This window comes from Sceloporus undulatus, chromosome 3, assembly GCF_019175285.1.
Source record: "Sceloporus undulatus isolate JIND9_A2432 ecotype Alabama chromosome 3, SceUnd_v1.1, whole genome shotgun sequence".
Classification (NCBI taxonomy): domain Eukaryota; kingdom Metazoa; phylum Chordata; class Lepidosauria; order Squamata; family Phrynosomatidae; genus Sceloporus; species Sceloporus undulatus.
The window spans coordinates 192,275,476-192,347,564 of NC_056524.1; the positions used below are offsets into that span (position 1 = coordinate 192,275,476).

The 72,089-nt window shown below is 39.4% G+C and overlaps 1 protein-coding gene across 2 annotated transcripts; it reads left to right on the forward strand.

Moving 5' to 3' along the window:
- Window positions 1-4,335: 4,335 nt before the first annotated feature.
- OAT (ornithine aminotransferase) lies at window positions 4,336-30,875 on the forward strand. Of its 2 annotated transcripts, none has more exons than XM_042456686.1 (10): window positions 4,336-4,468; window positions 15,338-15,556; window positions 20,494-20,718; window positions 21,446-21,541; window positions 23,857-23,984; window positions 25,292-25,414; window positions 26,692-26,820; window positions 28,365-28,478; window positions 29,042-29,186; window positions 30,363-30,875. In XM_042456686.1, exons 2-10 carry the CDS (start codon window positions 15,358-15,360, stop codon window positions 30,521-30,523), a joined length of 1,320 nt encoding a protein of 439 aa, XP_042312620.1. In that variant the 5' UTR covers window positions 4,336-4,468; window positions 15,338-15,357; the 3' UTR covers window positions 30,524-30,875. The 2 variants fall into 2 exon arrangements, with proteins under 2 accessions (XP_042312620.1, XP_042312621.1); XM_042456687.1 differs by lacking the exon at window positions 4,336-4,468 and adding an exon at window positions 5,681-5,704.
- The last annotated feature ends 41,214 nt before the right edge of the window (window positions 30,876-72,089 follow it).

Here is a 72,089-nt window from a genome sequence, read left to right on the forward strand (position 1 = left end):
AGAGTCAGTGAGTCCAGGACAGATTACACTCTTACCTTTCACCAGGGAATGGTTCCTTATTTTGGCAAGAGTTAAAATGCAGTATTTACTTTGACCCATGGATAAGTCGACTCAGTTTTTTGGGCCAATATTTTGACTAATATTTTGAGACTTATATATGAGTATATACAGTACAGAAAAAGAGATTCTATCTAAACATTAGGAAGAACTTCCTAACGGTGAGAGCTGTTCAATAGTGAAATACACTACTTCAGAGTGTGGTGGATCTTCATCTTTGGAGGTTTTTAAGTAGAGGCCAGCCATAAATGCTTTGATGGTGTCTTCTCTGCATGACGGATGGTGTTGGTATGGATGGCCATTGTGGTCTCTTCTAACTCTATGATTCAGTAACATGCATTTCCAGGACATAGAGTTGCCAAGTGCAGTAAGACAAGACTGTCCCTTATTTAACCTGACAACCCTACCAGGAAGGGAATACATTGCCAGGAGCAGAGTTTTCACACACAAACACAGACACACAACCTCCTCCTCTACCATTTCATTGGCCCAGAATTCTTCTAATGGTTCCCACCCTATTGATCTGGGCTGTCAAGCAGAACAGCTGCAGAAATAATTTGTGTCATGTGAGACAGGAACATAGGGTGACCTTGCCCTCTTAGTCAATCTGCTGCTCTGCATAGGCATTTCCAGATGTTGGGCATCTGAGTCAAATTTTGCTTCCTGCATCAAACATTAATCTTCCGTTTCAGTGCTGTCCAAGTGAAGAACGGATAGGTAGCAAGGCATGATCCAGTCATCCAAGTATGTGGACAGCGCTCCAAAAGATCACAGCTTCACTCAGCTTGCCCTGGGCAGAAATCAGCACTAGTTGGTTTTTTTTTTTTTTGCTGGATGTTAGAATAAAATCTAAAAGAAGGACATTGTTTTTCCCTATTAAGATAGGATGTCAGCAAGTCTCCTTCCTTTATTGCCAGTGAGAACAGTAGATACTTCTATGTTCATAGAACAGCTTCTATGGCATATATAAGTAATTTAGAAGTGCCCAAACATCATAACGCCTTCACCTTAGCTCGATGTCACGCTCTTCCTTCAGTTGTCCTTGAAGGATGCTATAGGAAGATCCCATATCTGGAAAGACACTGTCCTTGTGATTCTGGTCAAATAGAGTTGGTGGAACATGTCTTTTTGCAGTATCTGTACTATAGACATCTACACATTGAGTTTATTTTGCCAATCTTCCACAAACATCCAGAACAGTACTTTGTTTCCGTGCTGCTTTCGGATACTAATTCTACGATAACACATAAAGTAGCAAAATTTTGTGCAGCAGCCATTAAAACCCAACAGATGATGACTTGCACAATGGATTAGTAATTGAACTTCTAGTTGGGCTTTGTCAGGTTTAGATGGGTTCTGGCAGATGATTATCTTTTTTTGTATTTTTTATTTTTAGGAATATTTATATGCATTTTATTTCTTATCTGTTTTGTTATTGTATATAGTATTTTTATCTTGTATTTTATTATCATTCTGGTCTGTGACTGTAATAAATGTTTATCTGTCATAAGGATGTCAGAATTTCTTAGTGCTAACCATTGGTTAAAATTGAAGAGACACAGTATAACAGTACTATACAATTACATAAATATGTAGTACCCTTTCCCCACTCTTCCCTTAAAATTTCCTCTACATACAATATGTATCTTCTTTACATGTCTGTGTATTGTTATTAGTTAAGTTTCTATTCTTGCTTTCTTTTCTTCTTCCTTTTACTCTTTCAATTTGATATGAATGATTCTATAATGTTTTCCCAACTCATTATTTTATAATTTAGTGTTTATTCAAATTTCTTTGGCTGTATTATTTTCTTAAGAAGTAATCCATGATTAATTATTCAGATATTTGTTTTCATAATAATAATAATATATTTATAGCCTGCCTTTTCATGGGGGAATCAAGGCAGATTACAACACTAAATATATGTTCCTTATCCAGCACATAAACTTTAATCCAAGACCTGATCTCCCTAATATTTTTAGCATGCTTTCCCAATTGCCACAGAGCATAACCAACTTCTTATTGTTTTTCTAGTAATATTCAATCATATCAAGTACGATTCAGATGTTATTCTTCATTTGTTTTTGGGAAAGAAATCCTGCTTGGTCCTCATGAATAATGTCTTTTATTGTATTCTTCAGTCTAGTTGTTAATATAGAGGTGTATATTTTGTAGTCCAAGTTGCGTAAAGAGACTGGTCTGTAGTTCCGTATTAAAGTTTGGTCTTTTCCTTCTTTCTGAGTCGATATTATGTTGGCTGTTTTGCATGAATTTGATATTCCACCCTGATGGATGGTGTTAAGTATATCCCTCAAGGGATTTTTAAGCACGTTCTTGAACTTTTTGTATTACTCTGCCGTGTAACCGTCCGGACCAGATGACTTTCCTGATTTGAGATTTTTAATTGCAGTTGAGATTTCCAAGGTTGTTATATATTAATTTAGGTTTGTGCTATCTTCCCTAGGAATTAGAGCCCCATCGTAATTGGTTATAAAGCAGTCATATAAGTAGTCTGTTCGAAAAGTCAAAGTAGGTTTGTTTCGCTTCCTTTATGTTGTGTCTGTTTCCTCCATTAGTACCGATTCCATCTGTTTCTGTAAAAGTTTTTTTGGTTTTTAAAATTTTTTAGACACTTTTTTTCCCCTTTTAATTCTCCTTCGACATCTCTTATTTCTCTTTCTAGTGTCCTTATTTCTGCCTGGTGTTCTCCCCACCCCCTTAAATTCCTCCCTGCGTTTTATAAAGAGTCCTCTAATGACTGCTTTGTGTGCATTCCCACTCACAATGTTTTAGGTTGTGTGTCATCCATCTTATTTTCTGAGAAACATAACCTGATATTTGTTTTCAAGCTTTTGGTGAAATCATCCTCTAATAGCCGTTTTCCATTTAGTCTCCGGTGATAGTGTTTCTTGCCCTCTTCTAACGTTTTTTTAATTTTATAGGATAAAATAAAATAGACAGCACTGGAAACATATCTATTCTAGAGAAGGAGATATACTGATTAATCATTAATGATTAAAGGCAGTCAAGATGTATCTCTTCCGATAGGCTTTCCCAGACTAGCCTCTCATCAATTGCCCCTCAATTGTTCCTGTTTAGTTTATAATTATAATGTACTTTTTAAATTGTGGACGGGAGGGTTTTTGGGTTATGATGTTTTACGGTATTTTAATGTTGTTTTATTATTGTTAGCCGCTTCGACCTGTTTGGAGGACGCGGGATATAAATAATTTATTATTATTATTATTATTGTTATTGTATTGTTGGGAGTGGAACGTAAATCCTTTCACGGATTCTAAATTGTCTTTTAAATTGGGAAAAAAACCATCCAAGTTTGGTAGTTTTCCTCAATTCTTTTTCTTCGCTGTTCTGTCAGTTGAGGGATTAATTATTGGCTCCCAATCGCCCAATTATCAGAATTTTGTCTGAGTTTTGTTTTTCTAGTTGGGTTTTTTCTTATTTAATTTTGTTTTGTAGTTTTTGGCCGCCCTGAGCCTCTCAGGTTTTTACTCCCATGTAAGAAAATATTTATTATTATTATTATTATTATTATTATTATTATTATGTTTGTTTATTTATACCCTGCCTTCCTCCCAGTACAGGGACTCAAGGCGGCTATAGTTGTAACCTTGATATTTCATTTAACATTGATGTGAAACTGGGAAAACCAAGGCTACAGCTACATCTGCACTGTAGAACTAATGCAGTTTGGTATCATTTTAAGTGCCATGGCCCAAGGCTATGGGGTTTGTAGTTTATTGTGGCACTAGAGCTCTCTGACAGAGCAGGCTAAATGCCTCACAGAACTACAATTCCCAGAATTCCATAGCACTAGGCCATGGCAGTTGGAAAAGTGCCTAAGTGTTTTGAGTTCTGAGGTGAAACACTCAGGCAGATTTAGAGCCCAAATACACTGCAGAAATAATCCAGTTCGAGACCACTTTAACTGCCCTGGCTCAGTGCTAGGGAATTCTGGGAACTGTAGTTTTGTGAGACATTTAGCCTTCTCTCTGTCAGAGAGAGCGCTGGTGCCACAACAAACTACAATTCCCAGAATTCCCTAGCACTGAGCCAGGGCAGTTCAAGGAGTCTCTCAAACGGCATTATTTCTACAGTGTGTTTTGGACCTAAAACACAGGCAGCGCCTGATTGGCTAGGAGAGGGCGAAGGCCTGCTCTAGAAGGGTGACAGACCGGGAGAGCAGCCAGCCAATAGGGAGCCGGGCTGCAGGGGGGAGGCGTTGCTGCCGCGCCGTGATTGGTGGAGACGGGGGGAGGCCGGGCCAATGGGGTGGGTTTGTGACGTGGCCGCCCGGGCGAGGCGTGAGAGGCTGTGCGGAGACGCTGCGCTGCCTTTTTAGCGGAGCGCCGGCGGCGGAGGAAGAGGTCGAGAAGGAGGTCGGCGCTGGCAGGTATGGTGGAGGGATATGGGCGCGGTGCGGCCAACGCTCTCGGGGGATGCCTAGGGAACCCCCCGGTTGTGACGTCAGACCTTTTGCTCCCCCTCTCGCCCCATAATGCTCTGCCTCTCTGGCTTTTTGCTTCCCCCGCTTCCTCTCCAGTCTCTCTCTCTATCTCTTTCTTGAGCATGGGACCATATGGGACTCCCACTCCCAAATCAACTCCAGCTGATAAACATGATGGGAGTTGTAGTTCATCAGCAGCTCAAGGACTCTCACTCCTGTCAACACAACCAAGGGTGATAAACATGATGGGAGTTGTAGTTCATTAGCACCTCAAAGGCTCTCATTCCCATCAACTCTAGCTAGCCTAGCCAGTGGGTGATAAACATAATGGGAGTTGTAGTTCATCAGCATCTCAAGGGCTGCCATTCCCTTCAACCCTAGCCAGTGGTGGTAAACACGATGGGAGTTGTAGTTCACCAGCATCTCAAGGGCAGCCCGTGCCCCAGTTTTGCAGCAGAGGCTTCCTGATGTCCATCTGGGCCTGGCGATCAATTCGCTGTTCTGAACTGTACACTTCAGAGAGTCATGGGAAGGGTTTCCAGCAGACCTTTGGATGCTTCCCAACTCCAAAAATTCCCTGTCTCCATCTCCAAAGAGGCTGGGGATGCTTTAGAAGGGCCTGCGTAGCCAGTGAATTGCCTGATATATATATATATGTATGTATGTATGTATGTATGTCTTTTCATGGGGGGGCAAGGGATAATGGGGGTTGCAGTCTAATAGCTTATAGGGCAGTACTTTTCAGGTTATCTGATGTGAGGGATCTGCCAGGGAATTTGTAGCCATTGGGCACACCTGTTTATTTCTTCCCTGGAAACTCTGTGGCGGACCAGCAGCCACTCGCTGGGAACTGGCACTGGTTTGCAGACCATCGTTTTGAGTAGCACTGCTCTGGAAGATCCGATGCCCATTCCGTTACAGGAACTTGCTTTCTGTCTTTTCTTCTCCTTGTCTGTAAAGAACTGTATAGAGTCATTGCTGTTATTGTTAAGTGCCTTCAAGTTGACCCCGACGTATGGCCACTGTGGATGAGACATCTCCAAGGCCCCCAATCTGGCCTGCAATCTTCCTTTCTTCCTATTACCCTCCATTTTTCCTGGCATTATTGTCTTTTCTAGTGAGTCGACCTGTGGATGAGACCTGTCCAAGACTGCCTGTCCTCCACTGCTCTGCTCAAGTGCTGTAAGTTCAGGCCCCTGACTTCCCTGATTGAATCTATCCATCTGGCATGTGATCTTCCTCTCTTTCCATTGTCCTCCACCTTTCCTAAGATTATTGTCTCATCTAGTGAGTCATAGAATCATAGAGTTGGAAGAGACCACAAGAGCCAACCCCTGCCATGCAGGAACTCACTATCAAAACACCCCCGACAGGTGGCCATCCAGCCTCTGTTTAAAAACCTCTGAAGAAGAAGGAAGACTTCACTAGATTATCACACTACACTCTTAAAACATTTCTATTCCACTTTAACTGCTCTGGCTGCCTCCTGTTGCATTCTGGGGTTTGTAGTTCAGTGAGACCTAAGGCCTCTCTAGCTGCATACTCTAACTGCCCCTCCTTAAACTGCAAATCCCAGAATTTGGAGCTGTGGAGAAGATCTCGCTGTGTTCCTGAACCATCTGAACATCATCCACCCCAACATCCAATTGACTATGGAAAAAGAAAAGGAAGCAACATTGCCATTTTTGGATGTCTTTGTCATCCACAAACCGAACCTACACTTGGGTCACAAAGTATACCGAAAACCCACACATACAGACCGATACCTGCACAAGAACTCCAACCATCACCCAGGACAAAAAAGAAGCACAATCAAAACACTGGTAGACAGAGCAAAACGCATCTGCGAACCCCACTTCTTGGAAGATGAACTGAAGCATCTGGACCAGGCTCTACAGGCCAATGGTTATTCCAGCTCAGACATCAGAAGGGCTGCCAGGCCCAGGAAAACCCAGAGAAGTGAAGACAAGCAGCCACCCAAAGGGAAGGTATTTTTTAGCATACCTCAAAGGAGTCACAGACAGAATAGGCAAAGTGGTGAGGAAGCACAACCTGCAAATGGTTTACAAACCGATGAAGAAAATCCAGCAAATGCTTCGCTCAGCCAAGGACCAGAGAGACCCTCTTACAGCCGCAGGGGTTTACTGCATACCATGCAGCTGCGGACAAGTCTACATAGGGACCACCAAATGCAGTGTGCAAACAAGAATCAAGGAACACAAGAGGCACTGCAGACTGGGCCAGCCAGAAAAATCAGCAGTAGCAGAACATGCCACAAACCATCCTGGGCATAAAATACTGTTTGAAAACACTGAAATTCTGGATCATGCCAACCACTACTATGTCAGGATGCACAGGGAAGCCATTGAAATCCACAAACACCTGGACAATTTCAACAGGAAAGAGGAAACCCTTAAAATAAACAAGGTTTGGCTACCAGTCCTGAAAAATAGCAAGATGAAGACTCAAGAAATACAAATGAGAAATCTCCCAGCAGACAGTGAGAACTATCAAGCAGACACTAATCCTCTTTTACAGACCCTCCCACCCTGAGGCCTGCCATTAGCAACAGAACAATACACGTGCAAATCACTCCTGCCTTTCCAGGTCCACACAGTATATATATATGTGTGTGTGTGTGTGTATGTGTATACACACACACACATATACATATACCCAACCACTTTCCAGGCAAGCATTCTCTGAAAATGTCAGCCACAGATACTGGCAAAACGTCAAGAAGAAACTCTTCTAGAACATGGCCACATAGTCTGAAAAAAGTACAAAAAACATAGATGCTGGCCATGAAAGCCTTCGACTTCACATTGGAATAGCAACACTTTAAGAATGTAGTGTGATAATCTAGGAAGTCTTCCTCCTTCTTTGGAGGTTTTTAAACAGGCTGGATAGCCACCTGTCGGGGGTGTTGTGATAGTGAGTTCCTGCATGGTGTAGTGCGATAATCTCCGTCTTCTTTGGGAGCGTATTCCACTGATGGACAGCTCTTACTGTCAGAAAGTTCCTCCTAATGTTGAAGTGGAATCTTTTTTTTTTTTGCCTTCTCATGCTGTGGCCAAAGTATGATATCCTCAGTTTTGTCATCTTGGCTTCCAGGGAGAGTTCTAGTTTGTTCTGTTCTAGGGCCCTGTCTTTTTGGCTGCCCTTGGTATCCTCAGCCATAGTGGCATGCAATCTTAGGGGAAGATACTGACTCTAAGAGTCAGCATGGTGGCCATGTTCTAGAAGTGGTTTGAGCATGGGACTATGACTCTGGAGTTCCAGGTTCGGATCTGCGCTCAGCCATGGAAACCCACTGGGCAGCCTCAGAGGATGGCAAACGCAAACCTTCTCTGAACAAATCTTGCTGAGAAACCCCGGTTATAGGGTTGCCATAAGTTGGAAACAATTTGAAGCAAAGAAAATTGGGATTCCTTATAGCAAGCAGTTCAGGTGATAGCCCTATGAACACTTTATTTGGACCTTGCTGAGGCTTACCTTGGAATAGATAGGATTGTATGTTTGAAAGATAATTCTGTTTTTCATTCCCCTTCCCCTCCTAGGGCTACTCTTCTGCTTTAGTATGATGAAAGACTAGGTGGAAATGGACAGTGGTTTTCAAGAGTAAACTTGCTTGAGAGAAGTGTAGCTGTCAGTGGTACAAATACATATTTTTGTCCTACTGGTGCTGCCTGTCAAACAAGCTTTTTGTTTGTGTTTGAAACAGTACACACCTTGTAAAACCTGTTGACAGTGGCAAAGGAGAGGTGAGCATACACTATTTCTGCAGCACCCCTTCGGTATTGACTCCAGCTTTCTAAAATAATACTATCTCCTCCAGCCTGATATTTACAAGATTTCATTTATTTGTGAGCTTCCATTTATGTCTTTCTCCTGCTATGATGTGAGCCCAGTTATACATTTTTGTCATTTCCCCATCAATATCATAATCACCTTTCTCCATTCAAAATAAAAGGGAAAAAATAAAAAGGAAGTACCATAGAAGGGAGATCTTCATATTGGAAGTATATTTACAACCACCCAGATTAAGAACACTGTCCAAAAACAGTTTAGGTGTATAATTTTGAAATCTTCGATATGAGCAATTGTTTCTCAAGAATAAATTTAATGTTTTATATAGAAGTTACTGCCTCTTTCCTTTTTTTGTTCCATTATAGTGTGTAGTTTCAAAGGTAACATGAAAGACCAGGGATCTGTGGGAATCCTGGCTTGTGAATGAGCAGTGTACTGTATTGGTTTAAACTGCTTACAGTAGAAGCAGCTAAACAGACTGTTGTGTGGTGGAAAATGGGTTTACATCCAAATTTTTAATCTTCCCTTCATAGCATCATGGTTTATTAAGCTACAGCAAGTGGGAGTGATTGTGCAGCATGCACCAGACTGCTGCTTGTGCGTGCCAAACCAGGACCCCTGGCTTGGCTTTTGTGAACATACCCAGAGTCTCATTTGCAGGAATTACAATGTTGTGATAACTCTCACAGTTACATTTATAATATCAAAACTACCCAATTAAATAAGCTGTATCACAATCTGTTTGAAGGCAGCATCTATTTCTCTTAGCTTATTTACTTTGAGGGGCGTGTGGGGGCCTGTCCTTTACAGTCCTATCACTGCAGTAATTCAGACAGATTCATGTTTCAGTGATGCAATTTTAAGTTTGGGTCTCTGCCAGTCCTAATGGGGGTGAGGTACTTGTTCTTTTTTTGTGAAATCCCTAAACAACATACTGGAACTGTGTTAGCATCCTATGTTAATATTAAAAGGAATAGTTTGTTTTTCTCTGAAGGAGAAATAGTTTACTTTTCTCCGAAGAACTTGTAAGGTGTATAAGCTCTTGTTATGTTGGTTTTGTAGCAGACTCACACTGTAGTCCTCCATGCTGTGTGTTTCCCTTGCAAGCCTCCAGCACAGTGTTTCCCTTGTAAGACTTCTTCAGTAGTAATAAGTTTATGATTCCTGCATAACATCCAAAACACACTGCAGAAATAATCTTCTTTGAGACTTCTTTAACTGCCCTGGGTCAGTGCTAGGGAATCCTGAGAATTGTAGTTTATTGTGACACCAGAGCTGTCTGACAGAGAAGGCTACATTTCTGACAAAACTACAGTTTCCAGAATTCCCTAGCATGAAGCTAGGGCCATTAAAGCGATCTCAAAGTGGATTATTTCTGTAGTGTGTTTTGGACCTAAGTTTATGATTGCTACTTGGAAGACCTTAGAAATTTGTTTCAAAATTTATTATTATTTTGTTGTCTGCCTAGAGTGGTTTCTGATTTATGGTATGCCTAAGGTGAAACTGTTATTGGAAATACACCTGTCCCTCCATATTCACTAGGGTTAGGGGCACAAGACCCCTGTCAATATGGAAAAACTGCAAATAACAAAAACAGGCCCCCATACGCCCCTCAAAGTAAATAACCTGAAAGGGCACCTCTCTAGGAATCTTTAGGTCCTCCAGTGCAACTCTGTGGTCAATGCCTGATAGACATTGACCATAGAATTGCAGTAGAGGAGCTACAGATGCCCAGTGGAGTATTCTCTCTAGGAATCTCTAGGTCTTTCAGTGCAACTTTTAGTTAAAGTTGACCATAGAGTTGCGCTGGAGGATCTAGATATTCCCAGAGAGAACATATGAATCAAATCTGTGAATAATCAAATCTGCAAATATCAAAGCCACAAATATGGAGGGATGAGTGTATTTGTTTTACCATTGCCTCTCTCTAATGCTGAGAGAGTGTGACTTGTCCAAGGCCACCTGATATGTTTTCATGGTTGATAAGGTATTCAGACCCTGATCTTTTAGAGTCCTAGTCCAATACCCAAACTACTACACTATGTTTGCTTGTATTAATTAAAGGCGCTGGTGAATTCTTCCTACAGATATAGGCAGAAATGAAAAACCCGATAGTTTTAAGTTAGAGGAAAGATATTGAAACAAATGCTTTGCTTGCAATTATTAATCTTGCATTTCTTTTGTACTGTCCAAGATTTCTAAATGTAACTTTCAGTTGCCCACACATTGCAAGCATGGTCACAGAGCAGCCTTGCCATTAATAGTGTGGCTGCAATAAATGAAAGTGTGAGATATGATGCATAAGCCACATGGGACACAACTGGTCTTGTCTAGTGGCAGGAGAAATAATTAAGAATTTTGAAACCTGGTCTTTCCACAACAAGATATTTATTTTCATGTTTAATGTGTCAACTAAATGTTGGTGAACATGCATCATAGTATAACCTTTAACTGCCTTTGGAATGAATTGCTAGATGCGGTGAGGCTTGTCAGTAGTTTGTAAGTATTAAATAAAATTGAGGAGGAGTTGTGATCTGGTATTTATGCTCTCCTCTCCATTTATATAGAAAGATGATTGCAGGGCTGGAGGAGGCGACATAATTTTCCTGTCACTCCTCCCTCCCTGATACCTTGACAGCACAGTTATGGTGTATGGTATCTGGAAAACAAGAGGTTCTGAGCACTGTAGTTTTATAATCTATCTTTTATTTTAGTACACTTAACTGTTAACCTGTTTGTACTGAAGCTTTGAAAATTTTCGTAAGAAACTAAAGTACTGTTAAATTTTTCTCTCCTATTCATGTGGAGCCATTCTTTGAGTAATACTATCTTTGCCAATGTACTTTCACTGGAACATTGGAAACTTTTTGGTATATATATATATATATATATATATATATATTACAAATGTACAAGCTTCATATACATGGAAGTAAATAGAAAGAGTGGTCAACTGCCTTTAAATGTCTACTGTTCAACCCTGGAGTGTCTCACTCATTTAGCAGACATTGTCATCCATCCAGGTTAATGCTAGTTCAGGGAACATCTAAGACTATTAAAGATCTTACATAGTATTTAAGTTTCTGCAGGCGTGACTTTGGTTGTGTGTGTATCTACTCTGCCAATTTCCTCCCAAATTGGAAAATCTAATTTAAAACAATTTAAATCAAATTTGTCCAGAACAGGACAATTAAAATAACCAAGATTGGAGGAATTTACAATTAGAGGTTTGATAGTCTGTCTTCCATACTTGAAGAGCCCCTGAAAATAGAGGAGTTTTTGGTAGAACAATATAATTCTAGCCTTCGGTGTAAGAAATAAATCTGTTGATGTTGTAATAATATAGATATTAAAGATGGAGGATGGGACTGTAGAGACCAAAGTATGTCTATAGCAATCTTGTGAATTCTTAGCTGAGTGGAGAACTCTGACTGCATGTATTAGTCAGTTTTTGTAACTTTGCAAAAGTCCTTCTATCTCTCCCCCTCTCTCCTATACACATTCATTCACAATTTATGAAACAATAGACAGTGGTACTGAAAGTTAAAGCAGGCTGTATTTGTCTATGGATTAGTCCGTGTCAGGTTGTAATGGTCTGGCAACAGGACTTGCATTGTAACTCAGATTAAATGTTCTTTAGAAGCTCCATATATGAAACCATGCAACCATGTTCAGCAGGATGGAAAAGTACTCTAATACCATGATAGCAGCAGCAGAGTGTTAGGCCTCCAACTAATTATGCTCTTTTCTGTTCTCCCAGTCCCCCTTCCCCCTGCTGCTAAATCCATAGTTGCAAAAATGTGTCTCTGTAATATGGTAGAGAAATTTCAGTATTGGAGCACTGAGCTGCCTTTGAGCATTTCTCCAGTTACAGAAGGTCACATGCCTTTCCTGAGTTTCTAAATCTACAAAACAGGAAGTTTCTTGATGTAAGCAGCCTGGCAAGATGGGCAAAGTCATCTCCTTCTAGCTCATACTTTTCTAGGGCTCCATTCCCACTTACAGATAAATTGGTGTGTGATCTGAATCGATGGATTGATTCGACAGCGGAGCGTGGTTCCCACTACATTTGCCCCAATTGCATTTTCTCCACTACATTTGCCCCGATCACATTTTTTACCTCCAAAATAATCTAGTTGTGGTTCCCATTCACAAATTAATTGATTCAAAATGATTCGGTTCCAGACGGCCAAAGGGGAAGTTTGAATTGATTCCGATCCTCGTGTGGTTCACTTGTGCAGATTCGATTTATGAAAAAGAAGCGGAAAAAATCAGTGTCAAAAAGACACAGGTTAAATGGATCTAGTGTATGTCCCCCCTTCTCGGAATTGCTTCATCAGTTCGGATTGAGTGGGGAACAGGGTTGTTTGAACCGGTTCAAAACAATTCACAATCTGGTTTAAAAGGTAGTGGGAATGAGGCCTAGGTTTAGCAGGAGAGGAGGACAGTTTTTTAAAAATAATACATTGGGCACATCTGATTGGGTAGCTTCTCTTTCTTCTTGCAGAATTTAATTCATGTTGGCTATGTCCCTGTACTCTTGGGGTGGACAAAGTGCACCCCTAGAGAGGCATCATATATAGAGGGGAACTTTCCCTACATTTTTGGCCCCCCTGGGCCAACTTAGGCCTTTTTAAAAATAGGAAGTAAATAGGAAATAATTTCTGGTTCATACCTGGTGTTAAAAAAGGCTTCTCCTGGGTCTAAAATTGTCCAGAGGGGCTTAAAAACATGACAAACATATCCTCAAGCCCCCTATAGGGGATTTGAAGGCAAAACAAAATGGATTATTATTATTATTATTATTATTATTATTATTTTGCTGCGGATGTGGTGGGGGAAGGTCTCTGGACCAGCTAATGCACCTCCCCAGTCTCTCATAATTGTCCATCCATGCTTTATTCTTTTGTCACCCTTGAGCATTCTTCTCAACTAAGCAAGGCAGATATGATCCCTGACCTATGTGTAAGTTTGACTTAGAGTTAACATTGGTTAAAAGCAATGTACAGTTGGCCCTCCGTTTTTGTGGGGGATCTGTTCTGGACCCTCTCCCGCCATTGATGGAGGTTTGTGCATATTCCAGCCTCATAGGCTTGAATGGGTCATGCCCCTGTGTGCAGGACATTGGAAATAGCAGAGGTTGCCCCTCCGTGGATATTCGAGGGTGCAGATCCCAGATATGCGAGTTAGGAGGGAAACTGTTGTTTTATTTGCTTTTGTATTTACCCTGCTTTCCCTTTTCTCATGTATATTCAATTACTAAGCATCTTCTCTTAATTTAGACCAGTGCTATTAAGTTGTGCTTCCTGGACCAGTTCCACTCTGTAGGCCATTTGCTGCCTGGCCCTGTTTGAGTTTCCAGGAAAGAAAAAAAACTCCAACACAATTATAGCTGATGGATCCCGATATAGTGCTAGTTTTTGGCACACTGGGGGAAAAGAGACCTATTCTCTGCATCACGTAGCTGGAGATTAGTATACTCTTAAGTGGGTAGGTTCTCTCCCCTCACCTGCCTAGCCACTATACCTCACTACCAAGTCATGGAGATTCATGCTTAACAGAAAGTAAGAGACATTAGCTAGTTGCCTGCTTAAAGTAGTGTAGAGCTTGTAAAATCCACCCTTTTTTTTAACACTGTGAATTCCTCAGCTAGAATACCACTGGCAGTTACATAAAGGAAAATGAATTTTTCAATTTTTAAAACTGCAGTAGAGAAGAGAAGTTTACTGCCAGGAACTACTACTTCTTCAAAGCAAAAAAAATAAAAATAAAAGAAAAATGCCCCCTGGTCAAAGCTAGAAGAACAAAACTGTTTTGAGAACTTCCAGTTGGCTTAAAGTACGTATGCCTGCATCTGATCTAACATGCAAAGTAGTACTTGAGGCCATCACAAGTATACGTCTGAGGACCAGATGTCATGTACAGATGGGAGGGCTGTTGTTTACATACCTGGCTTATGAGTGCCCACAGAATATTTGGATGGAGGTCAGTTGGTAACATAATACTGCATTATATTGATCTTTGATCCCATTTTACAGGGTTAAAATGTGCACGTCTTTAAAATTGTGATTTCCCCCCCTCCATAACATATGATATATGGCATTTATTTTATTCCCCCAAGTTTATTGTCAAAATTAATTTTTTAACCATCAGTCCAATTTACCAACCCCTAGAGTTGAAGCGTTGTAGAGTATAGCTAAAAAAATTCCTCCTAGCTTTGTTGGGATTTGTGTAATGAGAATTGGCTGCTGAAAACTGCCTAGCATGATTTCTTTATGTCTTGTTTCTCAGGTTACAGAAGCTGTGTAATAAGAATTGTTTTATGACTCAGAAATTGAAATGTGTGGAGGAAGGGTAGGTGTGTTGGTCTTAAATAGGCTGAACACAAATTGAGATGTAATGCAACAACTTGGAATGGCAAGTCAGATCTATGAAACTCACAGATATGTTTAATTGACAGTCATTTGTTGTAATTTCCTTACTGACTGCCTCAATCTTTGTTATCTTCTGGTATATAATTATATCTTTTCATACATTCATCAATTTATTAATTCAGTTTCTACATCAATTTTATATCTAATGATATCTCTATTATGCTATATCTTGCTATTACTAGCAAATACAACTTTTTCAGCAGCACTACATCAGTTTGTAGCATCCACACCTTGTCTTGGGATGGAAGCCCAGGATTGGTTCTCTCTGTGTCCCTTATATTCTAGCAAATGTTTGCAAAATGGTTGTCTGCCTTATCTGTGAAAATTCTGCATTAGTATTTTCTTCCTAACACAACATTCAGACCTTGGTTGTCATAACTACGGTATATTAAAATGTTCTGTAGATACATAAAGACTGTTGAAAGTACTGCATGTAATCCCAACTATTTTTATAAGTTTCTTTTTATAAATTTTAATGAATTAACATTAGTAATTCTGGTTTGCAAAAGCTCCAAAATTCCTAACCTTTGGTTTCTTACAAGTTTTTCTATGTGCACTTTTATGTTTTCAGAACTGCACCAAACTGTAATCATGTTTTCCAAGCTGGCCTACCCCCAATCACTTGCTGTTCTCCGTCGTGGTGTTCATGCTTCTGTGAGTTCAGCCACATCGATTGCAACTAAGAAAACGGTCCAGGGCTGTTCGTCACCTGAATATATATATGAACGAGAGGCCAAGTATGGTGCACATAACTACCACCCACTCCCAGTTGCACTTGAAAAAGGGAAAGGTAAATATATCTGATATGCTCAAATGTAATAGTGGTTTAAGGCATGTTGGGTACTTAGTTCTTAATTCAGCTATACAGATCATTATTTTCTTCCCCTCTCCTTCCAGTGATTAATGAACTCTCAGTGCAAAAGGAGTATTTCTTTGGGGGAAAGAAATTGTGGAATACTAGAATTTCTGAATGTCTTCACTCCCTGCTCATGGCTGCTTTTTCACTAGAGAGAGGATGCTGAGACTATAAACATCTATCACTTGTCTTTTATCCAGCTGAGAAACACAACTGACTCCATAGCTGCTGCCTCTGCACTTGCCCTTCTTCCTATATCAGAGAAAAGAGAGCTCATATATGATTCTAGTGTGGGAAGTGGAGAAATGAGTGGGAGGAAGAGGCTGGCAGGAAGCTATCTGTAGTGACAACTTTCCTTCCTTTCAATGGGTGGCTGGCTGGGAAGTATAAAAGAATGGGAATCAGATGCTTCCCTCATAAAATTTTTGATGCTTACCATCTCAGTTTTTGCTGTGAACTGTAGTTGTTGGGACATGGCTCCAGAACCCTAACTTTGGTCATCAATGATTGACCATGGACCACTTGTTACTGTTGTTTGGGCATTAAAAGGCCATGTTGTTCTGTCCTGGGCCCATTGCTATTCAGCATCTTTATCAATGACTTGGATGAAGGAATAGAGGGCATGCTTATCAAATTTGCAGATGACACTAAATTAGGAGCAGTAATAGCCCAGAGGATAGATTCAGAACATATTAGAGAGTTGGACCAAAATTAAAAAAAAGAGATTTCACCTAACCCTCAAGAAGAATTTCCTGACAGTAAGAGCTATTTGACAATGGAATATGCTCCCTTGGACTGTGGGAGAGTCTCCTTCTTTGGAGGCTTTTAAAGAGAGTTTGGATGGCCATCTGTCAGGAGTGCTTTCATTGTGTATTTCTGCATGGCAGGGGTTTAGAATGGATGGCCCTTTTAGTCTCTTCTAACTCTTGTTTCTTCCTCTGAAATATAGCTTACCGCAACTGGTATTCCCCATCCAAGTACTAATCAGGGCTTGACCTACTCAGCTTCCAATATCAAACAGGATCTAGTGACTTTATGGTATTTAGGCTCATATATGAGCTGTGAGGAGTAGCCTACAGCTGCAGGTAGCTGAAAGAGATTTGAGACTGTCTATTTCTGACTGACTGACTATTGCTTAGCATTTGGACCAGGTCGGTGGAGATGGTATCAATTCTTTTGAATCCTAAAATGCTTTAGTGAGTTATGAGAATCTTAATGTCATATTTTCATTGACTTGCAGAGGAGAGATAATTGTATTACACTGATGCTTGTGGCTTATTTCTGTTGAAAAAAAATACTGCTCTTCTGTGCTGGCTTTGCTCCTTCTCTCTTTGTTGGAATCTTGTAGAAGTTAAGAAAAAACAAGGACAAGCAAGAAAACCATTTTCTGTGGCTCCTGAAATGCAGTTCACCCCTTAGTCTGCTACCAGTCCACTTGACCCCGCCACATAAGGGAAATCCAGTGTATGCTGGAGCCCCATTAGATTCACTATGTCTCTTTTTGCCTGTGTGTGCTAGTATTTTGTGGTTTCCATCATTCAAACAATGATGCTTACAAGTACATCCTTTACAACAGAAAACAAAAGGCCCTGGCTAGGGACTGCAGCTGGCCCTCTGTATGCACAGATTCTTTATCCACAGATTCAAGCATCCATGGCTTGAAAATGTTCAAAGAATATATAAATTCCCCAAAGGAAGAATTAAAAGAATTTTAAAAAAACCTTTTCCAAGCTATGTGTTGTAATTGGTACCAACTACATTTTCTCATTAACTATTCACAGTAGATGTTATGTGCACAGCTCTGAGTATCTTATGTCCCAGATGTTTTCTCCTCCCCTCAGGATGCTTACAATGCACTATGTACTTTGGCCTAGTACTAACTAAATCTCAAAACCAGAATAAACTATAATAAGTAGATAAACTTAATAGTTATGATAGTTTGCTGGCATTTATGTTTCACAGCGATTTCTCTCCTGTAGAATTATCTTCAGAATAATTGTAATGGAGGACACACTTGTATGATCTACTACCTCTTCTCCAGCTTCTGTTGAAAAAGCTTATGGGGCCCTGGTTATGTCTTGAAGTTACCTGAGGGATATATTAGAGAGCTTTTCAGCATTTGGGCACCAGCTGTTTGCCACACTAGACTTGTCTCTGAAGTTTTATTACATTCAGCAAGCTTCACCTAATGTAATATTTAAACTAATTAGAAGCTTAAATAGTGTCAAAGTCTAACTGTGCTTTTGCTACTATGTAACCTCATAATGCTAGATTAAAGCTTGGAGTGATGTGCCTGGAAACTGTTTACAGGTCAACCTCTTTATTGGTTTACAGCTGCAAATTAGTAGCTTTGTACAACTATATTATCTCAGTGAATATGTGTTTGACAGGTAGATCAGTGTAACAAAGTAATGTATAACATATCAAGTGCTTCCTTGAGGACAAGTAAACAGTTCTTTCTTCTTGACATCTTGCAGCCTGCTGAAATGTATCACTTGTGGGGAAAGAGGGAGCGAGGGTGGGAACTATGTTGCCTTCTGTTTTCCTTGGAAACAAGAAAGTAGTCTTCTCTTGGCTTCATTCCATGGGTCAAGAGAAGGCTTCATCACTTTAATATGTGAGTTTACCCATGCGTTCATTCTTCTGTCCTAAATGGGGTCACGCTCCCCGTGAAGGACACAGTTCGCAGTCTGGGTGTGCTTCTGGACTCGTCGCTTCACCTGACTTCTCAGGTGGATGCGACAGTTAGAAGTGCCTGTTATCAGCTTCGGCTGATACGCCAGCTGCAACCCTTCCTGGGCCGGGGGGACCTTGAAACAGTGGTACATGCACTGGTAACCTCTCGACTCGACTTCTGTAATGCACTCTACATGGGGCAACCCTTGTACCAAACTCGGAAGCTACAATTGGTCCAGAATATGGTAGCTAGGCTGGTCACTGGCAACTCCAGAGCCAGCCATATAACACCGATATTGAAAGATCTTCTTTGGCTGCCAATCCGCTTCCGGGCGCAATACAAGGTGTTGGTTTTTACCTATAAAGCCCTAAATGGCTTGGCCCAGGGTACTTGGAGACCGCCTCTCTCCATAATATCCGCCCCGCACTCTCAGGTCGGGCGGGAAACACTTTTGAGAGTCCCTGATACAGATATGTGGTGTCTGCACATAGGGCTTTTTCTGCTTCAGCCCCGCAGACCTGAACTCTCTGCCTGACGAGCTCTGCTCAGCCCCCCCTTGGAGTCTTTCAGGAAAAATCTAAAGACTCACTTCTTTTGTCAAGCTTTCCCCCTGTTCCCTAATTCCATTCTCTCCCCTTGTGTTTGCTGTATTGTATTGGATGTAATTGGTGCTTGGTTTTTAACTGTTTTTAACTGTGATTGAAGATGGATATTTTATTGCTGTACTGTATTGTTTAATGTGAGGGGGATTTCTTTCTATGTGGATTTTGTAGTTTCGGTAGTTTTATTACTGTTGTAAACGCTGTGATCATGGGAATAGCGGTATACAAATAAAGATTCATTCATTCATTCTTTCTTTCTTACAAGTTGTATTCTTATACAGAAGCTCTTGTAGCACTTTTGAGACTAACTGAAAGAAAGAGCTTTCATTTAGCTCAAAGGTGCTATAACATCACTTTGTACTGATTTACTGATTAACATGACTTTGGCCCTATACAGACTGGCCAAATAAAGCTTGCTTTGGGTCACTTTGGAGTATGTATGTTAAATGATGCATGCATTCCTAAGAGTCCAGAAAGCTGCGCCCAAGCGTGCACTCCGTTCCTAGGACTGGAGTGTGGCTTTGGTGTGGCTTCTGTAGTCTTAGGAGCATGCATCATTTAAATAGCATACGTCCAAATGTACTCAAAGCAGCTTTATTTTGGCCAGTCTGTATGGGGCTAGTGGTGTCTTTGAGTTTTCTTGTTAACCTTGGTAGATTGGGCAGAAGACGCCACTGTGGCCTCAATAGGAAAATCTGCTCATCACTTTAGGGAAAGCTTTGTTTTTTTTTGTAAACTTTGACCACTCCTTGCCCTTTTTTTCGGTGTGCAGAACTACTGCATGCGGGTCATTTTGAAAGTTGGCACTTAACAAACAACAATACATTCCTGGCTTCATGAAACTGTGCTTAGGTAGGATATAAATGTGATGTATATGTCAACTAGCAGTAGTCTTTTCTAGTTGAATTTAGCACACCCACAGTAGTTACCATATCATAAACTATGCCAAAAACATGTTCTGTGGCTAATACTCGCAGTGCAAAAAATCACTGAAGAATTCTACTACAGCTCAACCAGACACATGTAGTTCAGTGGCCATTTGCAAGGGAAGAGGATACATTTTGTTGCACTTAATTTAACCAGTTAATGCTGGTTAAACAGCAGCCTGTTCTTGCTACTATAATATTTGTCACATTAGCCACTCATGTATCTTAAAATGTGTAAGTGACCTACTTACCAATATGCGCATTTCTCTGTATGTGCAAGACTACACCTTTAGCTTATGAAAGATAAACTTAATCCTTTGTGTCTAAACCTATCAGGGAACTTGAGAAATCTGAACTATGTCCTGACGTTATGCTGATTAAGATTTTCTAATGCAGCCAGTAGAACACTTACCTGTATGGAAAAGCTGCTATGTAGAAATTTATTTGACTAAAGTTTATCCTATAGTTTGCATCTCTGCACAGTCCTATACATATCTGCCACAAGTAAGACTGACTGGATTCAAGTATCAGATTGCAATCCTAAACACTTCTGTGCCTTTAATTCTCTCAAACAATTAATGCTCTAAAATTATCTTGTTTATGTGGAAGATTTGCCCTGCTAGTATTTTCCTAGTACCTTAACTTTGTTTTTCTAATCTTTTCTAGGTGTTTATGTGTGGGATGTAGAAGGCAAAAGATATTTTGACTTCTTAAGTGCTTATAGTGCTGTCAATCAAGGGCACTGTCATCCAAAGATTGTAGCTGCTCTAAAATCCCAGAGTGAAAAACTTACCCTTACCTCAAGAGCATTTTACAATGATGTACTTGGTGAATATGAAGAGTATGTCACTAAAATGTTCAAGTATAACAAAGTACTTCCAGTGAACACAGGTAACATTCCCTGTTGTGTCTTTATAAACCATGTTTTTTTTTTAATTTAACTGGAATGTGATAGCAGATATTTGTGGATTCTCAAAGTTTGAACCTCCTTGCTGAATGTTAGAGATCCGATGGGCACCAAATCCTGTGTCTGTCTTGACCATGCTTACAGTCACTAATTACATTGGTGTGATATTTGTATATTCCAAATATTTTCTGGGTCCTTGGCAGAATTTCCCCACTGGAGAAAAGGTACAGCCAAAATTTGATTTTTTTTTCTTTTATGGGGAATAATGCTGCTTTGAGATCCTGCATGGTGTAGTGATTTGAGTGTTAGATGTTGACCTTGAAGACCAGGGTTTGAATCCTGGCTCAGCCATGTCAACCCACTTGGTGACTTTGGGCAAGTCACAGACGTTCCTTCTCAGAAGATGGCAATGGCAAACCCCCTCTGAAGAAACTTGCCAAGAAACCCATGGGATAGGTTAATCTTAGAGTCACCGTAAGTCGGAAACAACTTGAAGGCACCCAACAACAACAGTGCTGATTTCTCTTTCTTCACCACATCCCCAGGGACTAAAATAACCTCATCTAATACCCATACTGTGATCGGCATTAGGAGTTTTTGTCCTATCTGCTTTGCATAATATATTTCTGTAGATAAGCATGACTTCTGATATTAATGACTGTAATTTCTTTCTCTAAACACATCTCCATTGTATGCACTCTTTTGTCTTAGGTGTGGAGGCTGGAGAAACAGCTTGTAAGCTGGCTCGTAAGTGGGCGTACACAGTGAAAGGAATTCCAAAATACAAAGCAAAGATCATTTTTGCAGGTATGTCAGCATAATACTACAAGAACTTCATGCTACTAAATAAGCTAAAGATGGTGGAAATTGCTGCTTATTAAAGACTGTATCTTAAAAAAACACACCTACATAGACCTTTGTGCTAAAGCATGGCTTCTCTGCTATTTATTTAAATATCACAACTGACATGTCTTTTGTTGCAGTGATTTCGTCATGAATTGCTTTATTAAGTTAAAATAATGTGAAGAGGTTGCCTCAACTGACATGTCTTTTGTTGCAGTGATTTCATCATGAATTGCTTTATTAAGTTAAAATAATGTGAAGAGGTTGCCTTCTCTATTTTTGTACAAAAATTAATGGTTTATGTATTGTCTGGTGCCCTAAAGAGTCTATACCCCAGTGAGAAGATAAGGGTGGAATGGTGGTGTTATGATTCAGCTGCAGTTGTAAGTATGCTTTTTAGAGAATACATGCCACAGAATTTGGTAGTTATAGATGTAAAATGTTAAAGTTTGCACATTAGTTGACTGAAATTGGATGGACTCTTCTGGGCAACATGGTATAACGTCTCATCTTTAAGAGATATATTAATAAATAAATCATCTATTTTGTTTTGTTACCACTACAGTTAACATAGGTTTGCAGCACTTGAGATAGCTAAATAATAATCTATTGTAAATTAAGCCTTTGCAACTTAATTAAACTTAAATGCTGTTTAAAGTACAGGATTAGGTAGGAACATCTGACTTAAAAGCAATTGGATGTTTCCCCTGTAGCATGCTCATTTATTAGAAGGGGTAGAACATCCAGCTGGACAATGGATTTAACAGGAACAAATAAATGTGTCAAAATAGTGACCAAGTGTTCTGAGGTCTTGAGAATTCTTTGTCAAGCTGGATGTTAAGCAAAAATGTGCTGAGTAGTTATGGAACAAAAAAGCAGGATTGCTGTTGAAGCCACAAAGCCCTGAATTAGTCACAACCATTAAGTTGAATGTAAGAGGAGACTGGAACTGATGAAGCAAGCTGATGGAGATGGGTAGAACAAAATAGGGGCTAGCACCACTTCATATAATAATAATAAATAATAATAAGTTTTATTTATAAACCGCTATTCCGTGTTGATCATAGCGGTATACAGGTAAAAATTGCAATATCAAATACAAAATACAGAATAAAAATTGCAATACATAAATAAAACTTCAATAAAAACATTTCAGAATACAGATTAAAACCTTACATCAAATCCAGGCCAGCTAAATGTGCTCGGTAATGCTGTACATATAGGAGGGAGTCATATATCATCAAGGAGCATCGGGGAAGGCTTGCCGAACTTTTCTGGCTTGTGCAGCTTACTCTCTTTTATTCAATGTGCAAATATTTCCCCCTTTCACTACATGGGAAAATCAGTTATGTCAGTTCATGTGCTGACATAGTTATGTTATTTAATCAGGTATCTCAGGGAATCTTTTGTATCCAGGACTCATTTTCTCCCTCCAAACATGTCCCTTCCTCTTCCTCTGCTGGTGGAACACCACCTGTAGTAGATCTGTGCTTGCAGAGCTGTCTGCAGACATGCTTCAGACTCCTATAAGTATCCTCTCAGCAGTGTAGCACTTTACTATTTTCTAGAGTACACTTTAGATGGAGGTGGGATTGCACCTTTGGTTGCATTAAATTCTCTTAGGAATTGCACAGATTTCAGATTGCATTCATAGCTAAACCCATTTTTGAAATCACAAAATCCAGCAGTTTATTGTTCAGATAGTTCAGTTGAAAAAAATTATCCACTTCCATTAGTCACTGCAGTGTCCTTATATTACATTTAAATCTTAAATACTAATGTGCCCGCATGTTGTCCAAAATTATTTCATAGAGATTTTTTCTGTTTTGAATCGGGAATAGAGATTATGTAATAAATAAGTAGATAAATACTCTAAAGACACCAGATCCTGTCTGGTCTTGGAAGCTAAGCAAATCAGCTCATTAGTACTTGAATGGGAGACTACTAACAAATACCACATTTATAGTTCAGAAGAAGGAACTGGCAAATCCACCTCTGAGCACTTCTTGTGTAAAAAACCCAATGAAATTCATGGGGCTGCCATAAATTGACAGGTGACTTGGAACACACACACACACACACACACACACACACACACGTAGCAGAACTGGTAAAGAGACTTGATTTAAACTCATTTTTGATAAATCTCAACCTTTTTGAAATGTTTATTATCTGACACCCTCTTTGGCTTGTGAATCTAGTTGGGTTGCATAACATTTCTAAACATTAAATGTGTAGGTGGCATCTCATGTTCAGTTTCTTTCTCTTTTTCATGGCAGCTGGCAACTTCTGGGGAAGAACACTCTCTGCTATCTCAAGTTCTACAGACCCTTCAAGCTACGATGGGTTTGGACCATTTATGCCAGGTTTTGAAGTTATTCCATACAATGATCTGCCAGGTCTTGAGGTATCACACTATTTCCCATTCTGTAAAGTTACATTCCTCTGCAAAGTTGCATTCTCTTTTTGTTTTGTGTACTTCTTTTGTTTTCTTTTTGACCCTTCAGGGTCTAAATGGCCATAGATCAACATCTTGATCTGTTTGGCTATGTCAGCTCATGATTCATTATTGGGGGGCATGTCTTGAAAATCAGTAGTCATACTTGACTATCAAAAGATTACCGCTTAGTATATTTTCATTGGCTGATAGAAAACTAGTATTCTTTCTAAAGCCCTGCTGAATTGTAACTCTATTTGCTGAGACAATTCCAAATTATATAGAGGTAAATCATTTTATAGAGTGAAAAACAAACACAGTAAGGATAAAGAAGTTGACTGCTGGAAAATGCAGACTATGCATGTGAAAGGGATAAAGTAGACCGGAAAAGAGGTTAAACACACAGCCCATTGAAGTGGCAGTGTGTGAAGAATTAATGTCATGGAGCAAGCATCTTTTCCTGGCTCCCATCTCGAAGCGTAGTGAATGAAGATGAAAGAGACGACTGTAGAGTCAAAAGGGAGAGTTGTGGGAATGGAGAAGGAAAGTAGGAGAGAAGAACAAATGGTAAAGAGGAAGAACACAGAAGAGTGAGGAAGAGCAGACAAAGAGAAGTGAAAGACAGAAGGTTACTATATTACTTGTTACAACTAGAAACAAGTGAGACCTGCAATAAAATGCCATATAGTACCCTTCTGTCTGGGGAGAAGGGTAATATACATACAGCACTGTGACATTTATATGCTTCTCAAGCATTCCATTGCTAGCACATTATGGGAAGAATCTAATCAAAGTATCTTTTGTGTTTCTTATGCTGAAGGTGTTCGAATCCTTTTTTTTAGTAGTCTCAAGCAAATTGATGTTTCACATAAATAGGGATATATGCTTGTGGCGTTGAAATAATTAAAAAAACCCTTTTAGTAGTTTACATTAAGAATTATCATCATATGAGATCATTGTAAGCAGGCCTGTGTAGATGTTTGATGCAATTGCTGGAATCCTGTTGGTGCCTTACACTTTTTCCAAAGTCACACAGCAACACTGAGGGAAGGCAGACAAATTGTGCTGGTTCTGAGTAGCCAGTTTATCCTCTTCTTAATTCCTTCATGGGTGCTACACATGGAATATTTCTCCTCCAGCTACCACTGTGTGCTCTGGTATTACCATGCCCTTGTAGGGCACCAGTGGGCTCCTGGCCATTGCACTTTGTTATGGGGAAGAAATGGCATCTTTCTATAATTGCATTCAGTAATTTTGTTTTCTCTGCTCCTCCCTAGCGTGCCCTTCAAGATCCAAATGTAGCAGCTTTCATGGTGGAACCCATTCAGGGTGAAGCTGGTGTGATTGTTCCTGATAAGGGTTATTTAACAGGTGTGCGAGAGCTTTGCACAAAGCACAATGTACGTATGTCTCACTGCAATAAAATGAGAATATTTAAATACTGGAAAGTGTCCCAGTCTTCTAACTAGCAAATACAGATAGTTTTTTTTAGACCAAAACTAGCAGCCATATAATACTATCATAAATTTCAAAACACATGCTAGTTATTTCTGAGTTTTCTTTAGTATGTCTTTCCCCTCTGTGTTTTAGTTGCATATCATATAACACAGTGGTTCTCAACCCGTGAGTCGTGACCCCTTTGGCGGTTGAACAACCCTTTCACAGGGGTTACCTAAGACCCAGGGTTGGCACCATAATCTGTAATACTCTAGTGCAGCAGTTCTCAACCTGTGGGCTGTGAACCCTTCTTTGTTCTCAACCTGTGGGTCACGGCATTAGAAAGGTTGGGAACCACTGATCTAATATATAGGTTAATCAGTCTCCCAAAGGGACATCAGTAAGGGATACAGCATTTTTGGAGAAATCAGTGCTCTCTTTTTCTCACCAGTGATGCTAGCATTGTCCTGGTAGAACACTTTTTTGAATGGTGAGCCCATTGCTTAACCCTGCTACCTTATCCTTCTTGTGTTTATCTTGAGTAGACAGTAAAATTATTGGAATGTGCTTTGTGTGCCCTTTAAATTTGGACTTTATCCCACTTTTGGCCAACTATTCTTTATTTCTCAACCTGTCAATAGGGCTAATTTGAGATAACAACCCTGTTTACCTTTGGGTGCAGCAGTGGTAAATCTTGTCTTGTGGAATTTTTATAATACCCTCCCAACTTGGACACTGAAGGCCAGATAAATATAAACACGGATTTGAAATGTGACCAAGAGAATCATATGACAAGATTTCCATGTATATTGGAGCTGTTCTTCTTTGGCGCTTTCCTTTGGAGGAGGCAATGGTAGTCATACTGTGCATCTCCACAAAGAAAGGCCTCACTGTGACAAGGAGTGAGAAATCATGAAGCTTCCCAGGGCTGTGCCAGAGAGACAATCTTCTCCTTAGGCTGGATAGAATTCTCCATTCCTGCTGGAAAGCATTCTCAGCTACTGACCAGTCACCCCTACAATATTTTCTTTCAGTATGGGTACAGCTGTAGACTAGAATAGTTACTTTAAAAGTGTGCAGATATTATGTGATACTGTTGATTTTGAGCAGTCCTTAAACACTAGAGGTTTAATGTCTGGAAAAATGGGAATACTTGGAATGTTGGGATGAAGTTACTATACTAAAAAGCATTTCTCTTTAAATTTAATCTTATACACTGATCCTTTTAAAAACAAAACAGGTTCTCTTTATTGCGGATGAAATTCAGACTGGGTTAGCTAGGACTGGGAAAATGCTGGCTGTTGACCATGAAAACGTTAGGCCAGATCTCATCTTACTTGGAAAGGCCTTGTCTGGAGGTGTCTATCCTGTAAGTATTGGTTCTTTTAAAATACCTGATTATGTATTTACTGCTGTAGTTTGGAGCTGATTAAGAACTGGTCCAAGGAAAGGGCCACTCATGGGGTAAACTCCATTCCAGCATTTATGGTCTTATGATATGATAGCACAGTGGCAAATCATTCCTATTTGGTAAAAAAAACAAAGAAGCAATATGGGAAGGAAATCAGCACTGCACTGTCACTAAAGAGAACATGAGTGTTGTTGAGTATTCTTGTATCCTTGCCAGACTTGTTTCCCCTTTAGAAATATTTGTAAGTTTTTCCATGCAGGTTTTTAGATGTTAACTGCCTTGCTACCACTTTTCTGTGATGTAATGTTTCTAACATAGGAAACAGCTGTGAAGCAAAGGCATGCCCTTTGACAAGTCTTGTAAGAAGCCAAAGAAAGAAGTAAAATGTTCTGTTACTGCATATATAAAAGTGGTAAAAAGGACCCAGTGGGTTAATTAATTGTAGAGAACATAGTGTAGACTATGAGCTTCCTTGTGTGCCTAGCTAATCTTAACATGACTTAATCTACATTTTACTAGAACTGTTCTGCCTATGACAGGGTTGGGAAACCTGTGGCCTTTCCGAAGTTAGACTACAGTTTCTGTTCTTATTGACCAGCAGCTGATGGGAATTAGAGTTCAACAATATCTGTAAGGTCAGAGGTTCACCATCCCTTGTCTATGCAGAATAATTGCATACCCATATCCCATATATCTGGAAAAGCTGATATGCTGTATTTCAGTTCTACTTTGGATCATGAATTGGATAAACGAAAGAATGCAAGCCACTAGTCCATATTTGGGTGAATTTGCAAATTATTTTTGACCACCTAATGATGCCACGTGAAAGAGAAAAAGTCCAGTATCTGGATGTTCAATGTTATCTTGTGTAATTATGCAGCTAGCTTGGAACAGCTTTGAGGCAGAAAATAATACTGCAGAATAGTCTGAATGCTATAGTCAGCATTTTGACACTTTGTTTGCACTGCATAAGAAGTTTAAGATCAATCAATAAATGCTAACTATACTGTAGATCCACTGGACTTTCCCCCTTCCCCACTGCCATTCCCTTCTCCTTTTGTGTCTGTCTTTTTTAGATTGTAAGCCTGAGGGCAGAAAAATGTCTGATTTACAAATTGTAAGCCGCTCTGATAGCCTTGGCTGAAGAGCGGGGTATAAATAAATAAATAAATAAATATTATTATTATTATTGTTGTTGTTGTTGTTATCATTATCATTATCATCATCATTATCATTATCATCATTATTATTATTAAACAGATAACTACCTCAACTTGCACTGCGGTTGACCACTTATTTTCCTAGGAATACATAGTACAGAAAGCAATAGGATATGAAAATAAGCTGTTCTGTATTGCTGCTGTAGGGTTTATATATGAACTGTAATTGTGTAGGTGATAGGACACCAGGTGTTTAGAATCATTGTGCAAGTGTACTCCTGTGCTACTTTTGCTATGATGTGAAGCAACAGGAAAATTCTTCTAAAGTTTGTTGTCTTATAGGTCTCAGCAGTGTTATGTGATGATGAAATTATGCTCACTATAAAACCTGGTGAACATGGTTCAACATATGGTGGGAACCCACTGGCTTGTCGAGTGGCCATGGCAGCACTTGAGGTATGTAACAGGTGAAATTTAATGAGAGGAGTTTCATAAGCTCTCTCAGCAAGTTACTTCCAGTGATTTAAAAAGGCTGTTCAAGCCTGCTCTTTTCTTAGCACTCTCTCGAGGAAACTTGAGAAGTCTCAACCATTCAGGAGCAGAGTATAAGGTTGTAAGGGGACTGCAGAAGTTCAGGAGAATCATTTCTCTCTCTACTCTGTTGTCAGGAGAATTTTTGGACATCGTGTAATAACTAGCCAACAGCAATGTTTAAAAATCTGAAAATTGGACATATCAAAGAACTGATCCCGAGCTTGTTATTTCTATGAATTTTAAAACTGAAATTACAAGAAGCATATTTCATTTTTAAAAATATTTGTTTGTCTTTAAACCAGAATACTTATTTTCACATTTATACAGTGTTACACCTGTGATTTAGGGAAGCTATCTTTTGTCTTGATGAAATCAGTATTGCTAGCAATGTTGTTGTAGTGAGAGCCATGCTCAACTTCACTGTTTTTTCCACTCCAGTGATGCTTGTTGTTCAGCTTTCTCTCCTTTATTTCAAATTGCTGCAGGTAATTGAAGAAGAGGAGCTGGAAAACAATGCAGAAACCATGGGCAATATATTGAGGAATGAGCTTATGAAGACGCCATCAGATATTGTGACTTGTGTTAGAGGAAAAGGATTATTAAATGCCATTGTTATTCGGGAAACTAAAGGTGAGACTATCCTTATACTCTGTTACATGGCATTGGTGTGATAACAAAGACAAATTTTAAGTCTTCTAAGGGAATTGTGCAAACCCCAGTTCAATAGCCCAATGTTCCAACCATCTGCAGCAGTTGAGATGGTGATGCTGTTTAGGAAAAAGAGTTTTCCTGTCCTCCTTGCTTTAAAAAAGTCCCATTCAGCACAAATGTCCTTTAAGGAGGGGACAGGCTTGGAAGACTTGCAGTGGAGAAATGCTCTACAACAACTTTCATCTGAAGCAAGAATTCCAGCTGGTAAAATTTGGAAGGCTTTTTGCCAGGGATAAAACAAGAAATTTCTCAAAAAGCTACTCAATTTTGTCTTGGAAAAAGACTATAAACCAATATTTGCATGTACAGGTTGAGTCTTCATATCTAGGGTCCAAAACATCCTGCAGGAATAATCCAATTTGAGAGAGCTTTAACTGCCCTAGCTCAATGCTAGAGCTTTGGTTCCACAATAAATTACAGTTTCCAGGATTCCTTAGCACTGGACCATGGCAATTAAAGCAGTCTCAAACTGGATTATTTCTGCAGTGTATTTTGGAATTTGGAAATTGAAAATATTCTAAAAAACAAAATCTTTTTCATGGGTGGCTGAGATAGTGATATCTTTGTTTTTGATGGTTCAGTGTGCCTAAACTTTGTTTCATGCACATTATTAAATAGTGTATGAAATTACCTTCAGACTATGTGTATAAGGTGTACAGTATGAAACAGAAATCATAGAATCATAGAGTTGGAAGAGACCACAAGGGTCATCCAGTCCAATTCCCTGCCATACAGGAATGAATTTTATGTTTAGACTTGGGCCCTGTCTTCAAGATTTTGCATAAAGTATATGCAAAATGCAGGTATTCCAAAATAAAAAAAATCCCCGAATCCCTAAGCACCTCTGGTCCCAAGCGTTTCAGATAATAGAAACTCAAACTGTACTATCTTTGTAATATATATGTGTGCGTGGGTGTGAGGCACAGGTATCTCTATAGGAAATATTCCTCCAAATACTGTTTAGTAGTAATAGTGTTGAACACATTTCTCTCCTTTAGTGAAAAGGAAGCACATCTCTTGCTTGCTTCATATTAGCTTAGACCTTGCATTGCCAGTAAAGTAACCTCTTCATTATTTGTACTTTCCCTCCCTAAGATTATGATGCCTGGAAAGTGTGTCTGCGACTCCGTGACAATGGACTCCTGGCCAAGCCAACACATGGGGATATCATCCGCTTGGCTCCCCCTCTAGTGATCAAGGAGGATGAAATCAGAGAATGTATTGAAATTATCCACAAAACTATTTTGTCTTTTTGAAGGTGCACTGTTCAAAGTGTGCATGCAAGCTGATTCCCAGCCCAACTCTAAAAAACAATGTTCTGGAGCCATCTCTTCTCCTCCCTTTCTAGGTTTGATATTTTTTCATCCTGCTGGGTGTGAAAACTCAAGTCTTCTGATACAAATAATTTCACCTTTTTTTATTATGGACCTGACAAAAGCAAATGACTAAATTGGTTTTTGACTGTATTGTCTCTTTGGAAAATTTGTTAAGTTTCATCCAATTATGTTTATGAATGTCTCCTTACATTTCATTGAAAGTATAAATTATATAAATCTAATGTACCAAATATTACAATCTTAAAGCTATTAAAATACCTTTTACCACTTAGCTTTTCTTTTACTATTGAGTGCTGAGTGGAGGACTGAAATCTTACTGTTGTTGCTAATGATTGTGTTCTGTCATGAAATCCTAGCTTTAAAGAATCAAGAATAGTAGAATCTTTCATCTTTCTGAAGAGTATTGATTCTTAAAAATTGATAAAATAAGTTGTCATATTGCTCAGTGTTTTATGACTCTAACAATCAGATACCTTTTGTATTATGACTACTAGCTCTAGATGCTGGTTCTACAGTGCATATTCATAAGCTCAAGATTGTGCTAAAATTGATATCAGTTTTTAAAATTTGAACTGAAATATAAATGTTTTGTTAATACAATCGATGATAGATAGCATAATACTGTATATCTGTGCGACAAAACTGCAATATAATGTAATGAGAGGAACACACAGTACAGCTTAAGTCTTTTTCGCTTGAGAATTTGAGAAGAGGCATTTTATAGCAGATGTACTTGAAGACATCTCAACTGCCTTTTTCTTAACCAGTCAGTCCTATCCTTTGAACAATTTATATCCATGTGCTACAGGCTAATTACAGCGACCCTTCCCAGCTTGTCCATTGCAGACACTTTCTGTAGCAGGTTACTATTGATCAAAATATAGACAGTAATCTTAACACTGAAGTTCGGTTGAGTGGAATATTGAGAGGTTCCTAATAGGGTTTATTTTCCTTTGCATAAGAGAGAACCAGAATCTTACAGTGTCCTGGTAATATGCATTGCTTAAAAATACACAAGTGGAGCAGTATGGAAGCATACAGGCACTCCTGTAGAAGCCAGATCCCCAGAGATGCTTTCAGTACCCCAACACACTTCACTCCCGGTCAGCTCACAGTCTGCAAATGCCTTCATTGTATTTGTCTGGATTTGCATGGCAAGAATGCTTTCATGCTTGTGTCCTTCAAGCCACTTTTCCCTTTGATCATTCAGGGCTTTTATATGTATGCTTTCCCTGGGAGTGTGCATTATGTCCTCACTAAGTTCAGGGTGGTCTCTCCTCTTTCTGCAGCCAGAGCTCCAGAGTTTACAGACCCTCATGATTACTGTGGTGCATAACTGTCTTCTTTTGCTGGCCTTCTGGCAGGAGTCTTTGCTCTTTGGACAACTCATTATCTGGGCAGTAGCACCTTGCCTCCTAGCTGCCTGTTTATCCCATTTTCTGATGGTGGTGCTGAGGCAATGGCTTCAGCCAGCTCTGGTGTCACATCATTTTTTTGGGGGGGGGGTAGTTTAATCTGGTGCTAGCAGGAACTCCAGTGAGGAAATTATCTGTTCTTGTTAAGTATCAAAGTTACCAAACACACAATTTTAAGGAGAGATGTAAGAAAGATGGCTATCCTTACGGTACTTCAGTCAATTGCAGTGTTGAGAGAATTGTTCTACTTTGTAGGAAAGGCATTTAGAGACAAGGTTAATATACCAAGAAACAAGTAGTAAAATTAAATTGACCCCAAAAAGCTTATTTGAAAACTGAGAATCCACACAGCTAGACTTCTTGCATGAACAAACAGCAGGTTTTGTTCCTGGATAATATGTCCAAATGACTAGTCAGTTGACCTGTTGCCAAAGGTTGGGTAGATATATAATGGAAGGTTTCATTCTGGTCATAGTTGCTGTTCTGCCCTAATCAGTATATTTTATCTACAACTATGTTGTCTAGTGAACCATTAGTGGCTTATGGATTCTTCAAACTAGTGTCGGCTATCCATACTGAGTTTGGGTGTACTTCATATTGGTTTCAGCTTTTGTAAGCACCTCAACATGTTATAAACTAAAATGTGTCAGGACTTGTTCACATTTGAGTCAATTATATTGTTTTTACAAACAAACCTGTTTTACTTTAGAAGGAGTTGTTTAAATCAAGATGCAGGCAGCAACTATGAATGGACATGAACAGGATTAGTTCCAAAGCCAATGTATTCATTTGGAGACTCTTGCTCAAAACGTTCAATTTGAGTAGGTACTGTATAGCTGAATTTTCTTAGGGAGTTATTTATTCCAGCAGTTTGTGCTGATAAGCCTCTCCCATGCTTTTTTTCATCCACGTGAAATCCTTCTGTTTTTCTTCTTGGAGGAGAAAAGCATGGATTACTGTGACTCAAGACAATACAGTCAGCTTTTGGAAGCCCTTCCAAAGTTTTCTTGATTAGTGTCAGAAAAGACGTTGTCAGTAGGAATCCATGCCTGAAGGCTGCCTTGAGCTTATTAAAAAGGGTGGGTGGAGAGAAAATCTGATGATCTTAAGATTGGTGTATAGAAATACATTGATTTCAGGAAATAAAAGGCATTACTTTTATTCTGTGTAGGCATATTCATTGTAGTTCTGTGCTGTAATAATAGGATGCTGACATGATGGGCTTTACTGTAGTAATTCTACAATGGTTACTATAATTATTGTACTAATTGATCCCTAAAATATCCTGCGTTCTCTTTTGGACACTCATTTTGGGAAACTGGCTACCCTTAATTCATTTCTTCTTTATTTTTTCTATTGAATAGCTGGCCATTAAAACACACTATTTTTGTTGATATGGATCAGCAGGCCCATTAGATTGGAATACAGATTAACACATGATAAGGTTGGACTGTCTTGACTAGTCATCCCCTTGTTCCTTTGTATTTTATGCCTTTAGCCAGCAGCCAGAAGGTGGCACTACATCATTACCTTTTGTATGTGAATGAAAAAAAAATGAGCTAGGTTGACTGGGCTTATGTTTGAGATACTAAAATAGGAAGTGAGAAGTAGCAATCTTTTGCCCCAAAATCTTTGTCCTACTTTTTATCCAGCCATGAGGCCAGAAGAGCATTTAAAAAAACAACAGCCAGTTATTTTAAAATAACATACCAAGAAGATAATATACAATACAAAGTTCAACACAACAGACCAGTTATTTTGCTACAGGATGGTTCTTACAGAAGTATGAGGAATCAGTCCTTTTTTCCCTTGGGCACAGTAGAACTGAGATTTGATCAGTATCTGAATTCTGAGAAATAAAGCTGTTGAGATTTAATCAGAGAGTGCTAGATTTGTACCTAGGTCATGTGGGGATACAGGTTTCTGTCTATCATGAACTTATTTGCTGCATTTGGACATTCATATATTGGCTCATTCAGCTGAGATGTGAACAAACCACGTGCCAAAGTCATCCTCCCTTCTTAGCATGTCAGAATTAAATCCAAAGACCATGACATACAGTAGTTTGCTGTTTAGCTTGAAATTGATGCTTATGGAATTAGCAAGCATTTTAAACATGCTTTTAAGTTCATTTAAGATGCTGGCTTGTGGCAAATCTGTTAATGTGTTCCATGTCTGGATAAAAATGGCAAAGGAGGAAAGCACATTGTAGTAAGCTAGCAATTCCTCAGTTACCTCACTTTGACATTTGTATCCCAACATGGAACATATTAATGTGGAGTTGGTTAGCAAAATATATTAGCATGAAGTGTGCTGGCAAAACTTTTGTGCATATTGTGACAAATGTAATAATGCCAACTGGACCACTGTGTCATTTTGGATAAGTCATCACCTATTATCAGCATGGGGTGTAAGAAAAAGGCCAAATGTTTCTAAAGCAAATTAAAATGCTGTATAACTGATAACAGTTCTAATATAGTGACACTTATGGAATATTTTCACCATGCTAAGAAAGAAAATAGCTATCCTACTGTATGTAAAAATGAGAGGATATAAACCACAGAAGTGAGTGGCAGTCTATTGCAATAAATAAATAGTTCAACTTATTTGTCTGTTTAGAAGATTTGTATTTTATCTGCCTGATATTCACAGGGTGAGAAGAACTTGAAATAATACAAACCCTGCAAAAATATGCAGAGCGCAGAAACTGTTACTCCTCTTGTTTTGTGAGCATGCTTCTCTTTAAGAGCCTAAATACCCTAAAAAGCATGAGATCCCATCTGATCTTGGAAGCTAAAAAGGGTCAGTTCTGGTTATATTTGAATGGGATAGTACCAATGAATACCAGGTGCAGACTATTTTTCAGAGGAAGGAACTGGGGAAACTACCTTGGGATTCATTGTCTAAGAAAACTATCAAATTCATGAAGTCACCATAAACCAAAGGTGACTTGAAGGCATGTGCATGTGCATGTACACACACACACACACACACACACACACACACACACACACACACGAGAGTCTGGTTTTCCAGGGTAAATGCCACTCTTTCTTCTGTGAAGGAGGAGAAGCCACACAGCAGTTGTTGCATCTTCACTTACTGATGGATGGGACCAGTGTTGTCTTACACTGATGTTCTCTGGGCTCCCAATGACTCTTGAAACAAATCTAGACATATAAATTACTTATATTCAAATAGAAATTTGAATGAGTACTTGAAGAATAATTGCTGGTCGGGCATGTAACTTGGAACCTATGCCAGGCAGTCATTGTTAATATCCTTTTTTCATTACTGTGGAGCATCATGGGAGATAAACGGTTTCTATCATGCCTTCCAAAATGATTTTGATATACTGGTGGTGGTGTTGGGTGGAAAGGATCTTTTAAGGCTGAGTTGCTGCTCAGACAGGATTCCTTCAGTTATGGATTTGTTTGTCTGTTTGATTCTTTCTGGTGTGGATGGTTGCTGTTTTTTACTCTTATGAAAAAAATGCAAGGAAATCATATTTCATAAACATAGACTAGCAAACTCTTATTGGTTTGTTTTTGGTTTGATGCTTTTAATTAGGATCTTTACCTGCTTTTGTTGAGTGATTCAAGAATAGTTGGCTTATCAAGATGACTTTGTCCTGCATGTCTACTGGACAGCAATCTTGATTCTGATTTTAACCCACAGTAGCACTCATTTGTGTCAAGTGACAGTCCATGGTTGAAACTGAAGTCATTTGTTTGAGGAACAGCAGAAAGATGCCTAACAACTGTAGTCAAATATCTAACCCATGCAGTACGTCTGCCCCAAGAATTCTTAAAACGATGGCAGTGACTCTTCTTGAGTATATACACTATGTTCCTTCTGATGCTGAACTGCAAATACCAGGAGGCGTAGCATAATCAGTGTGAGGCAGGCTACAGTGATTGAGTTGCTGCTGAACACTATTTTGGGGGGTTAGTCTTTGCCTCTCCCCCCAGTTTAGGCAGAGCTTAATTCCATATTGTTGGTGGGGAGTGGGTGGAACCTTAGCTAACAGATAGTTTAATAGTCCAATGGAATGTTAAAAATACAAGATAAATGCCACACCTCATACACTGAGGCTGTAAGGTTTAGGTATAAATTGGACTGCTTTTTCCAACTAGAGTGGACCCACCAAATCAATAAGATTTCTCCAAGTGTTGTAACTCCAGTTATTCCTAGCATTTGGGTTTAAACTTTAATATGGAACAGATCTGACACATTCCCTTTGTTACCTTCCTGACTAGCTTTTGGTTTTACAAAATTTATCACCCTTTTGAGACACTGGAGGTCAATCAAATCTCCCTTGTTTCGATATTCTTAAACTAAACATGTTTGTTGTCATGTTTTGCTTTAGAATGTATTAATAAATTTTAATTTTTTAAAAAAACCAACGGCCCATTCTCTGCAGGCAGAGGAGCCTAATTAAAATATTTATTTTCCAATACAGTTTTCTCCTCGCTCTTGGCACTTTGGGGAACGGCCTGAGGGCAGCCGAAAAACTCACTCAGCTTATGAGAGAGGCAGGTGTTTCTTCCATGAATAGATTTTGGCTGTAGTAGGGTAAAATTTTGTGTGCATTGCTGTTTAATTGTGTGTGTTTGCTTTTTTAAAAACAAAAACAAAGACCTGAAATAAGAGTACAGTAGTTAGGATCTCTACTCTGTTTAAATAAAAACATTAAAAGGCATGGGACAATCCACAAGCAATTTTAAGAATGAGAGAAAGAAGTTTCTAGCATAAACTACTGTGGACTCCAACATCACTTTGCATCTGACAATGTGGGCTAGAGTCCACAAATGTTTATGCTGTAGATGTCTTGGCAATATTGTTCAGAGGAAGTTTGCCATTGCCTTCCCCTGAGGCTGAGAGCCTGTGGCTTGCCCAAAGTCACCCAGTGGGTTTCATGGTTTAGCCGAGAATTGATCCCTGGTATCCAGATTTCCAGCTCAACACTCAAACCACTATGCTATGCCGGCTCTCTAGTGTGTCATAGGAGACATCTTATTTGAAGAGGCATTACTCCACTATGAGGCAAGGATGACTGGATGCCTCTTCAAATGGTGATCGTACCATGCTGTTTTTATAAGAAGTTTGGTTCATACATGTTGGCTCCAAGCATAGTTTTCCAATGCTTTCCTTCTTTCAGGGACACTGTGTGCCCATTTCTCTGCCATTCCTGCTGTCACTTTTATTACAGCAGAATTACACTAGTGGTGCATCAACAACATTCTGGCCATTGTGTACAGCATCTATGAAAAATATCTACTACCTGCTTCAGGCCCATTGCTGTTACTTATAAGCCAATATATAACTGATCAACTAACATTTGTATAGATTAACCAAAGAAATCTGTATCTAGTGTGAATCCTATCCACAGCTCTGTATGTCATACCCACACTTCCCTCTTCTTTTTCTTCTACTCTAAATGTTGCTCAATTAATAAATGTCACAGCTAGAATAACGTAGAGCACTGTCTAATCTGTGTAATGCATTCAAATTGTGAGATCTGGACTTTGCAGAATTCAAAAATGTATCTAAGTCCAGTGCTTCTGGGTATTAATGCTCATATTAAAATCATTTCCTAAGAAATTGTTCCTGCTGAGCTCAAGCACTGAAGACAAATTACTATATATTTCAAAAGCAAGTCTGGGAAATATCAGGGATTTGCCTAACAGGGCTCTTCTTTTTTGACACTGATGAAAGTGTATCGTGTTCTGGGGCAAACAGGATGTAAAGGCTCTGCTTATTTCTCAAATGCTTACTTACATTTTGCCAAAGGATGTATGCCATATGCCTTTCCAATCCACATTTAAGTGAAAAAACTACCATACTTTTGAATCCAGTCTTAAGAAATTAAGATAATTGCATTTTCACCAAGTATTGTATACAATATGTACTTTCCATTCTGTGAGGCTTCACAATGGTCAGTTTTTCATATATGAAGTTAGCTATGAAAATGACTTTGTGTTAGAACCACAATTCATACAACCATTATTGAGAACTAATGATCAATGTAATCACATTCAGGCTTGTGAAAGCCTACTACGTTGTTTTCATCTCCCATTATCTTCTGCACTTGCACTGGGACATGATTATGCTACCTTGCAAACCTTAAGGTCATGTTTTGGCAACTCTCCTTTTGTAAGTATTTTGACTACCTTTAAAGGAAAACTATAGTTGAAACAGCAACCTCCATTCCCCCCCCCCAACCTTTATATGTATTATAGAATCTAGTTTCAAGTTCCTACCACTGATCCACATGTATTCAAGTTCCTTAAACTGTGACCCACATGTATTCATACTTTTCTTCTTTCCTGTTTTTATCCTACTACTCTTTCTATTCCACAAACAGGGAAAAGGGTACAATGTTGGGATTAAACAGAAAGCAAGGCAGACAAATTGAAGTTTTGGGGCGGAGAGTTGGAAAACTGCATGCCTACTTTCCCCACTAGCCAGGTTGGTGAGGGCTAGAATCCTTTTCCATCCCAAATTTGGTGATCAGTTGGAGTTTTGAGCACCAACAAAACCAACCATTATGTTTCATACAGTACTTCCCCCTCTACTACTATTAACAATGCAGCCAGGTCAAGGAAGAGGATACCTTATGCCAATCCAAAATGAAGAAAAGAGGTCATTATGAATTTGGTATTAGTTTCACATAGGTTGAAGGTGCCCTGGTGCTTGTCGTCATGCAGATACAGTCAGTCCTCCATATCCATGGATTTTTTTTTATCCATGGACTCAGGTATCTATGGATTGAAAGTGATAAAAATTATAACTTCTAAAAAGCAAGCCTCGATTTTGCCATTTTATATAAGGGTCACCCATTTACTATGCCATTGTATTTAATAGGACTTGAGCATCCACAGATTTTGGTATCCACGGTGTGTTCTGGAACCAACCCCCAGCAGATACCTAGGCCCCCTGGTATACTCACCACATTCCTTCTTGTTTCATTTGTGCATAGATGTTTTGATAACTTTGCTGGACACTTGCATTGGAGGAGAAAAACAGCTTCCTTTTTAAATAGAAGTTTCAAATTGTATTATAGGCTCACCTTATATTATTATTATTATTATTATTATTATTATTATTATTAACCTTTATTTATAAAGCGCTGTAAGTTTACACAGCGCTGTACATAATTTTTTTTTTCATCTAAGCAAGTTCAGACCTGCCCAATGAGTGTAAGGCCATCACCTCCTGTTATTTACTGACATGGGAATAGATTTGCTGTTGGCCAGGATTACCATACCTTGCAATCTTAAAGGGTTTACATATAAATAACCCACATAAGAGGCAAAATACAGATTGAGTCTTCCTTATCCCTTATCCAAAATGCCAGGGACCATAAGTATTTTGGTTTTCAGATTTCTTTGGATTTCAGAATACCTATATTAGCATATATTTATATACATAATGAGACATCTTGGAGATGGGACCCAAGTCTAAACACAAAATTCATTTATGTTTCATATACACCTCATACTCATAGTCTGAAGGTAATTTTATACAATATTTTAAAATAATTTTCTGCATGAAACAAAGTTTGTATACATTGAGCTGTCAGAAAGCAAAGGTGTCACTCTCTTAGCCACCATGCAACAAGTTTTGGTTCTGAAATATTTTGGATGTTGAAATTCAGGATAAAGGAAACTCAACCTGTATTGAAAATACATTTGGGATTGGTTTCACTATAAGCAAGATTCTATAACAGAACTACTATACCAGCCTCTCACAACTAAATATCCTCTAGATGTGTTGGACTACAGCTCCCATCAAGTTTGTTGCTGTGTGTGGTTCCTACAAAATCTAGAAGGCACAGATTCGCCACCAGTGTGACTAGGATGTACTTGCCACAACATTTTAGCAATGGTGTTCGTGGGGTTTTCCTGCCATGACCGAGGTGCTTGGAAGAAACAGATACTTTCTCCTGGAGAGTGCTAATAAATATGTATTCCAGCATTACTGAATCAATAATATCTGGTAAACACAAACAAATGTGAAGAACTGGGGGGAGAGTTGGAGTTTTGGGATTTTTAAATTGTAATTTTTCATGGTTTGATATTTTATTTATACTGTTGGAATCCGCTTCGATTCCTTGTGAAAAAGCAGAATACAAATAATAATAATAAAAATAATTATTAGAACTGTGGAATGAATGATCTTAACTGGTATATTTCCCCTTGTCAGCAAAGGAAAAGTTCATAATAATCCAAAAAAGTTAGAGTATATTTCTATCATTATGTAAGACCAGCTAAGTTTGCATGCTGTATAAGCTATCTGTAAAATAAAGGCTTATGCTCTCTGTACTCTGAAACTGTACAGAAACTGTACTCTGAAATTAACCTTCTTGAGCACAGAAATGAAAACAAGATTAATGCCATTCCAGCTAAGCAATCCAGTACAAAAAGTCAATATTAAGTGATTATATTTGTATCACTGAGATCATCAGATCCATGAAGATAGCAATTGACATCTTCCTTTAATGGATGAAGCGAATGCACAAATGACACTAAAAGCATAATTTTGTATGACTCTATATGTAGATTAACTGAAATAATGTTATTAGACAGGCTGTCTGCAGAATTGACTTTTCCTACATGATCACCCTGCTTAACAATGTATGGCCATGACTCATTGTGATTTATAGCTGATTGTTTGTTCTGCACACTGCACAACTTAAACCTTTTGAAATAATTTTTTTTTTACATACAAGGCATCCTTTACTTTTTGTTGGGGGCTCTTGTTTTTTGTGTCCTAAAGCTCATTTTTAGGGGGATGCTTCGTGTTTTAAAAACAAGTCTCTGTTCTGTGTCTTGCACTTCTGATTTATAAAACTAAGAAAGTACATCAATAAACAAAAGTACAAAATGCAATATGAAATATTTCTCCAGTGCTGAATAATGGGTCTTGTACTACTACTTGAGTGAAAAATCTACTTTCAGAATTGGATAATTTTCAAGGGAAGGGGGTAGGGCCTTATCACATTAAAAAAAAAAGAAAGGGTGAGAGACAGCGAGATAGAAGCGGTTTTATACTTAGCTTCCCACATGCCCACAAAACACTTCCACGCTACCCCTGAGGGAAATGATCGTAAACACGTGGCTTTTGTCCTGCTGGGAAAATCTGTTTGGCAAAAGCCACACATTTACTACCAGCTCCCTTTGGAGGGAGAACAGAAGTACTACAACATCATGCGGGGAGGTAAGCAAAAAGCTGCTTCTATTTTGCTGCTCTTGTCGTTCTTTTGCAATGCAGTTAGGCCAGTTGTGATTGTGTTTGTGAGACATCCATCAGAAGTACTACATGATGTGCTTAGCTTGTGTCACACACTTGTTACATAGAATGGTTTAGATGGTGCCTTTGTCACATCTAATAGCGACAACTGTGGATGAATGGAAAAGGAGGCCATCTGAGATATGCAATGCTGTTCATTTTACACACATTCAGGTGTAATCCTGGGTGGATCAATGTAATTACTTATGTAAGAGTTCTGAACAAGAATATTTTGAATAAGGTTATGTTCAGGAAGTCTTGAGAGCATCAGCCTGACCATGCTGACTTGTGATTTTGGGCCTCTGTCGATCCTGCCATCTTTTCCCTTTATTGGCTTTTCCTTCCTCACCAAAACACACACATGCAGAAACTATTATTCATGAGTGTATAGGTGTCATTTCAGCTCACACATTCTGCAAAAGGAACTTGCTATGAAAAAAGGAGGCTTTGAGAAATGCAGAGCCACCCCTTTTTCTCTCTTCGGCAAATAAGTGTCTGGTCTGTCTGGAAAAATTCTTGTAGACTGGCCAGTTGCCCAGGCTGCCAGGTCTGTCAGCTGTCCTTAGGGAGATTAATTTCCACCAAGCTGCACTAGGTTCACTGGCTCTTTAACAAACTTTCATTTGGCAATGCCAGTGTTTTAAACTTGTTCAAAAATGTGTTGCATTCCAGCACTGAAAATTCTTCATCGTTAAGCAGTCTTTATTTCTTCACATGATCCCCACACCTTTTAATTCTGCCTTTGGATTAATTTCATATACTAGCTTGTTTGAAAGCGTGAAATGTCTTCCCTTTTACTGACTCAAGATCAGCCTAAAATAGCTAATTCCCCAGTGTTTAAAAATGGTGATGCAGCTACTCAGAATCTTAAAAACTGAAAACTGCAATGTGTATGAAATTATTACTTCCTTTACGTTATTTAGAGAGTAGGATACACTGTATGTTTTAAAATGGACCCCCTGCTCCTTAAACATAAAACAGGAGCACTGGGACAAATTCTAAATTTCAAGGCCACTTGCATTTCTGGCATGCTGTGCCCATCCATTTAATACCTCCCTAAAACTGTATCCTGCCCCCCACCAATTTTATACTATTGCCCAAAGGTTAAGGCTGTCTCTCATTCATCTATGTGATTTGTTCTTGTCCCCTATTCCTGGTGTCTTTGAGAACAACATGACACCAATTCTATAAGCAGATTTTTTGGGGGGAATTGAACTGGATGCAAAATGCACAGTTGGAAACCTAGTGACTCACAATTGAATAGTAGCTACATTGAGCTTAAATGAAATGAACGATGTGTGCACACAAATTAGTACAGTATGACCACTGTGTCCATGGGGATTATGTTCCAAGATCCCTGAATACCTCAATCCACAGATAATAGAGATCTTTATTATTTTCAATGAGACAAATGACTTCTGGCCCACACATATCATAGAATCACACTGGAGAACCTAGAAATGCCTAGCAGTGAAAGTGAACTTTTCTCTTTACCCCATTTTCTCACTGTCTTCACAGCTTCTTTAAATCTACTGAGCCTTCAAAAATATAGATTTGAGTTTCATGATAGTTCTCTGCAGGGCTAGACCCAGGTTTTGGAGACCCCTTGAACAACACATCCTTAATGGGTTCCCTCCCTCAGTCTACTTTCTCACCTCCATCATCTTCAGCATCTTCTTTTCTTTTTCATATTTGCTCCAAATGGAGTGCTTGCCAGGCAGAGAATCAATGAGCAAGGAGGTAGAAGCAGTTACTTTTCCTCTCCCAGAACTATGACTACCATTTCCTGGGCTAGAGCAAAATGTAGGTTAACAACTAGGTTGCAATGGCATAGAACAGGAGTGGGCAATTGCAGGAAACGTAAGGGCCAATTTTTGCCCCTGAGCTCTCTGGCAGGCCATAACTGCCTCAAAGTTATTTGCCACATGGTTGAAAACAGTTCTGGAACTGACTTCTGCTTTCTGTTTTTGGCTCTTGGAGATTGATTTTTTTGTAGTTTGGAGGGGTGGTGATTTTTTTTCATCTAAGCCTTTTACTGTTCCTGGAAGGTTTTTGCCACTTGGAAGGCAATTTTTACCTCCCTATTTCTGGGCTGTAGGGGTGGAAGGGAGGAAAAGTTGGTGAAAGCTTTTACAGGTCTAAAGAGGAGTGGAGTGACCACAAAAAGGCCCTGATGACACACCCAGTCCATGGATGTTTTCCTCACTTATGGCATGAAAGCATTGATCCAGTGAGCTTGAATCTAAAATGTGGACCCTAAGCAGGTGGATTGTGTGATCCTTGATGCCAGTCCTTGATTTTGTTCCTTCTCTCTTCCTTGAGCGTTCCTGTAGTTCATTTTCTAGTACAAAATAACATGTACAAATGTCATAAAGTAATAATTTGGAATTTTGCCAATTGCACCACTCTGTTGGCATCTAGAAGTTAAATGAAGGGAAATGGACATCAGGAGTCTAATGATCTTATTTGAATTTTGAGTCCTAACCTCCTAAATAGATTGTTCTTGTAATTATTTTTATTGTCTTTTAATTTTTTTTTTTTAGATTATCTGCTATATGGAAGAAAAGAGTGAGTTATATAATTTTTTTTAAAAAAATAGAACTTGTTTGCAATTTTTGCAAATGGAAAAAGGATTGGGATTTACGCATGGCAAATGCCAACATTAAGCACCAAGGACAGTAAAGCTCTAGTACATGTTCATTTTGTTAGGTAGAAATGTATAAATTGCTAGGGTATTCATTTAGGAAGCTGGGTTCTCCCTTTCTTCATTGCTGGACAGCTCCCCCCATAAACTATGAGTAATTTATGGAACCCTGTCATTACATATAAAGCACCCCTAACACTTCTCTCTGTGCTCCAGGGGACTATTGATCATATTCCCTGAGCTAGAGGAATTATCCCTCATCCACACATGAATCTGCTCAGCTATCTCTGTGTGTGACACTTCCAAAAGTGTAGGAAGAAGAGCACCGCAGTTGCTTCCATCCTATGCATATTTAGTAGGGCATTTTCCACCATCAGATGGAAGCCAAATCCAGATTGTGTCTTGTGTCTTCCCATAGTACTTAATATAGTGTCATTTTGTCAAGCAATGCCTACTTACTGTGTTTTGTTTCACAGATCAGAAAATAGAGAAAGGAAATCAACAATTAAAACTTGCCCTCTTGTCAAACAGGAACTACAAAAAGGAGCAATTAAGAGGATGCTTAATGTGCATTTATGAACACAATCATTTGTAATGCTGCTTCCATCCTCAAAAAGAAGCAATAAATGTAGCAGAAGCTACAAGAAGGAAGCTTTTAATTAAAAGGCACAGGCATTCAGTGTTGTTTTTGCTAGACAACACTAAACAGAGTGGTAAAGCAATTATTTTTTATTTCAAAAATTATCTTGAATCATGCCTGAAAATAAAAAGGAGGACAACACAGAAACTGTTATGCTATAGGCTATAGGTGCCCTGGTAGCGCAGTGGTTAAATGCCTGCACTGCAGCCACTCACGCAAAACCACAAGATTGTGAGTTCAAGACCAGCAAAAGGGCTCAAACTTGACTCAGGCTTGCATCCTTCCAAAGTCGCTAAAGTGAGTACGCAGACTGTTGGGGGCAAATTAGCTTACAGTTGTAAACCGCTTAGACACTGCTTAGGCGGTATGAAGCGGTATATAAATGAAGCTTGTTTGTTTGTATAGGCTGGCAATGCCATCTGGATTAATCATAAAAAGCAAGTGAACTGTGAATGTTACTCAAGATATACATATTCACAAAACATATACAGTTGGGCATCCCTGGAATTTTGGTGTTCCATGTATTTGCCATGTTTGCTTCTGTGGTTTCAGAGTTGGAAGATAAAAAGTAAATAATTAGAAGAAAAAGGAAGGATTAATTTATTTATGAATGTACTTTGAAAATAGAGAGCTATGTGAAGAATGTGGGGATGTTTCTACAGAATATCAAGAGACTATACTAGTTACTTATTTACAAATTACCAAACACTAAAGAGAGACAATTAGCATTAAAAACACATCTTGACAACATGGATGTCCTTTAGTCCATATTGCTCTATTCCCGAACCACCATCTTGCAATTATTGCTGCAGGATGGTAATTCAAACATCTGTTCACAAACACATATCTCAGAATATTAAAAACATTTTTCCTTCCTTGCACATAAGCTCAGGGATTTGCATGAGGATGGGAGTAGAAAAAGCAATTTCACATTTTAACTGTGGACTAGATGAGAATATAAATTAAAATCCAAGGTAGATACTGGCCAGGGGCCCTAGCAATACCCAGACGGGAAAACAAACTTCTCTGATTTTTTTCTTTGGTTATAACTTTCTGAAATACATCCACAAGTAACACAGCCTACAGTTACCAGTTATGACTCCTGTCTTTTCCTTCCCTTTGACTTCATCTTCAGTGTGTTGCAGTATTAAAGAGTACTTCTTTATTATGAACATTTTTACTTCATCAAATATTTATGTTAATTGAGTGACACGGATGGCACAATTCACTAGGTAATATTTTCAGAAATGTTCCCTAGCTTGGAGGAAACACTAAAACAATAAATAAAAAAGTCTGCTTGAGATCAGCAACACCAAGTTCTATTATGTGTAACCTGGATACAAAATAAAAATAAGTTGTGAGCCTTAAATACCCAATAAAGGAGGGATGGGGGAAGTGTAGTGGAACATATGTCGGAACCTTTTTCTGAGACAAGCTGCTGACAGACAAAAATAGATTTCTGCAGTGATCTGAAAGGTCTGAGCAATTTGATACAGGTCAGTGAGAAGTAAAAGAGGGCTTTTTATGATTTTATATTCTCTGTGTCAGTGTTAATCTTGAAAGGAATATATGTTGCTGGGTATAAAGGGGCTAAAAGTTCCAAGTCTCTGTAGTTTGTTAGTCTCAAAATGGAAGAAACAGAGTTTTATCCAGACTAATGATGCAATCTTTTGTGTACTGGGGAGTAAAACCAAACTGAACTCAGTGAGACTAAGCAGACATGCCTTCCATTGAACTCATTAGGTTAGTCTGGGCCTGGTACAAAACAAAATAAAATAATTAAACAAAAAGCAGTTTACAGTAAGGCATGCATGAGAATGGAGTAATGCTTGTTCTCTCTTTGGAAATATCAAAGCCAGCTTTTATTGGGAAAAGTCGTTCTATACCTTCTAATGGTCTCAGTTTGTCAGATATATTCATGATTAATCTTTCATCATTTTCAGCTGCTTTTAAAGTATCCCAATGTTTCTCTCCTCCTCCCACTTGCTCTCTTTCTCCTTTGCTTACTTCTGTTGGTACAAATTGACTTCAAAGTCCAAAAGTAGTTTGCACTCAATTGACTGAGCCGGGGCAAATGGGGGAGAAGAAGAAGGGGTGGAATCTTGCCTTTCCTTGTGGGGTCAGGCAAAAGCAAACTGCTGCAGTGTCATCTACTGTACTTTGTGTAGTCTTCCTCAATATATATGTTCCCCATTTTGATTACACTTTGATGTAGCTTGGCCACACGAAGCCTAGTTTTCATCTGTGAAATGGTGGAGGATGTTAGGGCTCTCATGGAGCAGGTGGAAGCAACTTGCTTCAGTTAGCAGGAACCACTGAGGGCAGATGAGATTAAGGTAAAAATTGTCATTGGAAAGGGGAGAGGAGGAGGCCATCATATAGACACTATTTCAGAAAGGGAACTGTTAGACTGATAACTGTTGTCACTAGTCAGAAATCTGCAGAAACTGGAAGTAAATAGGTAAGGGTCTATTTACTAATAGGTAAAGGATGTGAGATGTTTGTGTTCAGAACGCTCAAAGCCTTAAACATTTTTGAAAGGTACAGTGCTCTAGTTATGTTTTTTAAACGTATATATGCTTTATGCATTTTTATACTGTTTTTAGTTAGATGATTTAAATTGTTTTAACATTTTTATTGTAAATTTTTTTTAGTGACTTTATCTGTGAACTGCCATGGGTCCCATTCTGGGAGAGAGGCGGCATGGAAATTAATTAAATAAATAAAACAGTGTACAGTACTCTATTTTTTTTTGTAAAAAACAACAACAGCGTTCCTGTGGCAAATGGTGTTTACCCTTTCATGTTGTAATTTCCTCCCTCCCTTGAGGCTGCTATTAGCTCTGCATAACCAAAGAACAAAACAAACACAAATATGATTTTCCCCCTTTGGTGAGACAATTTAGATTGGGGAAGTGGGTGATTATTCTTCCTGCTCTCTTCCCTGAGCAACACTACTGCTTCAGTTAAAACCAGAGCTTTGCAGCTGCCAAAGAGGAAAGCTTAAACTCCCTGTATGGGAGTTATGTCGTCACAAATGGACTTAAATACGTGGGAATTAGAACTGGCCAGTTTTGTAATGTCAGTATCCAGTAGAGGGCTGCTGCTATGTAACTAGATAGCAGATTATTATTAAGATTACTATTAATTTATATCACATCTTCCTTTCAGTACATGGAGTCATGGCAGCTTAGCAGATCCAGCAAACTGTCCAATGCACATTGCACACTGCTGTGTATCACTGGTTTGCTGATATGCATCCTCCCAATTCACTAACAGAATTTGTAGCACCTCTGCTGTTTAGCTAAGTATATGTAAAATAACAGTAAAAAGTGATAGAGGATTTCAGTGAAAGAAAGATCTAGCTGGACTTTCTGCCTTGTGCCTGTTTTGATTCTGTTTCTGAGGAAAGGCTCACTTCAAGGTTGAGGAGGCTACTGGCAAAATGCCCCACAGTGAGGTCTATCCTACCTTTCTAGACCTTGGTGGCAGTGTCAACAGTGGTGTCAGTGGTGTCACAGGTCATTGATATTGTTCTGGTTTTAAACAGTAATTAAGGAAGTCTTGGGTAGAAGCTAAGGTCACGTCTACATGAGCCATTTACATCGGTTTCCTTCTGCCCTCACATCCCCTGGTCTGCTCAAGAAAGGGCCAAAGGCCCTGTTCAACTATGGATTGTCTTCACATGGGAAGGCCATTTCCACAGCAGATCTGGCCATCCCTGCCTTAAATCGAATTTTAAAAACTCATCATTTGCTTGGGATCTTCCGGGAAAATCCAGAGCACTCTGGATCTATGTCAGCTAGCTGTTTACATAGCATCCTGTTATGTCACCTGCTGCCACTGGCACAAGTCTCTCCCTCTGAGGATACAATCAGGTACCCAGCCATGTGATTAAGGCTGGTTTTCAACCTTAGAGGAACTGACTTGCACCAGTGGTGATGGGCAGCATGGTGTCACTCTGGAGTGCCCAGATAATGGGGGGAATTCAGGGCAACTATCCTGGCCAGTGTAGACCCACACTAAGATAAGGGAGAAAAGGTGGTTTGGAAATTATCTTCTAGAAGGTGTTTTGTATACAGAATTAAGGTTTAATTTGCAGTTATTTTTCTGGGTAACCCTAATTGAAGTTCAGTTCTTTTCTTTCAGAAAAAATAAACGGTGGAACTTTTTGCATTATAGACACATAAACAATGTTACTTTCTGGGAAAGCAGTTGGTCACAACCAGCCTGCCAAAACTAGCTGGCTCTTGTTCTCTGAACACTCTACAATTTGCACCTCTCTTTCTTGCTCAAATTATTCTTTGTTGTGGCTGCAATAAAGCTGGTTCAAATAGGAGTCACTGCTTGGATTTCTCCTGCACAGTGGGTAAGAAGTGGTTTCGTTTCCAGGAGCCCATTCGTGCTACATAACTATAGCACTACTATTTCACTTAACTCCCATAGCAAAAAGCATATGGGCTGAACTGAAGTCAAGTTTGATATCATCTGTTTGTAGGTGAGAAAGCAACAAAGCAGATATGACATAGAAGGAGGCACTCAGTCTACCTTTTTCTATCTCTATTGCTTCTTGGAGGCACAGGAGTTACATACACAAATGCCTTACTTGTAGTATATCTCACTTCCAACAACCCAAGAAGAAGGTTAACTCTCTATGCTTGGAAAATTACTTTTCAAAAGTAATTCCTTCCATTACTTGCCATTGCGGCTATTCATTACAAAGATGAAAAAAGCTAATGTTTTACTCGCACTACTTGTTTCCATTAGTTTCTCTTAGTTTTTGGAGGGAAAAAAAAGAACAAAAACCTTAGGGTTGATGAGATGGCATAAAATTGGAAAACTTTCTGTCAGAATGCCTGCAAAATGCAATTTAAAGTAATGTTTGAAAATAATTAGTCCAATTAAATTGATTTTCTTGGTCTCCTTGGCTGACTTGTCATTGTCCATACAAATTCCACCTTCTTCATCAGGAAATCCATGAGCCCAGGCAACAATTTCAAGAGTTTATACATTGCATTGGGCCAGAGAGACAGAACAGGGATGTTATTGATTTACCGCCTACCTGTTGACTTGCCTGAGTTGGTAGAGGTGGTCTCAGAAGTTGTTTTGGAGAACCATTGTTTTTGTTCTAACACATGAGACAGAGCATACCCTGGATCTGATTTTTACTGTTGGGCAGATGATCTGATTTTGTGGAGATTTCAACAACCCTGCTGTCATGGTCAGATCATTTTCTCATGTAGTTTGGTTTGGTGGTAGCAGATCCTGTCTGCAGAGGTGGGGGATCTTGCAGTTGACAGGGCTGGTGATTCTATCAAGTCCTAATTTCACTATGGAATTTAGAGATAGAAAGAACTACTGATATAATCGCTCTTAAGCACCCAGTCCAATGTTGTGGAGCCCATTATTCATTTACAAAAGACCTGTGGGCCATGAAATGGGCTGGATGATGCCTGAGTGCAGGTGGCATAGGTCTTGGAATGAATGCACTTGAAAATCAGCAAATATTATTGTTGTGCTTACTATGCAGCAGTGAGACAGGCCAAAAATGCATATTACATAACTAGGATTGCATCTTCAATCTCCCACCTAGTAATATTATTCCAAGTGTTGAGAAATCTTTTGGGTATGGGCCCAGAAAGTTCAGGGATGCAACTGCTGTGAAAAAATTGCCCAAGTTCTTCAAGGAAAAACTTGCTTGCATTTTTTCAGAACTTGATACCACATTTGTTACAGTGTCTCCGAAGGTGTCTAGTATACCATCCAGTTAGTGTCTGTGGAATCCATACAGTTACTGAGGCCTGATAATGTGGAATATTCTAGAAGCAGCTTGACTCCCCCATGTCCCACCAATGAGATCAATACCCTGTGTTGGGATGAGGGAGAGGCCCTTCTCGGCCATGGAACCCAAAGTGTGGAATGCCCTCCCCATAGAGGTCCAACTGGCACCAACATTCATGTCATTTCAGCACCAAGTTAAAGCTTGACTGTTCATCAACGTTTTTGGGCCTCATTAACTCAAAATATGGATGTACTAGTTTTAAAACTTTTAAAATCTTTAAAATCTTTTAAAACTTACTATTGCTGCTTAATATGTTTTTAGTTTATTTAATTATTGTATTGTTTTAAATTGTGTAACTTGTTTTAATGCTTTTTGTAAGCTCAGATCTCTGATATAGGACAGGGAATACTACTACTGTACTAACTTTGCTATACCCTTGTTACTTCTTCCCAATAGTTATGAGTAACCATGCTACTTCCAAGCTGTATGCATGGGGATAGAAAAGAGGAATAAAAATATGTATATAAGAGGTCTTCCTATGACAGTGATTGGCATTTTGCTAGCCAAACATCATTTTCCCTTTTGTAAATCTGCTGATGATCCCACAAATCCTTTCTTTATGCCAGCAACAGGAACTATGTGGGCCTCTAGCTATTGCTGAATGGCAGCTCCCATCCACTCTAACCAGCATAGCCTGTGGTGAGGAATGTTGGGAGCTACAGTTCAACATCTGGAGGGCAGGACAATTTCCATCCCTACTTTATGCACACAGATGGTGCTTTCCTTGAAGCGTCCCTTCCTCCAGCCCTCAGTGGAAGAGAAACAAGCTCCTGTGCACTTTCAAAAACCAGGCTGCCTCTTTAGAAGTAGGAAGGACTGTGGAGAGACTGTCAAGGAAAACTTCAAATGCACACCTGGCTTTCTTAACTATGTGTGAATGACTTTGGAATAGCTGCAGCGAATGAAAAGGGTGGGTGCATGTGAGTGAAATTTTGAAAGTATCGTTGTTTCTGGGATATCATAAGCAGTTGAGTCCTTTAGAACAAAACTGCCCAGAACTCATTGGATGTTTAATTCTATATTTAGTTTTCCAAAGGCTAAGAAAGAAGAATCACTAGGTGGAGGGAATCTGATAGCAACAACTGCTTACAAAAGCACTGTCACTACCCCATCCTGAGGCATGACAGTCTTGCAGTAGCTCTGCAAACCATTTCTCCATGTTTGGGGTCTTCAGATTTATGGTATGTATTACCTCTGATATTGGGATGTCACCTCAATTGGTATACAACCATGACAAAAATAACACAATGCATCAAAATAGCAAAACCTGAGGAATTAGGGGGACAAACATTACTCCTCTGAAAGGGAAGCAAATGAAGATGTTATTGTGGCAGTGATTAGGTCCTACTGGTTAGAAACTGTGACATAATTAACATCATGTCTTTTAGATCTCTTCAGTCATTTTCCACTTTTTTTGGGAAAAAATGTGTGAACATATATGTGCTTTTAAACATAAGGGATGCGAGGAAAAAACTTAAAGTTTAGTCATTCTTGCCCCATAGCATTAACACTTCTTAAAGAATGTAGAAAAAATGTAGGCGTTTTTCTTTTTATTACACTATATATATTACGAAAATTAATACTTAAAATGCTTCTACTTTTTGAATCAAAACTCTTGCTTGCCTTTATTTATGCTTGCCTGGCTATCAAGATAACTGGGCTCAGCTCAGGGTTGCACTGATACCGTTGATCTGAGGGAAACTGCTCCAGTTACACATTCCAGTTTTACATCTGTCTCCAAACCCACCTTCAATCTAGTTATGGTTTATTCCTTCAAAATGGATGTACATAAGAATTTGGGACTTGGAAAAAGGATGCAATTTCTTCATAGCTAAAATTTAGGGTTTCACGATACCAATGTTATGGATTGTATGGAGAGCAGTTAAAAATGGACTTCCTCTTCACAAAGTTTGTTTTTTTTGTTTTTTTTATTTATATACCGCTATTCCAAAGATCATAGTGGTGAACAGCAAGTAAGCTAATTTGCCCCCAACAGTCTGGGTACTCATTTTAGCCACCTCGGAAGGATGCAAGCCTGAGTCGAGCTTGGGCCCTTTTGCTGGTCTTGAACTCGCAACCTTGTGGTTTTGAGTGAATGGCTGCAGTACAGGCATTTAACCACTGCACCACCAGGGCTCCTTATGTGTGGAGATCAATGGGAATAAGCAACAGAGGGGGTGAGACTAGCATTTCTCCCCTTCTTGTGTATGCAATGGGAACTAACACATAGGCCAGAATTTTCATCTGTATTACCAACAAAATGTACTGAACCATGACTGGAACTTAACATGAACAGGAGAGACGCTGAAATGCAATTAAGGAGTACCTAAGAATCAACCTGGGAATACAATCCTCTATATGCATATTCAGACTGAAGATGGAAGTCCTGTTGAGTTCAATAGAGTCTGCCTGAATGCAAATTGGTATAAGTGAGTAATTGGGTATTTCCCCCTCAATGTGACAGGAACCAGTACCATATTTGTGTCCATTGGTGACTATTGTTTCTTTCTTTCCTGGAAACTCTTTAAGGGCTGGCAATGGATGGCCGGCACCAATCCATGGACCATTACTTTGAGTAAGGGCTAGTATATACGTAAGTGTATTATGCACATTGCTACAGGTTTTCTCACATTTGCATCAGTGCTTAATAGTTTCCACTTTCCTGTGCAAATTTGCATCTATTCACCCTCCCTCTGCAGAAAATGCACAGCCGTGCTAATGATGTACACAAGCCCTAGGACTGGTTTAAATGACAAATGCCTTTATGGGGCAGAATATCCAAGGAGTCATACCATTATCTTCCAGAGTTCTGTAAAAAAGATACTGGAACTAAAGTACCCTTTCTTCATTCATCAAAAGAGCAGTGTGCCAGTATGTAACCATCCCCCCTTATATATATATATATATATATATATATATATATATATATATATAATCTCCATCCATCCATCCATCCATCCATCCATCCATCCTGTGTTCTGTTTCCCAGTCTACTGTAGGAAAACAGGAAATGTGACAGGAGAAAAAACAGAGCCAACACAAGCTTTTTCACTGTCTTTAAGTACTGTGAATCCTGACAACAAGAAGTAGATTTGTGGAATGAAAATGAGGCAAAAGGTAGGCTGTTTTTTATCCACAGTCGTTGCCAATAAATTCTTCATCTTTCCCTCCTTGCAGATCTTGGAGGCCTTTTAAATATACACATCTGGAAATGCTCTCAGGCATGGGAACATGTTAATGAGATGTTTATGTGACAATGGCTAATAATCAAGGATGCTGACTGTTGGAGAAGAGAGAGACAGCTGAGAAACAAACTTAAGTATGACATATTGATCAGAGTTTTTGACCTGGTGCTCAATCTCTTAGGGCATGCCCCACTTAGAGCAATATAGATCTTAATATGTAGCATTTGTTTTGCTTTCACTGTTTATGCAATTGTTTTCAAAATCATTACAGTAAGGGAGGTCAATATTTTTATTTTCCACAGTAGAGATCTGAGAGTGTAAGAAATAATTGCTAAATAATTTTAGCAATTTTAGCAATTTAGTAAGGCAAGATTTGAAAAGGCTTTTTTTGGATTACAACAACTTACATTGTCAGCAACTATGCTACACAGTTCTTAGCATGGATTTCAGATGATGTTGGGAAATGTGAATGATAGTACTAGATCTCCCAAGCAGGGTAATCAATCAGCAAGACAGAAGCTGTACAATAACCAGTCCCACACCCATTCACTTAACCACCAGGTCTACTAGAGAAAGAAACAAGATTTGTCTTCTTTCTAAAACATATAAAGCAATCAGTGAGTACCATAGGCCCTTGGTGTCTGCTAGGATTTGGTTCCAGAACTCCCTGTGAATACAAAATTGCATGGATGATTAAGTGAAATCAAGCTTTGGTTTTTTGGCATTTTTGGGGGAAGGGGGCAGTGTTTACAAGCTGTGGAGGCTTGAATTTGTAGATGCAAAATCTGTGGATATGGAAGACTGACTGTGTAGACACTTATAACTGGCAATTCTAACAGATGGAAACATTATGACTTGAACAGATCCAGAAAACCTCCCAAAGGTAGATTTCAGAAGGTAATCCTCTGACTTAACCCCTTAACTATGCCTTAACCCATTCTTGTGCTTCTCTGCTACCCAGGGGGGTTGCCACTGTGCCATCTCCATTTGCTGCCCCGCTTCATTCTTCTAGTTGCTTTGGCTCTCTCATCTCTCTTGTCCTTGGAAGTGTCCATTGTGCTGGATGTCAAACTTGGAGACCTCTCTTCTGGATCATTACACTCCATGCCATGTGATGAGTTGACATATCTCTATCCTCAGTTGCCATTGCAGCCTGGCTCTCATCCCCCAGTTGGTCAACCTTCTCCATCAGCTTCTCCAAGGTTTGGGTTAAACCTTGCAGTCCTGTTGCCACCACAGATCTTTTAGTACCATTGCTATGGCCTTTTGGTTGTGGAGGATGTTGTCAGGGCACCTCCTTTTCTGGCCTCAACGTCCCTCAGGGTGCCAGGTCAGCCCATACCTTGTTAAATCTGTGTTTATGGCTGAGAGGCTTTCTGCTGCTGGCTGAACGTCTATGGCTTCTTGGCTTTTAGGGGTATTGCTATTTCACCTGTGAAATACCAACTCAAAGAGAACAATAACAGACACCACAATAACACATTAGCCAACCAGGTGAAATTACACACATTCTAGCTACTCATTTTCCAGTGTTCATGACTTTCTACTATTTTGGTGAAGTTTGGTTATTAGTATTGGGATGCCCTGACATACTGACTCAGTAGCTTGCTAAATACCCAGGAGGTGGACTTGAGCAAAGCCTTCCACCCGGCTTGCTCAAGTCCCTTCCCCCAAAACCCTGATCGGTTGGCTTTTCTTGAGTCCTTCCCAAGTGTGTGAACCTTGCAAAGAGCCCCACGAAGAAGGCAGCCAGCCTTCACCGAAATGACACCATTTGAGAATGCTTTCCTGCGATGTGCAAAACTCTCCCTGGTAAATGGGGGAAACACCATTCTTTTGAGAAACCTACACAGGATTGCACCATTCTTTTTTGGTGAGAGCAGATCTTGGGCAAGTCATTTTTTCTGGATTACAATTCTCCAAATCCCTCAGCCATCATACTCATGTCACTTCTCAAAGCTTTAGCCCTGAGAGGTACATACGTCAACAGAAAAAAGTATTTTCTCACAATAGTTTAACCAGAAGTCATACAATATTTCTCCTGCTTTACCTGAGTCATCTTTCAGGTTAAAATAAATATTTATTGTTGTTGTTACATTTAAGGTATTGTTTTACTTCTTTAGATTCAGACTCACTGTGATCCATAGAAATATAATTTCAGGCTTCTCTCCTGACCTATTTAATGGTTTCCTAAACATGTAGATATGCACACCACTCTTACAAATGAGAGCGATGCTTTTTTGTTCTAAAATGTATGAGGTATTAGCTAGTTGCCTATTGAAGATGAGACTGCTGATCACTTTAGGAGCATGGCTTCTACCATAAACCTATGGAAGTTTGGCCAGGGTGATTTATGAGTAGTGGCAAAGCACTGAAAGCAAATTTAGTTTTGTGTTTACTTGTAGGCCTTTCAGGGTTATATACAGTGGTACCCCGGGTTACGAAAATAATTCGTTCCGCCGCCGCGTTCGTAACCCGAAATGCTTCGTAAGCCGAAAAAGCCATAGGCGCTAATGGGGAAAAGCTGCGATTTCGTGCGAAATAGCGCCGAAAAGCACCAAAATTTTTTTCGTAACCCGAAAAAACCTTCGTAACCCGGAACAGTTTTTTCCTATTGATTTTTTTCGTAACCCGGAAATTTCGTAAGGCGGCGCATTCATATCCCGGGGTACCACTGTACTGTTATTTATTTGATATTCTTTTAACTCACAGACTGTGTTAGGGAGATAACATCAAGGCTGTATTACCAAGCAAAATTTAGAGTTTCAGATTTCAAGCGGTATTATGGATTGCCTTGATATTGCGTAGAACTTATTTGACTTATTCTGCTCATTATGCTTAAATGATGACTGAACCTGCCACAATGAGCAGTGTTTGCTTTGACAAAGAATATTCACTGTAAACATACAAACTACAGCAAGAGAGACCAGGCAAAGCAGTAAGATGGTAATAATTCACAGAAACATGACTCTAATGGTTTTTAGTGTCAGAGCTCTCTTTGGTTCAGTTTCTACCCCTGCATTTGGTTTGAATGTTGGACTATGAATCTGAAGACCAGGGTTTTAATCTCCAGTTGGAAACCCACTGTTAAGCACCCCTACATATCCCATGCTGTAGTTTGGCTTCATCATATTTTCATGTCTCATATCTTGAGATAGCATGTTTTGAGAGACTGATGAGTTTTCAGGAACACTAGGTCAAGTTCCCAGGAAAAAAGAAACGTTTCCCCAAGGTGTGTGGAGATCCAGGTAAATGAAGCTATCAAATCTAAAGTGCTCTTTCCTTCCCTCAAGTAATCTGCATTTTTTCTTGAAATTTGAGACAAAAGATCTCTTCACAGCCAAAGCAGTAAGTCAGTCTCTCTCACTGCCTATCCCCTGTTGTGTCCCCAGCCAAACTTCTTTGTCCATCCATCTCAGGAATATCCTGAACTAATCACTGTTTTTGTCACACTAAAGTTAAAGCCATTAAGCAGTCTGGAATCCCATTGTCAGTTCTTGGGAAAGGATATTCAGCCTTTGTTGTATGGCTACACACTCTTCATTTTTAATCCAAACTCAAATTGATTTTAGATCCCCCCCCCCCCCCCCCCCCCCCAGTATAAATGGAAAACATATTCAGAAGTAGCTGTGTTGGCCATATAGCAAAGTACAATAACATCCATGCTTTATTTGGCCGATCAAAATGCACAAAAATACATAAAGCAAGCCTTCGAAGCTCTACTGGCTTCTTCATCATGCAAAGGTATTAAAAATCATACAGGAGGGAAAAAATGATGATGTTAGTCACAGGTCTGCATTTTCTTACAGTGTTGGTGTGTTCTTCTGTGGAGGGCAATTATTTTTCAAGTGTGGATTTAGCCATGAATTTTTCCTCCTGTCTCAGGTGTTTCCAATACAATCCAGGGGGTAAATGTCACATGTTTCATTCCACTGTCATAATTTCCTAGCTTGTGTTCTTCCCCATGAATAACTTTGGCCATTCTGACCACACTCTAATGTTGCTTGGCCACACGTGTCCCATTTTTCATCTGTGAAATATTGAAGGATATGGTTTCCTCCCACATCCACTTCACAAGCCTTCATTTTTTTCTACCACTTTTGCAGTTTCATTCCCTGTTTCCCTGATAATATAAGCTGAGAAACATCATAACAAGAACATGAACAGATGGCCAAAGATAATATGTGACTCCTAAAGCTAAGGACAAGGAAACTTGTCTGTTGAGCAGGTTTTTTCCTTAATGTATATCTTGGTTAAGATATGAGCTTTGGAAGAATTTAATTAAAACAAAAGTAGGAGATGGTGTGGGGGAGGGAAGGGACAAGAGAAATAGATGAACAAAATAGTTTTTTTTAATTCTAAAAAGGCAATGAGATGAAAGAGAGCATGAGGCATTAAATGCAGTTTTTGGAGTGGTGCTTTCTACTCTAATCTTCACCTGCCCTTATTAAAACAGTAGGCATGCTTTAGGTCATGCAGATGGATTATCAGAAGGTATCAGGCTTCTGAAGTTTATTTACTCCATTGGGACAAGCTGTTCTATGGTGGAAATATTTGTTGTTTGCCGCCTTGAACCCCTATGTTGGGGGAAAGGAGGGATATAAGAAAATAATAATAATAATAATAATAATTCATTCTTCCACCCCATTTCCTAGTTTGAGGTTCTAGTTCTACGCCTTGAGTTAAGTTACACTTGATGTTCAGTTTTTTGGTTTGTTTTCCTAATGGTTTGAACATGTGGAGATCAGAGGGCAGTTCACTGGATTCTGAGATGTTTGAGGCAGGACCGTTGATTACAATTTTACTCCTCTTATGAGCATTGAATGGATGTGTGGGTGGACATAAGAAAAAGGCTACTTTTACCATATAGTTGTGACCAGAAAAAAAAAAGGCCCCATAACAGTTTTCTTGGCATTACTCTAATCCCATTTTAGAAGCTGGGGGTGGAGGAGGATTAAAAAAAATTGGCTGGTGTGCAGCCCTCTGATGATCTTTTTCTTTGAAGCTTCAAGCAGTCTTAAATTTAAGGTCACCGCTGGTTTGAATAAACATTTCATCTGGACATTTCCCTCCTATTTTGTACTTTCCTACAAACCCATTTCTCTTTCTCCCCCCAGTTCTTCCATTGCTTTGACTGTGTTTGCATCAGATATCTGAAAGAAAATAAAACTTCAGGGGAAAAAAAAACATAACTTTGAAACTTTGTAAATATTGAGAAGTGTTTTGCTTTCTGTGTTTCTTTTCTGTTCTAGCAGTGTGCACTAGAACACTGGCACCTTCTGACTGAGAGTGAGATTTTCTTTTCTTTTCTAGAACCAATATTTGTGGATGAGTGGGGAAGGGACATGTTGCTACAAAGGAGATTGAAATTGGTTTATTTTACAGGGGCAGAATAAAGCTGGAATTGGTGTTATTGTTGTTGCGATGTTTGATCATTTCCCACAGGAAGAAACATCTTACCTTCCTAGATATTCTTAGCAATGACACATCCTTTCAAATGACAGTATTTTTTCTGAAGGTAAGAAAAAACACATGCCTAGTTAGTACACAGTGTGTATGTCCTGCCAGAGTACTGTGATATGTTAGATAAAGACTGTGTTATTTTTGTCAAGAGTCTCCTTTATGCAGTATTTGAATACTAGTAGGTGGCCATGACCCACAGTTTGTCTCAAAAGGAAAGTAAATATTTCATGCCTATCTTTGGACCCATACAGATAGGCCAAAATAAAGCTGCTTCAGGTCACTTTGGAGGTCTGCTGTTTAAATGACACACACATCTTAAGAGGTCAGAAGCTTTGCCAAAGCTGTGCTCTAGTCCTTAGGACTGGAACTTGGTTTTGGCACGGCTTCCAGCCTCTTAGAACGCATCCATCATTTAAACAGCATACTCCCAAAGTGACCCAAAGCAGCTTTATTTTGGCCTGTCTGTACGGGCACTTTAACAACATTCTGGCTAGAAATGTAAAATTTGTGGAAATTTTTGAAGCAACAAATTTGGGGATTCCCCCCCCTAAAAATGTGAAAGGCTCCTTCTTCAGAAACTTAAAATGAATTATATGCACAATATAATACAATTTTGGCATAAAATGATTATGTTTGGTATATTAAAAGTATAGTTTATTCAGACAATAAGTTACAGATGGGATTACCCTTCTAAATTTTTTACTTTTTGTTACAAGTTGTATTACAAGGTCCTGAACTCTAAGGAATCACTTTGGTTTTGCCAATTTATTAGGAGCAAGCAAAACTTAATAAAAACAGAAGAAATCATCAGCACTAGATTAACAAAGAAAAAAATTCTGTTTTTCAGTACTGGTAGCCAAATTTTGTTCACTTTAAGGGTTTCTTCTTTCTTATTGAAATTGTCCAGGTGTTTGTGGATTTCAGTGACCTCCCTGTGCATTATGACAAAACAGCAAAATCAAGACTCAGCAAATACAAATGGAAAACCCAGGGTCAGGGGTTTTCCCAGCAGACAATGATCACTAATTATGCAGACACTAATCCTCTTTGCATAACTTTCCTCCCTGAGGCCCTGCCATCAACAACAGAACAATATACAGATTAATATGGAAATCATTCCTCCCTACCCAGGGTTACACAGTATATATACGACCAACTCTCTTCCATGCTAGCATTCTCTGAAGATGCCAGCCACAGATGCTGGTGAAACGTCAGGAAGAAAATCTTCTAGAATATGGCCACATAGCCTGAAAAACCACAAAAAACTATGGCTGCCGGCCATGAAAGCCTTTGACTTCACTAAGTGTGACTAAGTGGGAAAAGTGTGCACCATTGAACTTCATAGGTTCCATGGCTGCTGGCTGTAACCTGTTAGGACTTTACACACGTATCTGGCATCCCATCCCCTGACCGAAGGTCCCCTTTTCATCCATGAGGATGGGACTCTTCTTACGTGGTTCCAACTAGTGTTGCTGCTTCATCAGGCTTTCAAGTGAGCTGGATCCCAGAGGAGGAATTCAGAAGATACTCTTTCTGCATTGGGACAGCTACAACTGCAGCGGGATGTGGCCTGCCTGTTGACTCCATAACACAAATGGGCAGGTGAAAGTCTAGGGCATTTGCTGCTTATGTACGTCTGGGTTTGGACTCTTGCACAGGGCAGCCGTGAGAACTGCTGTGATGGGTTCCCTTGTTGGGAGGCAGTGTAGGTTCCAGGAGGTTGGCGGAAGGTGGGCCCCCACTTGGGGGGGCTGGCCTTTTGTAGCGGTAGCTGGATCTGGTGGGCATGGCTTCCAGTGCTGTGGAGCACTGGATTGAGAATTCCTCAGGGACTCGTGGGTGCTGGGAACATAGAAGCGGTGCCATTGTGGGGGAACTCCTGTTCACCGTGCCCTGGTGACAACGGATGGAGATGCGAACGTGCGATCAGCCAGTTACCCCCTTTTGTCATCCAGAGGCCTGTTCGTGACCGGGCAATTTGCTTCATCAATCAGCAGGTGGGTTGGTCGATGCTAGATCCAGACCTCATGCATTTGGGCCAACCCTACCTGTCAGCTGTACTCAATAAAGTTGTGGCCTTTTCCTTCTAATTGAGTGTCCTGGTGTTATTTTCTTGTGATGCCTCTCCTTCCACAGCAATGCCATTTTATATAGAGGAAACCATTTACTATGACATTGTATTTCATGGGACTTGAGCATCCATGGATTTTGGTATCCATGGGGGGAGGATCCTGGAACCAAACCCCAGCAGTTACCAAGGACCCACTGTAATTCTTAGTCTTAGCTTGGATACCCAAAAAGTGAATACCATCTCTAGTTCTAATTAAGAAAAACAGCTTTGAGTATTGAAAATCTGGGAAAATCTGAGGTATGTCCGGTCATTGTGGTATAGGAAATTCTGTCAGCAAAAATGTAGATAAGGACTATGCTATTTGAATGTACATAACAGGAGAAGGCACAGAATTGCCTGATGTCAAATTTGAGGAAGCAGGAGATGGTGTTATTCTTTAGAATATAATAAATAATCCATTTGACAAAGTATATTGGAATTGGCTGAACAGTCTCCCTCCTAGAAAATTGCCCTCTGTATTATTTATTTAGATTTAAAAATAATAATTGTTTGGGCATCCACTCAAAAGGGAAAGCTTGGTGAGTTGCTTTTAAGAAGCATGAATTCAATGACATGCTGATGCTGATGCTATCCATAACTGAGCAGTGAGAGGAGGATGTGCAACATTATGTTACCACTGCTCAGTTATGGATGGCTTCAGCATGTCATTATATTGATTCTTTTTAAAAGTAACTCCCCCAGCACTGTCAAAAAGGCACAGCTCTGTTGATGAGTTTCTATAGAAAACATTTTGAGAATCACCATTTCAGCATGATTTCCGCTATAGTGACTCAAGTGTTAAATATATCAAGCTGAAGCCATAAAAATCTCTCATTTGTAACTAGAGACCCTGGGGCAACACTTAATAACTGAAAAGGCACATACAGTTGATGCTGGATATCTGTTGGCGCCCAAGTAGCTTCCAAAACATTGCCTTGATAATGGTAGTTATTGTGGAAATGAAAGCCTTTGTCATGCATTACTAAACTGCCTTTCTTCATTGTTAACTCTTCTGAATTATTTTTATTATTGCAACAGTATACTCTTGCTAAATATAAGCATTTAGCATCTTCTTGTTCCATAGTCTAACATTGTAACTAACAAGGATTATGCATACTAATATCCTTGCAATGCATCCTTCGGTGTTAGTAATGGCATGTTTCCATAAAATTCTGGAGAGACAAACCAAAGTGTGTATCGCAAGCTGACTAGTTCTAGAATAATAGACTTTACATTTTTGGGGGGTATTAAATAGCTACTAACTGTGCTTATTGCTCAGGGGAAAACCCCCACTTTTTCTCTGCTTCTCCTTTTGATCACTGGGTCCTTTCAGATCATTCTGCAGGCCCTTAGTGTTTTTTTAAATCCTCTGTGGAACATCAACTTGACTTTGGATGCTGGGGATATATGATACAAGTGCATTAGTTATTGAATCATTTAGCTATACCTATATTTTTGATGGAAAGGGATTTTGTAATTTCCTTTGAGATTGTGTGGATGAAGTTGTAGCATAGGCTTTTATAGACTTGGGGGCAAAACTGAGAGAATGGCATCCCATTGCCCCTTTCAGCACTGGATTGGGGCCATGGCAACTGCATGCTGTGGCCCTGATCCAGCAGTTTCCAGGCTCAAAAAGAGGCAGCAAAATTCTGCTCCTTTTAGAGCTGACAAACAGGCATCAAGGCTAAACCCTGCTTGCTTTTCTAAATCATATAGTGAAGCTTGAGGCCTACCCACTGTCCTGGCCTAGGTCCTTTGGCTATCAATGTGTTTTTGTCTGACATATCTAATCTAACAATATAAACTGGCTTTAATGTCCACTTGAATCAATATGTACTTCTTAGACACTAAAAATTTGCTCAGAACATTTAGCCACAGCATTTTGGATAAGAGAGACTCAACCTGTAGGTAACAAATCACTTCCACAATAAATCCATTAGATCTTACCTTCTCCCACCCTCCCAGAAAGAACCTACTTATGATTCTGTTGTGTTATAACACAAATAAATAACACTTGTTTTCACAATGGGTATAGGCACACAGATAAGAAAACAACACAGGGACTGGGGCATGCGACACTGGATGAAGAGTGCTTGGAATGCTCAGCTCTTTTACTTTCACCTACGAGCTGTTCTATAAAAGTAGACTGTATCTCTAAATATATTTTTATGCCTCTCTCTCCTTCACAGCAAGCTCCACCAGGCTCTACATTCAGGTTTCTAGATGTAATGTGGCATTGGACTCCTACTTCTCCAGATAACAGTCGTTAGGGTTGCTTGCAGAATCCACAGTCTCAAGGTTTTATTCTGATGGCTGGTCTAATAACCAGCTATACAAAGAAAAGTCAAACATTGTTTTGAATACAAAATTGATATGCTTTGTTCTGTTCTGCAAGATGTGGTCTGGGCAGAACCACAACGTATCTGTCAGGATGTCACCATATTCATAATATCTTGGCCATCAGTTGTGGTCTAATGTATGTAAGCTGCAAAATCTGTCATGACCCAAATGCAGGTAGGATGATTTTCTCCTGAACCATTTGCAACCAGAGATTCAGAGAAGAAAATTTGATGCAGGCTAGCTTACATTTTCAGAAGGCTTCTAAATTCTCTTCCCAACAATTCAGTAGCCTATTTATTCTGCAGCTCATTTGTTCCACAGCTCATCTAGGCCCAGTTTCTTTCCAATTTATTGATATATAAATCTATGCACTTGTCTCTCTACTTGAAGTTAGTATTATTCTCCATAATTACTTCTTTGTTTGAGAGACAGTGAAAACATTCTGTAGCTTTCATTTGGCTTTCCAAATGGTTTTGAAACCTGTCTTCTCCAAAGAGATTAGGTTTTCAAATGCTTGGTCAGTTCTAGTAAATGGCAATAATCATGGTCTAAATCCAGTTGCCAACCCCAACTAGATTGCCCAACATTTAATTAATCACTGAATGCTAATTCAAGATTTATGCAAATCCCATTGCTTTAGCAGGACTGGTGTAGCTGGGATCAGCAACTAGATTTAGGCCTGCATTTGGTCTGTTTATCTGGACAGAGGATTAAGAAGAATGATCTTCTACATGTACAGGCTTGACTCTTGAGAACCAGAATGCTGCGTAGGATAGTTATCAGAGGCAAAGTAAAAACTTCAAACAGTTGGATCTAATAAAGTCCCAAATTTTCATTTATATTAATTTTTAAGTGTATTTCGTCCACTTTTCTGGACGAAATAAGATTGTTGGACCCATGCCTTCCTCACTTTTACATGTAGTCCCAAGAATCATGCCATGGCATGGATGCCTGGAATTGATGGACCAAAAGAGATTTTCTCATCCCATCTCAAAATCCAACTGAACAGTCCATAACAATGCAGTCTTCTACATTTCTATTCAGATGTCAGTCCCATTCACTTCAGGAGAACTAAATCTCAGGTTAATGAGTACAGTATACAGTGCGATGCGGCAGCTAAAAAGGCCAATGCAATTTTAGGCTGCATCAATAAAAGTATAGTGTCTAGATAGATCAAGAGAAGTAATAGTGCCACTGCTTTCTGCTTTGGTCAGGCCCCACCTGGAATATTGTGTCCAGTTCTGGGCGCCACAATTCAGAAAGGACATTGAGAAACTGGAGCGTGTCCAAAGGAGAGCGACTAAAATGGTGAAGGGTCTGGAAACCATGTCCTATGAGGAACAACTTAGGGAGTTGGGGATGTTTAGCCTGGAGAAAAGAAGGTTAAGAGGTGATATGATAGCCCTGTTTAAATATTTGAAGGGATGTCATGTTGAGGAGGGAGCAAGCTTATTTTCTGCTGCTCCAGAAAACAGAACCCGGAACAATGGATGCAAGTTACAGGAAAAGAGATTTCACCTCAACATTAGGAGGAACTTCCTGACAGTAAGGGCTGTTCGACAGTGGAACACACTCCCTTGGAGTGTAGTGGAGTCTCCTTCTTTGGAGGTCTTTAAGCAGAGTCTGGATGGCCATCTGTCGGGGATGCTTTGATTTGGATTTCCTGCATGGCAGGGGGTTGGACTGGATGGCCCTTGTGGTCTCTTCCAACTCTACGATTCTATGATTCTATGAATCATAGAACTGTTAGAGACCACAGAAGCCATCCAGTCTGATCTCCTGTCATGCAGGCATACACACAGCACCTCCAAGAGATGAACATCCAGCTTTTGTTTAAAATCCTCCAAAGAAGGAGACCACCACGCTCCGAGGGAGTATGTTCCACTGTGAAACAGCTCTTATTGTCAGGAAGTTCTTCCTAATGTTTAGGTGGAATTTCCTTTCCTGTAGTTTGAATCCATTGCTCTGTATCCTAGGAGATTATTGCACTGACAAGTAACCCAACTACTCCCTAATGGGATACAGTCAGGTATTATTGCAACTAATTTGCTGCCGCTGCCACTGGGCGGCTGCAACCTGGCTGCATCCCCGGTCCCAGCTGTGCTTCAGAGATTGCTTTTCAAAGCTGGGAGCTTTCTGACTTTGAAAAGCGGCCCCCAAAGTGCGGCTGGGATCCAGGATGCATCCAGGATGCAGCCGCCTGGTGGCAGCGGTGGTAAATTACATGCAATAATACCAGGCTGCATCCAGTGACCTGGCTGCATCCCGTTAGGGAGCAGTCAGGTTATTTATCAATGTGATAATTTCCCTAGTCTCTAGGGAGCAGCAGAAAACAAGCTTGCTCCATCTTCAATATGACACTCTTTCAAATATTTAAACCTGGCTATCATGTCACCTCTTAGCCTTCTCTTTCCCAGGCTAAACACACCTGGCTCCCTAAGCTGCTCCTCATGCAGCATGGTTTCTAGGTGTTTTATCATTTTGGTTCCTCTCCTCTGGACACATTCCAGCTTGTCAATATCCTTCCTGAACTGTGATGTCCAGAACTGTACACAGTATTCAAGTGAGGTCTGACCAAAGCAGAATAAAGTGGTGCTATTACTTCCCTTGATCTAGACACTATACTATTATTGATGCAGCCTAGAATCGCGTTGGCTTTTTTAGCTAGTGCATCATACTGTTGACTCATGTTCAGCTTGTCCTAGATCCCTTTCACATCTACTGTTGCCACTCATCCTGTATCTGTGAATCTCATTTTTTTCTTGATAAATGTATTACCTTACATGTCTCCCTGTTAATATTCATTTTGTCAGTTTTGTCCCAGCTTTCTAATCTATTCTGGTCATTTTGAACTTTGATCTTGTCCTCTGGGGTATTAGCTACCCCTCATAATTTGATAAGCATGCCCTACAATACATCATCCAAGTCATTTATAAATATGTTGAATAGCACTGGGCCCAGGAAAGACCTCTGTGGCACCATGCTAGTCACTTCATTCTAGGATGAAGAGCAGCCATTGGTGAGCATCCTTTGGGTTTCGTTGGTCAATGAATTACAGTAACAGTAGCATTGTCTAGCCCACATTTTACAACATTGTTTGCAAGAATATTTTGAGGGAACTTATCAAAGGCCTTACTGAAATCGAGATATGCTACATCTACAAATTTAGGCTGGCATGACTTTTTCTGAAAAGCCCACATTGACTTTTCATGATCATGGCATTCCTTTACAAGTGCTTATAGATTGTCTGTTAATGATCTGCTCTGAATGAATTGCTGACTTTAAACACCAGTTTAAATCTAGGAGTTAAATGCAGCATTTGGAGGTAAGAACCTTGAGTGGGAAATAGCCATTTATTAATACTTTCTTTTAACCAGTTCTCTGTTTAGATTCCCTGCTCTTGAGAGAGAGAAAAAGAAGTAGTAAGCTTGAGGAAAATCCGTTGACTAGTTCTGCTACTGTATTTTCCATGTCCAACCTCAACATCTTCTCGTTTTTTTTAAGGAGGAGCTAGACAAGTATTTTATATCCCTGTGTTTGATGTAAAAAACTCGGAATTGATTATTTCTGATTCACAGCATCTCTCAATGCCCACCCAACCAATGCAGTAATGTATTTCATGGCTTGCTTGCTACAGATATCCTCCCTTCTCATCAAGATCAATTTGGATTTCCAATTCTCCTGTGTCATTAGAACTGTTCAGTTTCAAATTGAATTGGTATTGACTTGTGTTGGTTTTGTGCCATTTTGTTAAAAAGATGAGGTTAGTTCAACAACACATAGCAATCTCTGTTTTTGGAATAATTTAAGCCTTCACTGATTTCACACTTAGGTATGTATGGCCTGGAGGACTGTATCCAACCAAAACTTTGTAGAACAAATGGCAAGGTTTCACTGAGCTCTGCATGTACAGATTTCCTCTCCACTATATTTACATTCTATCCTTGCTTTAAGGAGCTCAGAGCATCATCACAACAACCCTGCGAAGGAGCACTGGTCCAGGCAGTCAGGGAGATTCTTCATACTGAAACTAATTTCTTGCTGGTCTGAGTCCAACCCTATCTAGGCAGTAAACCACACCAGATCTCTGATGGGTAGCTTTTTTGGCCATAGAAAATCTGAAATAGGGGCAGTGTGGTTACATTAATTTGTGATTTAAATCACATTTCCCTTTATATTGACATTGGCTAAATTGTGTGTTAGGGATGGGGGGGAAATGGAATGCTCAAAGCAGTTGGTGAACCAAATAACAATTATCAGAGAGACAAAACAGAATTAATCTTTTATATGCCAGTCACATGTAAGTGAGGAAAATGCTGATTGATCATTAGTGTGATGATATGCCTATATTTTATCCATGAATAATGCATCAATAAAAATAATTCCTGCATGCATATAGATTCACTGAAGGTCAAATCACTGAAGGTCAGTTTGCATATAATCAGCTATTTGCTTTTAAAGTATAAACCTGTTCAAAGTCTGGAGTGTTCAAGAATGCAGACTACATTTAAAGCTTTATTGGTAGGTCAAGAAGCTATTGACCACTACTGAATTAATGGGGCACTCTTTCAACTGAGGACTTTGCGTACTTGAATCAATTTATACTTCATTCGTTTCCCTAAACCATTGGAAATAAATGGAAAAACCAAGACCATAGAAAACTCATTTCCGCAAGACATCTTGCAACCCTGCCACTTACTGAAAAAAGTGAGATTGGTTAATCTATCCAGCCTTTGCAGCTGACATTGCTGTGATGTGGTTCAATATAGTAAGATGCCAGTGTAGGGAAAATAAGAAGGATTTTCTCAAAAAAACATTTTCTTGCTTCATTTCTTGATGCATAATTGCATTCATTTATAAGGAAAATATAACTACAAAACTGATCATAAGCATCATAAAAATGATAGTTTTCCTTAACTCCACCCTTTAAGGTTTGCAAAAATAGGATAATTTAATATAACTAGGAAATATATGTTTTGTGTTTTGTTATCCCATAATTTCCAAAGAGGTTTGAATGCTGTTTTTTAAAAGACCCTTCCCTTGCTATTTGATTGCATCTTCCAAAACAAAACAATTTTTAATCTGAACTGTGGTTATTAAGTTTCTTCATGTAACTGAGGGATATTTTCTGGATAGGAATAGAAGAAATGGCTTTTAAAATCATTGTGCCAAAAACTAAAGCGTAAAGACTCCAACCTTTCAAGATTTAGCTGATATTTTATTTCATTAAAGAACCAATGTGGTGTAGTAGTTTACCATTGGAGGACAGTTCTGGAGTTGTTCATGTTAACTGCCCCCAGATTGACCTCAACACATGGGCACCCTGTGGATGAGGCTTCTCCAAGACTCGCTGTCCTCCACACCTCTGATGTTAGCCCAGGACCAGGCCTTTGATTGCCTCTCATATTTTATATCAAATTAATATTAAAAAGGAAGCTGGAGATGGCCTAGGTATGACTCTGCTGTAGACACTTGACCTGCTTGCATGTGGAAAAGCCAGTTAGGGCTAGCCAGGGTCTCTAAGGCAGCTATCATGATGGGATTCCCTGAGAGTCCAGCATAATCCCTTTTCTCTACAGAGGGCAGTGAGAGGATCATGGCCAAGAGTGATTGCTTGACACTACCTGGGACAAGGGAGCACTGTCAAATCCCTTTGTCTAGCATGTTTACAGCAATCACCCAACTGTTCACTTCTGGTCTGAATTATTCTTTCCCTCTGGGAAAACATTTAGCAGAGCACTTTTCAAACCTTGGTTTCTGCCCCCAAGAGACAATTCTGGGTATATATGCAAGTTGTAAAACAGCCATTCTCTGGTCTTGATCTCGTTTGCAAGGCAGGCACTCTGCTGGGCTGACTAGACTAGGCTCCTCAATACGCCTGCCACCCCCCTTGCCACAGAGGCTATTGAGTCTTCTCCACTCTGGACTCCCATTGATTAGAATCAAGATCCACGTTGCTAACATATTACCATTGGCAAGTCCTTAAACCTTAAATTCCAATGCTCCCACACTTGCTTCCCTAGCTCTTGTGTGTGAGTGTATGTGTGTTGTGTGTGCTGATTATTTCCTCTAATAAAAATACAAAACGTATTTGGCTTTGCCTTTAGATTTCTGTCTGATTCATTCCTGGTATAGTTGGGTTGCCATCCTGAGGCCGCTGTTACCTCAGCTGTGCTATAACACTCATTTGACCCAATACTATAATTATGCAAAACACATATTAGTGGGTGCCCTCCCTGGACCCCAGCATTTTGAGTAACACTGCTCAGGTCCTACAGAATCAGGCCTATGACCTTCCTAATTGAGTCCATCCATCTGCCATGTGGTCTTCCTCTCTTTCTGCTTCCTTCTGCCTTAGCTAGCATTATTGTTTTTCTCTATGATTCATGCCTCCTTATGATGTGGCCAAAATACAACAGCCTCAGTTTAGTCATCCTGGCTTCCAGGGATAGTTTGGCCTTGATCTTTTCAAGAACTGATTTGTTTGTTTGTTTTCTTGGTTATCCACAATATTCTCAGCACTCTTCTCCAGCACCAAATCTCAAAAGAGTTTATTTTCTTTTTGTTGGCTTTCTTTGCTGTTCAGCTCTTAAATTCATACATATGATGGCATGGACTAGCCTCACTTTAGTATTCAGAGACATATCTTTACACTTTAGGATCTTGTCCATTTCTCCTTTTTTCTAATTTCTTGACTACAGTTTCCATTCTGATTAACGTTTGAACCAATTTATGGGAACTCTTTGACTATTTCTATTTTTTCATTACCAAGGATGAACTCTTGTAGATCTTCCATGATCATTATTTTTGTTTTCTCAATGTTCAACCTCAAGCCTACCTTGCAGGGATGTAGCCAAAGGGGGGGGGGGTTGTCCATGGGGACCGGACCTCCCTTCCATGGCGTGTGTGTGCTGCTGTGCTGCTGCACCTAACTCCCACTTCTCAAAAACCTGGCTACGTCCCTGTACCTTGGCACTTTCCTCCTTGACCTTCTTCAACAATTGCTCCAGGTCTCTGTTGGTTTCTACTAACAGTATTGTATTGTCTGCATATCTTAAGTTGTTAATGCTTCGACCTCTGATTCTCACTCTTCCTTCCTCTGAGTCTGAGCTTGCTCTGACTAGGATGTTTTCTGTATACAGAAAATTGTTCAACCTGCATACCAGTTGAATAAATAGGGTGATAGTATGCAACCTTGCCTGGCCCCTTTTCTGATTGGGAACCATTTTGTTTTTCTGTACTCAGTTCTGATGGCAACCTCTTATCCTGAGTACAGGTTACACATCAGCATGATCAAATGAAGTGATACTCTAGTTTCTTTGAGAGCATTCCACAGTTTTTCATGGTCTATGCAGTCAAAGGCTTTACAGCTCTGGAGGTTCCAGCTTGGCCATATAAAACCCACTGGGTGACTTTAGGACAGCCACACACTCTCAGCCTTAGAGGAAAGCAAAGACAAACCCCTTTGAACCAGTCTTGCCAAGAAAACCCCATGATAGGGCTTGCTTAGATTTGCCAAAAGTCATAAGCAACTTGAAGGCACACAACATGTAAATTTCAGTAACTGTACAAGTTAATTTTCTGCCTCACAAGCTTTTGGTCATTTCTTTCATTTTCAATGGCCTCAGTCTTATTGAGAGTTCCCCTTAGAGTAGACCCATTAAATCATGCGATGATGATGATGACTCTCCTCCTCCTCCTCCTCCTCCTCCTCCTCCTCATATATCACCACAAGTCTCACATTTATTATCATTATGATTTATTATATTTATTAATCAGTATATGATTAAATCATGATATGAATGTTTTCCTCCCTCAAGTATGAAAGTGTTGTGGGGTGAAAGTGACTTTTGAAGCATACTGTTTTAGAACAGGCTAGTCTATTTCTGAGGTGTTTACTACATTTGGGGTTTACTATAAAATGCAATATTGATATACTAATTTATTGCGATGTAAGATAATTGAGGCATAAGTGGCTTTATCTAATCCTGGTGCTTATAGTGAAGATATTTGATAAAAGCGGAACTGAGATAAATTTCAGTTGTTTTCAGCATAATCATTTGATCTCCAGAATGATTTGACATTTGATTTTCAAGTATGATATTCAGAAATGTATATATAACAGTATATGCAGTATTGGAATATCCAGTATTGGATACAGTTATAGTTAATATTTGACAACTATTGTAGCAACTCAGACAGAATTCAATATCTGACAGCTTTTGCCATTTGCTATATGAAATTTGATGCCTGACAGTCTTTGGCAGGTGAAAATACTTGACTTCCAGTATTTGATTTTGTTTGACAATGTGCTTTTTTTGTTCCACAAATATTTGAGCCTCTCTTCATACATATGAGGTGAGAGCAGCTGTGAATTAGGAATGTCCTTACTTGCCAATTTTCAGATAATATTTTGAATATTTATGCCAACGCAAGTCAGCTATATAGGACAGGGCTGCTAGGTTTAGATCACACACACATTTATATGGAAGTCAGTTACAATGAAACAAGTTGTGTTTAATTTTGAATCCATGTGTTTAGGGCTGCAGTGTC

Excerpts from the sequence above, each read along its gene's own strand:
- OAT (XM_042456686.1), top strand. The coding sequence starts at position 15,358 with ATGTTTTCCAAGCTGGCCTACCCCCAATCACTTGCTGTTCTCCGTCGT. Across the intron at positions 20,719-21,445 it reads AGTACTTCCAGTGAACACAG|GTGTGGAGGCTGGAGAAACA; the intron begins GTAACATTCCCT and ends CTTTTGTCTTAG. Across the intron at positions 29,187-30,362 it reads TGTTATTCGGGAAACTAAAG|ATTATGATGCCTGGAAAGTG; the intron begins GTGAGACTATCC and ends TCCCTCCCTAAG.